This window comes from Triticum aestivum, chromosome 7A, assembly GCF_018294505.1.
Source record: "Triticum aestivum cultivar Chinese Spring chromosome 7A, IWGSC CS RefSeq v2.1, whole genome shotgun sequence".
Classification (NCBI taxonomy): domain Eukaryota; kingdom Viridiplantae; phylum Streptophyta; class Magnoliopsida; order Poales; family Poaceae; genus Triticum; species Triticum aestivum.
In genome coordinates this window covers 3222720-3284951 of record NC_057812.1, presented here as the reverse complement: position 1 = coordinate 3284951, position 62232 = coordinate 3222720, and the positions used below count along the sequence as shown (strand labels likewise).

At 42.8% G+C, this 62232-nt stretch overlaps 1 protein-coding gene and 1 pseudogene across 1 annotated transcript; one reads left to right on the top strand and one right to left on the bottom strand.

Moving 5' to 3' along the window:
• The first annotated feature begins 2135 nt into the window (after positions 1-2135).
• LOC123153609 (disease resistance protein RGA5) lies at positions 2136-6557 on the top strand. Its single transcript, XM_044572648.1, has 4 exons — positions 2136-3306; positions 3920-5833; positions 5926-5995; positions 6228-6557. The coding sequence occupies exons 1-3, from the start codon at positions 2492-2494 to the stop codon at positions 5936-5938; spliced, it is 2742 nt and encodes a 913-aa protein (XP_044428583.1). The 5' UTR covers positions 2136-2491; the 3' UTR covers positions 5939-5995; positions 6228-6557.
• Positions 6558-16907: 10350 nt separating this feature from the next.
• LOC123154137 (MDIS1-interacting receptor like kinase 2-like) lies at positions 16908-20747 on the bottom strand (annotated as a pseudogene).
• Between the last annotated feature and the right edge of the window lie 41485 nt (positions 20748-62232).

Here is a 62232-nt window from a genome sequence, read left to right as displayed (position 1 = left end):
ATGTAATGTATGTCGTTGGACAGAATGTATGCCCGGTCGAGACTTTGACATGTCTGAATTTCAGAGAACATTTACTGTGGACATTCATTCAGTTACAGAATCATATATCTGTATGTTGCTGACAATATGTTGTATGTTCCTGCATTTTGCAGTTTTTCTTTATTTTTTGCTTCTTTTTTGGTTTCCGAATGAATGGAACTACAAAAGGCTACTGCCCAACCGACACGCTACCAATCATCAATCATCTTGGACCTGAACAATCAGGAGGCAGACATAATCCTGTCGTTGCAGCAGAGAATTGGCCAGACTAGATTATATATCGAGGGAACCCTAGCTAGCTACGGATCGAGCACTTACAGATCAAGCCGCCATCAGGGACGGGATGGCGCCGTCGCCAGCGCCGGGCAACCTCCGCCCCAGCCGCCGGCGAAAGGATTCGCTCGCCGCCTCCCCGGCCGGCGTCTCCGTCTCTGGACTCCTCTGCTCCAGAGAGACAGCCGCTCGCATTGCGGCGCTGATCGGACGGCCATATCTGAATATAACAGTCTAGTGGAGTCCTCCCTGCTAAATAAAAGCGAGGATAACTAGGAACCTCCATTATTGTGGGGAGGCAGGCAACACCTCCGTCGATCGGTCCCGTGGTCGGAAGGAGGAAGATCGTCAGGCCCCAAGTCGAGTCAACCTCAACCAGATGCATCAAACCTCAAGCTACAGCCAAAGATCAGGTTGAGAAAACAGAGCAAAAGCAGGCAAATATTCAGAGTGGAGAAAACAGAGCAAAACAGAGGTTGCAACATGCAGAGTTTAGAAAGCAGAGGAAAGCAGAGCTACAGGCTAGCACAACTGCAGTCTGTATCTATATATATGTATCAGTTGTGATTGTTCATCTTCTGCCTTCACCCTCGCTGGCTGGAGCAATCCAGACCCTGGGCTCAAGAGACAGAATGAATTGACGGCCTCCATCATCAAGGGGTCTCCGGCAGGTAAGCTTCACAACTCACCTATATATATATATATATATATATATATATATATATATATAGACACACACAATCAGTGTTCCCTTAACCGTGCTTTAGAAACAGAGCACCGAAGGCAGGTTTTCCAGCACTACACAACATACACTCAGCTCTCCCTTTCCAACCTTGAGCGGCCGCTTGTCTTCTGAATTTCCAACCTTGAGCCAAGAGGAGAATATCATACGGAAACCAACATTCGGTGGAAACCGGTGAAAACCACGAGAAGAAGATGTTTTGAAATTTCAAAAAAATCTGAAAAAAAATACGGAATGTTAAGATGATGATGTTTTATCACCACACAAAAATTGAAGTTGAAACGCATTGCGAGATGTGAACTACGAAAAAGAGAAAATCAGCGTTGAATAGTGCCGAACAGTAATGTCAATATTGAGGGCTGAATTTGTCTTTTTCATAGCTCACATCTCGTAACGTGTTTCAACTTCAAATTTTGCATGGCAATAAAACATCACCCTCTTAACATCCCATATTTTTTTCAGATTTTTCCGAAACTTTAAAATATGGTTTTCACGAAGTTTTCATGGAATATTTGTTTCCGTATAATATTCTCCCCCAAGAGGTAAACTGTATAGCAGCCGTCAGTGCCTGACTGCCTGTTAATGGAAGCGCATTGGTGTTCTCCTCCATTGCTTTTGGGCCACGATTATTCCATCGCTCTGCTTTCACCGTGTACCCGCAGAAACCTTGTCTTGAGCACCATCACTAGGATTGCCCGCGTCCCTCCAGATGAACGGCGCAGTCCATTGAAGATTGATAGATTGAGCTGCCTATCGACAAAGCTATGGAGACATTGCTAGATTGGGCCTGGTGATCTGTCATAGCTCTTCCATGTCCAGATGCATGCGAGATCCTCAAAAGCTGTTGCGATAGTCTGCTGGAGGCCTTTAAAAAAATTCTGCTTTTTTTCTTCAACCGGACCATCCGTGCAAGTCTCCAAACAACCTTATTACAACCAAAATGAGGCTACGGCCACAGCAACAAGGAGACCAGAAAGGGGAAGAAGCCAGTCGGGACGAAAAAAGTCTGCTGGAGCATAGAAAAGACCAAAGTAGAAAATGTTAATGGTTTGTAAGCAGAGCAGAGTTGTATAATTATTAAAGAGTACAAGGTTCTCTGATGGAGATTGCTCCTGAAAGATTTGCGTTATATGTTCTGCAGGCTGATAAAATCTGCAAATCGGATTCATTCCTATAGCGGAATAGCTGACAACAGCGGCTGCTGACTTGATAGGTCGTATGGTAGTGATTTAGATGTTCAATGGTTACATCGCAGGATAAATGCAGGCAATTTTTCAAAAGAGGCCCTTGAATAGCGTGCACACAAATTCCGGCAACTAGCATGAACCTTCCAGTGTCCACACAAATTCGAGTAGCTGGCTTATCTATCCGTAGCCTGTACTATCCTATCTATAAACACTCTATCTAGCCACTCGTTCCAGCTGCTGAGAGCAAGCAATGGACCATGCAACAGGTGCCATGGGCATCCTGCTCCCCAAGCTCGGCGAACTCCTCAAGGAGGAGTACAAACTGCAGAGAAGCGTCAAGGATGATATCAAACATCGAGAGAGAGAGCTGGAGAGCATGCATGCTGCCCTCAGCAAGGTCGGGGACGTGCCACGGGACCAGCTCGACGAACAAGTCAAGCTCTGGGCCAACGAGGTAAGAGACCTTTCATTCATAATAGAGGATATCATCGACAAGTTCCTGGTGCATGTCGAGGGCCCTGAGCCTGAAAACAAGCCGCACATGCTCAAACAACTGATGAAGAAGATGGGCGGCTTGTTCACCAAGTTCATGAAACGCCATGCCATCGGCAACGAGATCAAAAGTATCAAGGTCAGTGTTCAGGAGGCGGCTGACCGGCGTGACCGGTACAGGGTCCACGAGGTGGTTGCTCATCCAGATGTTGCAACCACGGCCGACCCTCGCCTGTTGGCTCTGTACAAGGACCAAAAAGAGCTCGTTGGCATTGATGATTCATTGAATGAGCTAACCAATATGCTGAGTGACGGGGATGGTGATGTGTCCAAGCAACTAAAGAGACTCTCTATTTTTGGATTCGGAGGCCTTGGCAAGACAACTCTTGCCAAAGCAGTATATGATAAGCTCAAAACACAGTTCGATTGCAGTGCTTTTGTTCCGGTAGGACGCAGCCCTAGCGTGAAGAAACTTCTCAATGACATTCTCTATGGAATTGGCAAGAAAATGTACCCTGGTTTGGATGAAAGGCAGCTGATTGATGAAATCCGAGTATTACTTGAGAAAAAGAGGTAAACACCCTATTATTTAATTTCGTATAGTTCAAGTAGTAAATGGGGAGTTGAATGAAAGGCAGCTGATTGATGAACTATGCGATAAAGAGGTATGCATCTACTATGTAGTATCAAGTAGTAAATGGGGCAAAGATAGCGTCACACATGCGAAGAAATGAGTGATAAATTATGTTTGAGACATCTCGTATAGAAGAGTTCGGATGGACCATGGTCATTCTTGTATATTTTCAAAAACTGTATTTTTTGTATAATATCAAGTTTTCCTACCTTCTTTGCTATATTTTCAAAAACTGTTGACTGTTCGCCCACGATTCATATGTTTATGAACTTCTTATGATAGATGTCAATTAAAAAATATATCTAATAGATGAAAGTATCTGGATTGCGAAATTTTGTTAACCAGAAATAGAGTTCTCGTAGATGGTGCATGCATGTCTCTCTCTTGTACCCCTCCATTTATTTATTCTATAATGCCAACTTTAGATTCCTTAACGAGGTGGTGGCTGACATTCATGCATCCTCTTTTTAAAGGTATTTTACATACTTAGATGTCATCTAAAATAGTTTCCCTAATTTATGATATCTCTTGTGTTATGGATGGTGATGACAGGTACTTAATCGTCATTGACGACATATGGGATAAAAAAACTTGGGAACTAGTCAAGAGCGCTTTGGTGTGCAATAATTGTGGAAGCAGAATCATCACAACTACTCGTATACTCGAAGTTGCCACAAGAACTGGTAAAGTATACAGGCTACAACCACTTTCTCGTGATTTATCGGAGGATTTATTTCATAGAAGATTATTTGGGGGTAAAATAAATCATCCTAATCATCTACCGTCAGAGATATACAATAAAATTTTACATAAATGTGGTGGTGTACCATTGGCTATAATCACAATAGCTAGTTTGCTTGTCAGTAAACCGGTGGAGCTTTGGTCTAAGGTATACACATCAATGGGTTTTGGGCATGAAGAGAATGAAGACGTGGAGAACACAAGAAAAATACTTTTATTTAGCTATTATGATCTCCCTTGTCACCTAAAGACTTGCTTATTGTATCTGAGCATATATCCTGAAGATCATCTGATTGGGAAAGATAGTTTGATATGGAAATGGGTCGCCGAAGGTTTTATCCACGAGGAACCAGGGTTAAGACTATTTGAGATTGGTGAAAGGTACTTCAAGGAGTTGGTGAACAAAAGCATGATAATGCCGGTAGAAACACCTTATCATGGAATCATAACTGGTTGTCGTGTCCATGACATAATGCTTGATATGATATGCTTATTGTCAAAGGAAGAAAACTTTGTTACTGTATTCGATAGTGACAAGCAATGTACAACTTCACATTGCAACTCTCGTAGGCTAGTTGTTCATCGTAGGGTCAGACCTCTGGCTAGCACATCTACATTACAAGCAAGGTCACTTAATGCAATGTGCAGATATGAGATGTTGCCATCACTTTCATGCTTTGAAGTTTTGCGTGTCCTAGCTTTGGATGGCCCCACTGATTCACACAATCCTAATTATCTTGAGCATGTTGGGAAGTTAGTTCACTTGAGGTACCTCAAATTAGCGAGCATGGGTATGCATGAGCTCCCAAAGGAAATAGGATATCTAAAGTTCTTGATAGTATTGGACTTGGCTGGGAAAAGTAGAAGTAAACTTCCAGAGAGTATTCATCTACTAAGTCAACTCAAGTGCTTGAACATCAGCGAAACAAAGATTGAAGTGCTGTATTGGATCGGAGATTTGACATGTCTAGAAGAGCTATGCCTAGGAGCAGTTGGTATTCACTCAAACTTTATGACAGAATTGGGTAAGCTGACAGAGTTGAGGAAGCTCCGCATTTCTAAAAGTGTGACTATAGGTGGTAATATTGCAATGAATAGTTGGGCGGAGTCTATAGCCAAACTGATCAAGATCCAAGTCATAGACATTGATTTTATTCTCGTGTACAGATTCTCCGGTCATGTCGACAACCCCTGGGAACGAAACATCCTCCCTCCACAACTCCGTGTGCTGCGCATGGCCTATCAAGAACCCGGGCTGGTGGCAACGATTAATCCCTCGCTTCTTCCCAACCTCTCCCATTTACAACTAAATGTATACAGTCCAGATCTGGAGGTCTTTGGAAGTTTCCGAGAGCTTGTTTCCCTTGAGTTGGTCACATGGTCAGCTCTCCACCATGACACCATCGGCGGTGTAGGTGCATTCCCCAAGCTGAGGGTCTTCAAGACACAATCAACGACTTGCTCGTTTCAAGAGGGAGATATGCCGGTCCTTAAATCTCTTGAGTTCCAAGTCGTAGCACATGCCAATGATGATGACATTAGCTTTGAATTTGACTTTGGTAGCCTAGGGAACCTCCCTTTCCTTCAGGAAGTCAGAGTCTATTTATGGGCTCCACTTGCGGATTACAAGAATGCTAAGGAAATAGCGAAGCGTGCAATTGATGTGCTTCCCAACTGCCTTAGGCATGATATCACACAACAGGATATGAGGGATTGGAGTCGGAGGTAACTAAGTGCATATTTATTTATTCATTAGCGCTGATCTCCATGGACAATTAGCTGTGTAACTCACAATCTCCTTTTCCCCCATTTTCCAGATTCCCAAACTGATGTGTTTCCCAATCACATTTTCCAGCTAGCCGTATATCTCCACCTACCGGAATCAAGGTACGTACACTCCCTATCTGAGTACTCAACTCTGTCAGCTTACCTAGTTCTCTCCTTTATTGGCACCTTGTCTTTCCTTTCTCTCTAGAGTAAATCACAGCAATTGTCAATCAACAGAAAAAGAAGCCATTACCAATCTGCATTCGCGCTAGATATATCTTTCTCATCATTTCAAATAATAACCATGCATACTCCACTTATATCTTTTCTGAGAGTTACTTCATATATGTAGGTTGGAAGCATTACCAAATCAGCGACGGAGAAAGAAAAGATAGCTAATATCTTTGCATAGCCGGTCCCAAGCCCGGAAGAAGGAGGAGGGGCCAAGCATAAACTTGTGAAATGTCAAACCATTAATGCTCTTAGAGTTTACTGTCTTATTTATTTGTAGGTCTTGCCTTTTGTTTTTCTTCATTTTCTTGTTCAAGTATATACCATCGTGGTTGGCCATATATAGCTTCCGCCATTTTCTTGTTCATGTATGTAACTTTATACTTCAAAATATGGTGGTTCAAGTTTGGCTAAGTTGGAACTCGGGAAGCTAATAAAGCTGAAGACGCCATGGGACCACTATGAAGAGTGATATCTTTGGAAGGTTTCCGGCACCACCATGATGTGATGGGAGCTGAAGGTGTATTTCCTAAGTCAAACCTTTACAAGAGTACAACGCCTGACCAATTTATGGAGGTAGAGGAAGAGCTTAATATGCCGAGCCTTGAATCTCTGGAAAAACGAATGCTTGTATCATCGTCTGGAAAAATTAACTTCACGATCTTTTCTCAATCTGACCACAAAAGGCTTTTTATGAGGGTTTTTGCAAGCTACATATTTGCTCTGGTAATTGCTTCCTTTCTTCTCGGAAGACCAAAGCATGCAGCGGGTTTTTGGATAGGACACTACTTCTCTGGAAGTGGAGTGGATTATATATACAGTGCTTCCTTCTCCAGCCCACTGGTTGCCTCTTCCTCTCCGAGTATCATTTCCATTTAATCGTATATTTTCTGAGGTTGGGCTTCTAAGTTCCTGGTAATAATTTCCTCGTAAATAACAGCCTGTCCACAAAGCTATATGGAGACACTGTTGCGCTGCTGGGCTAGCTCTTCCATGCCCAGACGCATATGAAATTCTCAAAAGCTAGCCATTGGGAGTGTGGAACAGAGGTCTGGCCAAGGCAGAAAATGTTGATGGACTCTAAGCATAGATAGCCTTCAGCAGAGTTGGAGTAAGACAGTGTGCGAAAAGTCGACTAAAACTGTCCTATTTTTTATAACATTAAAAGCAGATGGATCTACAATGATGCACATTGTTGTATAACTTACCATGAGATCACAGAGCGGGTAACACCACCATGATGCAGAAACTCAAGTGCGATGTGAAGGAGAGTTAAGACTGAGTATCCTCACACTTGCCTGCAGAGCGGTTGTAGTTACTACTTACCGTTACTGTACTTACCAAGAGGTTAGGGATAGAATCGTAAGACTTGGTGCTTACCTTCCCTGGTGCATACAGCATATACACAAACAAAAGACAATATTCTAATGCTGCAATCCAGTGCCATTCTCTGCAATGAATCTTCACGGGTTAACAAAACTAGTTCATCCCTTCCCAATCAACACATTTGCAACAGAGAAAGAAATTTGCTCTCAGTTTTACTGAAAAAGGAACATTAATTTATACGAAAGTAATGCAGACGTGAAAGGTAATTACCTAACAAAATTCGCCTAGTAACCACACAGAAGAGCCTACACACTGAAGAATATATACTTGTACTGAGAAGAGATTCACCTGAAGTGGATTCACATTCTGAACCGCAGTTCAAGAGCATTGGACTTGCATCACGTTGCGAGGATTTAGTGGCTGGGTGGACAGAACTGTAACGGCTTCAGCCCCATGGCCGATGCGCGCGGCACCTCCACATCCCTCCGCTCCGGCCGCGGCCGAGCCGCCGGTGCTCCTCTCCCCTCCCCTGCCCTGCTCACGGGGAGAGGAACCGCGGTCGCTGAAGCCCCCAGCGCGAGAAAAGGAATGGAGAAGAGCGGGGAGGCGCGAAGGGAGAAGAATAGATAGAGCGGCGGCTGAGGTTCGTCGCCGGCATTGGTCTTTTCCCCTTGCTTTCTTCAGGAGAGGGAGAAAGAAGCCGAGCGAGAGCGTAGCTGCGCTCAGGTGGGCCGACGGCCCATCCTGCCCGCTAAACCATTTTTCTCCACGGCTTCTTCCCGCGTTCTGGGGCCCATTTCGATTGTGCACGTTTTCTTCCGCTGACATGTGTACGTGTATGTGTGTAATAAGCTATAAAAGTCATCACTGTGCCTTAGTTCTTTGGGTACACCTCCTCGATTGCTTTTGGATCACGTCTCAACACAATATTGAAACCATCAGTGCCTCTCTGTATGACTCGCATATAGATACCTGTACTGAATGTTGTCTGTACTGAAAGTTGAACAATGACATTGAATTCTTGGCATGCCTTTGTTGTCGGTGCTGAATGTTGGATGTTACATGTATGCAAGTGTTAGAGTGAATCTCACGCAAAAATTTAGAGCCTGTTGAATTACACAATGTCCCTGATGAATGCGTGATGTGCATTAGCTCAAGGATTCAGAACCTTTGTGCAGGGTATAACCGGTGCCATCAAAACCGTGCCTTGCAATCCTCCCTTCCCAGTCACCATATCTGGGATTGGAGAAACAAAAAAAGATTTCACTTTTTGCTGAAAACAAGGACCGTGTATACGAAATTGATGCATATGCCAGGGAAATTACCCGATGATGGAAGTCTGATGTGGCAAGTTTCAGTTTCTCACAACTCAACAGCCTGTACACTGACTAAAGAGTACGTACTTAAAAAATAATATAATTCCATTGAAGAGATTCTGATTCACATTGGAAGGCCACACCACATCATTCAAAGATTTTATGCCTGGGTGGAAAGAACTGTGACAGCTTATCGCTGACTTTGGCCGCCACCGGCTCTCCTCTCCTCTCCCCTCCCCTGCTTACAGCGGAAAAAAAATCACGGTTGCTGAAGCCTGTAAGTGCATCTAGTGCCCCTTAGTGATTTTGGTGTATTGAAGATTTATAGGTTAAGGATCTAATGTGTTTATGAGTGTACACAGGTCTATAAGTCTATGAGGAGTTTGATATTTACAGAGAAAGTCGACCCCTAAAAATGAAGTTCTTCAACTGAAGACTTTGATATTCTGAAGAATTTCTGAAGACTTTAAAGTGAAGAAATTGGTGTAACCCTGAAGACTTGGTATTCATTCGAGGAACATGAAGCGTGAAGACTTTTGTTTTCGTAGTTTCATTTTCTCTTTCTTGAGTCATAGGAAACACCGTACTGTTAAAGGGGGTCGAGGAAATACTAAGGAGAAAATTTCCATGTGATGCTCAAATCAAATCCTACACCTACCAATCCCTTCGAGTGAAGCCATTGGAAATCTCATACAGTTCAGTCAATTTCTTCAGTGACAGAGACGCAGTTCTTCTGGTCACTGAGGACTTTGTTCTGACTGAGGAGTTAGGAATTCGCCAGTGCGAATTGCCTACACAGTGAGGAACATGATAGCCCTGAGGAATTTGTATATCAAATTTCCGACCGTTGCTGTGCTACGCGCCAGCTGTCCCAAAATATCTTATCCACCTAACAGTCATATCATTGAAGTGCATTTATGTCTTATCATGTCGGGCTGCTCCCCAGGCTATAAATATCCGCCCCCTACAACCACTAGCTGGTTGGCTGCTCCGAGAGAAACAAGGCTGACCGGCGCGGCAGTGCGGCAGCTTTGGCATTGATTCGCCGCGGGAAACAAGGCGATGAGGACGACGAAGGGCCGAGAAGAGAGCCGTGTCGCTGACGCGGCGGGCCCGCGGCTTTTTCGCGCCAAAAAAGTTCATCTGGCGCCCCCGGGCGCCCCCCAGCGCGCCGGGTTCGGCCTGGGTCCGCCGGCGCTGTTTTCGCCCCAGGTTGGCGAAAATCGGGCTCCTGGGGCGCGACTGGGCCGATTTTTCGGCGCCGGCGCAAAAAAAACGCCTGGGGAGGCCTTCCTGGGGGCACGGCTGGAGATGCCCTTAACGAGCCCTCCTTTGAGAGGCTCGCAACGATCTGCGCCACTTGGCGCGCTCTCAGCCATTCGCCACATGTCACGCTCTGGACGCTTCCTTCGGATTTTGTTTTTTAATTTTTTCGCATGCGTTTCGGCTTTTTAAACGGTTTTTTCTGGGTTTTTTTGACGTTTTGGTTTTCCCTCAGTCTTTCTTAGCTTTTCAACCAATTTTTTTTTGAAAACAAAATTATTTTGTGCGAAAAAAACGCGTTTTCTTTTTGTTTCCTTTCGCGAAAGTCACGGTTTTTCTTCCGCGAGAGGCACGGTTGTGCTTTACCGAGAGTCACGGCCGTGCCTTTCGGAAACAAAAAAAACGCATTTTCTGTTTATTTTTCTTTCGCGAGAGTCATGGTTTTGCTTCCGTGAGAGGCACGGTTGTGCTTTCGCGACAGTCACGACCGTGCCTCTCGGAAAGGGAAAAATAAAACGCGTTTTCTGTTTTTTTTTCTTTTGTGAGAGTCATGGTTTTGCTTCCGCGAGAGGCACGGTTGTGCTTTCGCGAGAGTCACGGCCGTGCCTCTCGGAAAGGGAAAAATAAAACGCGTTTTCTATTTTTTTTTCTTTCGTGAGAGTCACGGTTTTGCTTCCGCGAGAGGCACGGTTGTGCTTTCGCGAAAGTCACGGCCGTGCCTCTCGGAAAGGGAAAAAATACACGTTTTCTGTTTTATTTTTCTTTCGCGAGACTCACGGTTTTGCTTTCGTGAGAGGTATGGCTGTGATTTCGCGAGAGGCATGGGCGTGCCTATTTCGGAAAGGGAAAAAAACCGTGCTCCTGGTCTGGTTTTTTCGCTCGGTTTTTTTCGTGCAAAAAAAGTTCGTCAAAACCTATCAACATGGATCTAGTTTTGAAGATCTCGACGCGAGGAATCCAATGGTGAAAATGGTTCGAGATTTGGATGCACGGTTTAAGAGATAAAACGTTTTGAATAAGCGGATCTATGAAAAAAGGGAAAACTCCCAGGTTGCGACAAGTGGCACGCTGCATGTGCACCACTTGTCGCGACCTGGGAAAGTGGAGTGTTCTTTGCAACGAGTACTCCTTAATTAGTGATTTCGCAAATGTTGACAAAATGTACCCCTCACCGCTCTACCTGTTTTGGGCCGGCCCAAGTAGCGTAGATCCCACTTCTGGTTTTGGAAAGGAGACTTTTTCATTTTCTTTTGTTTCCTTTTTTCATGTTCTTTTTTTATTTTCTGTTTTTTCCTTTTTCCTTTTGTGCACATCTTTTTGCAAATCAGGAACATTTTTTCTTCATTTAATTTTAAAACTGCTCATCAAATTTAAAATGTCTTCGTCAAAGTTCAAAAAATATTCATCAGATATAGAATTGATTCATCCAATTAAAAATTTGAAACCTTGAACATTTAAAAAGAAACCACGAGCACTTTTTTGAAGTCATGAGCACTTTTTGTATTCACAGACATTGTTTTTTCAAATTATGTACAAACATTGAAATCATGACCATCTTTTGAATTCGTGAACATTTTAAAAGTCACAAACATCTTTTGAAATTGTGAATATTTTTTCAAAGGCGCGAAGATGTTTTTTAATTCACGAGCATTTTTTGAAACCCATGAAATTTTTATGAATTTGCGAACATTTTTCAAATTCGGAATTTTTTTGAATAACGAACATTTTTAAAAAGGAAAATTTTTTTAGGAATTCACGGAGATTTTTAGAAGTCACGAACATTTTTGGAATTCAATTACACTTTTCAATCTCGCGAACAATTTTTGAACTCTTAAACATTTTCCTAAATTCATGTATATCTTGAAATTAGATTTTGATTTGAAATCTAGAACATTTGTTAAAAAGAACGCAAACAGAAAAGAAGAAGAAAAAAACAGGGGTACCGAGACCCCACATGGGACGGTCCAATGTTGCACCTTCTTATGCAATGTCAGTATTTAAACTCCCTAAAGGAATTTGCAAAACAATCACTGATGAATTAGCTAGTTTTTGGTGGGATGATGGTGAGGAGAAGAAAAAGATGCATTGATCTGCATGGTGGAAATTGTGTGTACCGAAGAAGAAAGGGGGCTTGGGATTTAGAGACCTTCACAGTTTTAACCTTGCTATGTTAGCAAAATAGTGTTGCCAACTAATTCAGAACCCGGACTCTCTATGTGCACGTGTTTTGAGCTCAAAATATTATCCCGACGGAAACATCTTGCAAGCTGGACCAAAGAACGGGTCATCATTTACTTGGCAGACCATAGTTGCAGGTATTCAAACTTTTCAGAGGGGGTGCATTTGGCGTGTAGGTACAGGAGCACAGATTGATATATGGCGGGATTCCTGGATCCCTTCGAGTCCTTCAAGGAAGGTAATCACCCCTAGAGACGCAACGATGCTCAGATTTGTGGAAGAGCTTATTGATCCACACATTGGACGGTGGGACGAAGTGCTAATCAGAGATGTATTCTCTCTTGTTGATGCTCATAGGATCCTTCAAATACCTTTGAATGTGCAGATTATGGAGGATTTTATTGCTTGGAACTAGATGCGATCTGGAACTTTTTCGGTAAGATCGGCATATCACAGGGAGTTCGAGCACCAATATGGGCGGCGTCTTACAAGAACAGATGGACAAGGAAATATACAAATGAATATGATATGAAAGGAAGCATGGAATCTAAAACTCCCAGGAAAAATTAAGCACTTTATTTGGAAGGCGCTGAATGGCTCATTGCCTTGTTTTGGAGTACTGGCTAATAGGCATATTCCAGTAGTGCCCCAATGTCCTTTTTGTTCTATTGGGCTGGAAGACATCCATCATTGTTTGTTTACGCCCAAACGGGCGAAGGAAGTCTGGACTGAATTGGGTTTGCTGGAAATCATCTCGGATGCGGTTGGGCAGGATCGCTCAGGTTTGATTACAGTCGAGGTTCTTAGCCGGATTAAAGCGGTCAGGGAGGATCTATCCACTGCAGAATTTATTATGGTGGCTGCTTGGTACTTGTGATGGCAGCGCCGCCAACACGTGAAGGGCAAGGCGATCCAAACTGCGGACAGAGCTGCTACATCACTCAGAGTTTTAGCTACAAATTTCACTAGAGCATACACGAAAAAGCAGCCGGATAGAATCCATGATCACATGTGGAAGCGTCCGTTCAGCGACGTGACTAAAATCAATGTCGATGCGGCCTTCCAAGCTGAAACTTTGTCAGGAGCAACAGGTGCGATCGCCCGCGACAGTCGAGGGAAGTTTATCGCTGCAGCAACTTGGCACATCCCTCAGGTTAGCACAGTTGACTCGGCAGAGATAACGACAATCCGTAATGGCCTATACTTAGCGGGGAAGATCGGATGCAATAAGATCCTAATTGAATCAACTTTGTGGTTGAATCAGTACAAAATCCGGATGCTCATGCTGGACTTGATGCGGTTATGGTGGCAGAGTGTAAGCAGCTAGCTCTAGATTTTGCTAGTGTTGAATACTCACATTTGCTTCCGCGAGGCGAATGAGGTGGCACACAGATTAGCGCAAAAATCCTTCAGTGATAAATCTTCTATTTTCTGGGAATTGTTTATCCCTGACTTTATTTCTCACTTTATTGTAAATGACTTGGCTATTATTTGAGGAATAAAGTCTTATTTTAAAAAAAGGAGAGGAGGAAGACGGCCGTCCAGTCATCGCCGACCTTAGATCCCGACGGTCCGGCGGCCGGCGGACGGCGAGGTGTGTAGTGGCGGGCAGCAGCCGAGCAGCATGCAGATGCAATCACGCGTCGTTTCGCCGAGGGAGTGCTGTCAGCTCCGACTGGGTCTAGCTGCATTGCTCCTTCTGTTGTGTAAAACTAACTCCATTGTTGTTCCCAGTCCGGGTTTTAGATGGAAAAGGGGGCTTCCTATGGAATGGGAATGCTTGCCACAATTGGTGTTTGTGTGGATGTTTGCTTCTCAACTATGAACCCCCTGTTCCTAGCACGTTACCTTTTTTCGAAAAGAGAGACTTCCCAGCCTCTGCATCAGAACGATGCATACAGACAACTTATTAAAAAAGCATATAGTTTCAACAAGGTCTTAAAGTCTCAAGTGAAAACAAAAAAATGAAAGCTCACAAAGAGCTAAAGGGCCAATAACAGACTAGCCACAAAAAGCCACAACCGGCTGGCATAAGAAAGATAGGTAAACTAATTGGCTATCGTATTACATGACCATCATCCAAACCGGTTGAATATATCCCGTACTACCATCTCCCAGCGGATAGATCTAGTAACCAAACGCTCCCTGGCCTCCGTCGGAGTGAGTAGTGACCACATACGGATCAACGTAGTGGCTTCGAAGATAATCTATAAAAAATGAATATTTGTTGTTCTATTAAAAACCAAATCATTCCTACAGTTCCAGGCTGCCCACAATAAAGCACATACTCCTACGCGAATGTGTCTCACTGTTTCAGACTCTATCCCGTTAAGGCATGTTCCAAATAACGTGCTGACATTACTCGGAGGAGTAATATTAAATGCAATGTGGACCGTCCGTCATAGAACTTTGGCCAACGGGAAATCAAGAAAAAAGTGTTTGATAGTTTCATCCCGATCACAGAAACTACACCTAGTAGGACCTGTCCAATTACGCTTTGCTAAATTGTCCTTAGTCAATATTACTTGTTTATGTACAAACCACATAAACACTTTGATTTTCAAAGGAACTTTGACAGTACAAACATATTTGGAACTAGGAATAGAGCTTGAATTGATAACATCAAGATACATTGATTTAACTGTAAACTCTCCAGACCTAGTAAGCTTCCAACGTAATTTATCGGGCTGTTGAGACAGCTGAACCTCCATCAGTCTACTCACTAGATGAAGCCATTCTTCCCAACGATAGCCGGCTAGCATCCTCCTGAACTGAATATTAAGGGGAATGGATTGAAGTACCGTTGCAATGAAAGCATCACGTCGTTGAACAATACGATACAGAGACGGGTATTGAATGGCAAGGGGGGTCTCTCCGAGCCAAGTATCCTCCCAGAATCGCGTGCTAGCACCGTTGCCGATAATAAACTTTGTCCTATTGAAAGAGGCTACTTTGACTCTCATAAGCCCTTTCCAAAAAGTGAGTCAGTTGGCCTCGCTGTCACCTGGGACAAAGTTTTGGAGTGAAGATACTTGCTACGGAGGATCTGCGCCCAAGTGGCATCAGTCTCGATCGATAACTTCCACAACCACTTGCTGAGAAGACATATGTTCTTGACCTCAAGATTCTCAATGCCAAGACCACCTTGGTCTTTCGGTTAACAGATAACATCCCACTTGGCGAGTCGGTATTTTCTTTTTAGTTCATCGCTCTGCCAGAAGAATCGTGATCGATAAAAGTCCAGTCTTTTCCTAACTCCAACTGGTACTTCGAAGAACGACAAAAGAAACATAGGCATACTCGTGAGAACCAAGTTTATCAGAATTAATCGGCCTCCGTGTGAAATGAGCTTGCCCTTACAGCAACTCAGTTTCTTTTCAAAGCGGTCCTCGATACACTTCCATTCTCTATTTGTTAGCTTACAATGGTGGATTGGTATACCTAATTATGTAAAAGGTAAAGTCCCCAAATCGCACCCAAACAATTGCCTATGAGCCTCTTGTTCGTCATTGGCTCTACCAAAGCAGAACAATTCGCTTTTGTGAAAGTTAATCTTTAACCCGGTCAATTGTTCAAATAAGGATAACACCAGCTTCATATTTGTCACTTTTGCCAAGTCATGCTCCATAAAGATGATCGTATCATCGACGTATTGTAGGATACACACACCACCATCAACTAGATGAGGTACCAAGCCACCCACCTGACCAGCCTCCTTAGCCCTTCCTATCAGAATTGCCAACATATCAATTACAATGTTGAACAGAATAGGAGACATCGGATCCCCTTGTCTCAGGCCTTTATGTGTCTGGAAATAATGACCTATGTCGTCATTCACTTTAATTCCAACACTCCCTTTTTGCGTGAACGATTCTATCTAGTGTCGCCAGGCTTCATCAAAACCTTTCATACGCAAGGCCTGTTGAAAGAAAGGCCATTTGACTTTATCATACGCTTTCTCGAAATCCATCTTAAAAACAAACAAAAATGGCATGTTACCTGATACTAGTACTTTTCTTTTTCTTTTTGCACGGCAGTGTAAATGGCATGCTTTTAGTCCTGCAAATAAAAATGTGCCTCTTCCCCTCTCTCGACCTCTCGCTTCCTCTGGTGGACACGCACACACACACACACACACACACACACACACATGTTGTCTCCTGGTTTCGTAAAGAGCAGAGAGACAAACAGAGGAAGTAGAGTAGAGCTACACCAGATATGTCACATGCCATTTCTTTCATTACTTAGCAACACACGCTTACATGCAATGGATGCAGTCAAGCAGCAGATGCTTACATTTTTGCTTTCTTACCAGCAATGAATGCTAGGATGCAGCAAATGCATAGTATTAGAAGATGGGACTACTAGTGCTTTAATAGACACACCTAGCGACCCTTCCATGAACTGCCTGCTACACCAAGATTAGGGGGGTCGTTTTTGCACGCACGACATTAATTAGAGGGAGCAAATGGATTACAGTTTTTGAAGAAATGGCAGAAGCTCTGACTGCTACACCAACATTTATTTATGTGTAGCTAATATTCAGCCAGCCAACACCATCTTCTAATGCTACATAGTAGTACTACTACTACAGCACGAGGGCTATGTAGAAAACAAACTAAGTACAATACAAATAAAAATGCACGTACTATGAACAGTAGCCTCTCTATGACCAGGAGGAAGAAACAACAATACATAATTGCTAATCAGATGAGCATTCACGCCCAGCAGGCGGGGATGACAATGGCAGTGTGAAGATAATCAAGATTATCAGCAGGTGATCGTTCAGCTGTTGAGAACACCTTGATCACTTGCTGCATCGTTGGACGATGCGATGGATCAGGCTCTATGCACCGAATGGCGATGGTGACCACTTGAAATATTTCACTTGCAATATCAGCTTCAGGGCGTGGGAGCCGTGTGTCTAGCAAGTCCTCAAGCAATGCACTCATGTTGTTGTTATCCATGGATGAAAGGAAATCACCTGGATGGTGTCCCATGAATACCTCTAGAACCAGCACTCCAAAGCTATACACATCACACTTCTCTGTCACCCTTGTTGTGTATGCAAGCTCTGAAACATGAACATCGAGGAGTTAATTTTGATAGCCATCTGTTATAGGGTAATGCATAGTACATAGCTTCCAACTATTTGAACTATGCCAATGTTGCATCAATATACGATGAGTAATATTCAATAAGATAAATAATAAGCTAATGTAGCTCCTACAGATTTAAACATATAGTTCATGCAGAGAGGCCGGGAAAATCAGTATGTAAAAAACGTAGCAGTGTGGGTGCATGGGTTTGATTTGACAAACGTGACAAGGTTTTTCTTAAGTATATGATACAATTTTTTATTTGACCAACGCAGAGATATAAATTTACCTGGGGCAAGATATCCTTTTGTCCCAGCAAGACTTGTGCAGTTCGATTCATCCACATCTAGTATTTTAGCTAGACCAAAATCCGAGATGCATGCTTTAAATTCCAGGTCAAGCAAAATATTGTTGCTTGTTACATCTCTATGGACTATCGACGTGAAGCAATCGTGATGCATGTAAGACAAAGCATGAGCAACATCCCAAAAAATATTTAACCTCCTTGTCCAATCCAATTCAACCGCACTTTCCCTGCCCTTCAATAATGTTGCTAAGCTTCCTCTTTCCATGTACTCATAAACAAGAAATCTTCCTTGGGTTGCAGAGCAGTAACCAAATAATTTTGCGATGTTGCGATGTCGAATATGGATCAATGCATGTATTTCACGGTTAAGTTGATCGTCATCTTCACCCATATGGATCTTCTTAACTGCAAATATTTCTCCTGTTGGTAACTGAGCTTTATAGACAGATCCATTTCCACCAGTTCCAATGCAATGAACATTATTGTAATTGTTTGTGGCATCAACAATTTTCTTGTACACATCCTCCCCATTGAAGTTCCAGATGGCGAATATCTTGTTTTGTTGTACTTCATTTGCAGTTACTGCCTTGGGTTTCTTCTTTTTGCATTGCCATGTTATTAGTGAAGTAACAAATACAAAAGATACAACAACAGGTACAATAGCTAGTAATATAGATCTAGACCTTTTTCCTTGTTTACTACGTACTTGGAGGAAGATCACATGGGGGCAAACCTTTAACAACACCACACAATTTATTATTATGCACGAACCATTTGATTGGAGCTTCTTCAAAGAGCCTACTATGCGGCACTGACCCCTCTAGTTCGTTGCATGACACATCCATCGATTGGATACCACTCATGCTTTGAAATGATGTTGGAATGCTGCCATTCAGTTCATTGTGAGAAAGATTCAAGGCTTCAAGCAAACTAAGACCACCTAACGAACTTGGAATAGCGCCATCAATTGAATTGTCACTTAGGTCCAACAGATCTTGTAGGTTTACCAACTTTCCTAGTTCAATAGGAATGGTACCATTGAGGTGATTATGACTCAACTGCAGAAAGTGAAGCTTCAAACAATGCCCAATTGATCCTGGTATCTGTCCAGTTAGGTTGTTTGATGATAAATCTAGATACTCCAAATTCTTGAGCAATCCAATTTCTTGTGGCATATTTCCGCGGAGCATGTTACCAGAAATGCTCAAATTGAACAACATCGTAACATTGCCAATTTCTAGTGGAATATGTCCTTCAAGCTTGTTTGATGAAACATCAAGTATTCCCAATTGAGATAATTTCCATATGCTTGATGGTATTACTCCACTTATGTTGTTGTTTGAGGCACGTAGCATGGTAAGTTTGTAGCACTCACCCCAACGATGAGATAATTTTCCAAACAGTTTATTTGAACTGATATCAATATAGACAAGATTTGGATAAGGCCCCATCCTAGTGATATCTCCTTCGAGGTTATTCCGCTCAAGTCGAACCCACACTAGGCTTGTACAACTTAGCAAACTTGATGGTAAGGGCCCAACCAATTTGTTGTTGACAGCGGTCAAATGTTGTAGCTGACCTCCCGCACACAGACCAGATGGCAGGGCACCAGAGAGGTTGTTGAAAGAAAGTTCCAACATAAATAGATTCATTAACTTGCCAATTCCTTGAGGAACATATCCGGAAAGTTGGTTATCGCTAAGGTACAAGGAAGTGAGTTTTTTCAAATTCCCTAGATTGTTTGGGATAGAACCGGAGAGTTTGTTTGTACCAAGATTCAGGTACTCTAATTCCATAGGGTAACCTAATTCTCGTGGAATTTGACCCGAGAGGTTGTTATAAGTGAGCTCCAACTGAACTAGACTTATTAAATTGCCAAATTCTTGAGGAATGGATCCGGAAAGTTGGTTATTGCTTAGGTACAACATGGTGACTTTTGTCAAATTCCCTAAGCTATTTGGGATGGAACCTGAGAGTGTGTTTCCAATAAGAGCCAAATCCTCTAGGTTCACAAGCTGACCTAATTCTCGTGGAATAGGTCCAGAAAGTTGGTTCTGGAGAATTTGTAAGACAATGTGTTCTGTCAAATTCCCTAAGCTATTTGGGATGGAACCTGAGAATTTGTTTCCACTAAGCTCCATGAACTCTAATTTCACTAAGTAACCTAATTCTTGTGGAATATGTCCGGAAAGTTGGTTATGAGAAATGCTCAGGATAACGAGTTTTGTTAGATTTCCTATGCTATTTGGGATGGAACCTGTGAGTGTGTTTACATAAAAATCTAAGTTCTCTAAGTTCACAAGGTAACCCAATTCTTGTGGAATATGACCGGAAAGTTTGTTGCCCCAAAGTACTAACCTAGTGAGCTTGATCAAATTACATAATTTTTTCGGAATGGAACCTGTGAGTTTGTTGTTGCTAAGATCCAAATCCCCCAAGTTCACAAGGTAACCTAATTCTCATGGAATTTGTCCAGAAAGTTGGTTTTGGTAAATGTGCATGGTAGTGAGTTTGGTCAAGTCACCTAAATTGCTTGGGATAGTGCCAGAAAGACTATTATTAGACAAATCTAATGCAACCAAGTCCTTCAGGTGGCCTATATCAGAAGAGATGCGACCAACTAAGTGATTATCTGACAAGTTGAGGGTCATAAGATTACTACTCATTTTGCTTAGTGGAATGGAGCCTCTTATCTGGTTGCCTTGTAGGAGCAGAACACGGAGCTCTCGGAGATCCCCAATGCCAGGAGGGATGCTCCCGGCTAGGTGGTTGTGGGAGAGGTCGAGGCGTGTCAGGGTCGTCAGAGCCGAGAAGTTGAGCGACTCCAGCGCCCCTCTCAGCCGCCTCCCACGAAGAGAAATGGTGCCGATCACTGGCTGTCGCAAGGGCCAGTGCGTGGTGCATTTGATCCCGCGCCAGTTGCAGGGCGCGGACGTGTTATCCCAGGACATGAGGGTGTGCTGGCTCGGATTGTCGAGGCTGGCTTTCCAGGCGAGGAGTGCCCTTGACTGTCCCTCAAGCACTGCTGCTGTCTCCGGCACAAGCTTGACGGCGGTGGCCGTGGTCAGCAGCAGCAGCAGTAGGGCGAGAGAGGCTAGCACTTTCGGTGGCCTGGTCTCCAGCTGGACTAGCATTTTGGCTGGATGGAAAGGGCTCCGGTGGTTGTATAGGCGTTGGTTGCTTGTTCTTGTTCGGCACGGGTATATAATACTGCAACGTATTGTAGAGCTTGCTGCAGAACTAAAATCACGAGGAGTAATTTGGAACGGATAGAGTACGTTGGTGGAGTCAGCAGGTAAATGTTCGCCACCTTCCTTTCTCGGCCAGCTGACCATGCATGCATGTGTGACTTGTGAACACAAGTATGTCTTCCCAGTCCGCACACGAGTCACAACCCATGCTACACGCAGACGAGTCAGTCATGCCAACCAACGGGAAGACCCGAAGACGCGCCAGCATGACCCCGGTCGTTCGTCTTCTCTCTCTCTCGCTCTCTCTCTCTCTCTCTCTCTCATACAATTTGCATGTGAGCTTCGCGTAGCTGTCAGCCTGTGACCTGGATGTCGGTGTTCCTACGCACGTACTGTACGTCGGCTATAATGGGGTACTAGACGACTATAATGGTGTTCCTACTGCCAAAGACCAGCAAGACGACTTGGACTTGTCTAGGAAACCAGCCAAGCATCTGCCCTGTCCTGTATGCCCCGCCAATAGATAAATAGGCACATTTACTATTTACCCATTTTTTCTTGGTTTCACGCTAGCTTTGTTTATTGTAGGCCTAAATTTTATTATTTGCAAAGTTACCGAAAAAGGCTTTTGCCCCGCTTTATATATAAAGCATCAATCACACATTACAGCCAACACCACAACAAAAGAAGGAAAAAAAGAAAAGAAAATCGACAAAGATACACACACTACGGAACAACAAGCGACGGCCTCCGATCATGCCAACGATGCAACCGCGACAAGGGAGCAATAACCCACCGGAGGGAGGCCACGCTCCATCAACTCCCAAAGGCCAACCATGTTATCCTACCTTCCGCCGCTGCCTCCGAAGAGGGCACCCCTGCCCTCTCGTCCTGGATCGAAGGACGTCGACCCGTCAGGAGGCAGAACAGCTCACCCCCGAGCACGAATGACCTGGCCAACATGTTGCCGGGGAGACGACGAGCCCTGGCCACCTCACCTCTCACAGGACCCATACATCGCGCCCATCACCGGCCAAGACCAAGAAGCCCACCGCCATTGCCGAGTAGGGACATGACAGAAAAGCAGGCAAACCACCACCGGGCCGAGCCCCTGACCATCATGGACTCCCAAGGCAGCGTCTTCAAGAAGAAAACGATGCTGATGCGCCGTCACCACTCAATCAAGAGATTTTAGGCTTTCGCCCGCTACCATGGGGTGGAGGCGAGGAGAGGGTCTCGATGTCGCCCACCAGAGGGAGAACGGCGCCACGGGCGTTGCCAACATCGTGATCGGCACCGCCGGTCAAGGATTTCCTCCAACCCAGAGCTCTCATCGCCATTGCTCCGCCAACCAGCCGACTAGGACGTTCGAAAGAAGCCCGCAGACCGGCTAGCAGAGGGGGAAAAGCATGGTGAAGCCGCCAACTTCAGATCGAATCCAAGCCCGCCACCGACTCGCCGCCCAGCACGGCCAAGACGGCGCACCGAGTGCCGGCGCCAAACCCCGTCGACAAGGGGGAGACACCCTCTCCAGCAGTGGCCGCCTGCAGCTCCCAGGGGGCCAGATCGGCAGCGCCAGACCAAACCCCCGACGCCGCCGCCACGGGGTCACACCGCCACCTCCCAGCACCAAAGCCGACAGATCCGCTCGTCTCCGCCGCCGGACCCAGCTCCCCCACGAGCAGCGGCCCGCGCCGCCGGGATCCCGACCAGGAGAGAGCCCCGCCGCTGCCAGCGCCGCACGGGCTTCGCTCGGCGGACGCCCTCCGGCATTGGCGAGGAGGAGGAGTGGGTGTCGAGGGGAGCCTTGCGCCGACGACGGAGGTGGACCTCCCGTGACGCGCTCGCAGGCCGCTTCCACAGGACCACAGGGGGGGACCTTTTTCTGCGTTAGGCCTCCTTTCTTTCTATTTGCAAAGTTGATTCAAGCACTACTAGGAAAATGCTTATAGATAGAAGTTTAGCAGTAGTGCCTGTTTAAGCACCCACGCTACTGGTATTTACCAGTAGCGCCTGGTACAAAACACACTACTACTACTGGTGGGCTTAGCAGTAACGCCGGCCTCTACCCAGCGCTACTACTAGAGGAAAAGAAAACCGGCCCGCGTGCCCCCCACACCCCCTCACTCTCACATCGATCCCCTCCGCCCGACGACGCCGCTGCGGTTAGGGTTCCTCCCGGGCCACCTGTTGGGGAACACAGTAATTTCAAAAAAATTCCTACACACACACAAGATCATGGTGATGCATAGCAACAAGAGGGGAGAGTTTAGTCCACGTACCCTCGTAGACCGTAAGCGGAAGCGTTATGACAACACGTCGTACGTCTTCACAATCCGACCGATCCTAGTACCGAAAGTACGGCACCTCCAGGATCTGCACACGTTTAGCTCAGTGACGTCCCACGAACTCTTGATCCAGTTGAGTGTCAAGGGAGAGCTTCGTCAGCACGACGGCGTGATGACGGTGATCATGAAGCTACCGGCGCAGGGCTTCGCCTAAGCACTGCAACGATATGACCGAGGTGGATTATGGTGGAGGGGGGCACCGCACACGGCTAAGAGATCAATGATCAACTTGTGTGTCTCTGGGGTTCCCCCCTCAACGTATATAAAGGAGTGGAGGAGGGGGGAGGGCCGGCCCTCTATGGCGCTCCCTGGAGGAGTCCTACTCCCACCGGGAGTAGGATCCCCCCTTCCCTAGTTGGACTAGGAGAGAAGGAAGGGGGAGAGAGGGAGGAAGGAAAGGGGGGCGCCACCCCCCCTTCCTAGTCAAATTCGGACTAGAGGGGGAGGGGGTGCACGGCCTGCCCTGGCTGCCCCTCTCTCTCCACTATAGCCCATTAGGGCCCATATACTCCCCGGGGGGTTCCAGTAACCCCCCGGTACTCCGGTATTGATGTCTACTACGCAACCTTCTTCTTGTAGACGTTGTTGGGCTTTCAAGTGCAGAGGTTTGTAGGACAATAGCAAATTTCCCTCAAGTGGATGACCTAAGGTTTATCAATCCTTGGGAGGTGTAGGATGAAGATGGTCTCCCTCAAACAACCATGCAACCAAATAACAAAGAGTCTCTTGTGTCCCCAACACACCCAATACAATGGTAAATTGTATAGGTGCACTAGTTCGGCGAAGAGATGGTGATACAAGTGCAATATGGATGGTGGATATAGGTTTTTGTAATCTGAAAATATAAAAACAGCAAGGTAACTAATGATAAAAGTGAGCACAAATGATATTGCAATGCGTTGAAACAAGGCCTAGTGTTCATACTTTCACTAGTGCAAGTTCTCTCAACAATAATAACATAATTGGATCATATAACTATCCTTCAACATGCAACAAAGAGTCACTCCAAAGTCACTAATAGCAGAGAACAAACAAAGAGATTATTGTAGGGTACGAAACCACCTCAAAGTTATTCTTTCGGATCGATCTATTCAAGAGTTCATACTAGAATAACACCTTAAGACACAAATCAACGAAAACCCTAACGTCACCTAGATACTCCAATGTCACCTCAAGTATCCGTGGGTATGATTATACGATATGCATCACACAATCTCAGATTCATCTATTCAACCAACACAAAGAACTTCAAAGAGTGCCCCAAAGTTTCTACCGGAGAATCAAGACGAAAACGTGTGCCAACCCCTATGCATAAGTTCAACTGAACCCACAAGTTGATCACCAAAACATACATCAAGTGAATCACATGATATCCCATTGTCACCACAGATACGCACATGCAATACATATATCAAGTGTTCTCAAATCCTTAAAGACTCAATCTGATAAGATAACTTCAAAGGGAAAACTCAATCCATTACAAGAGAGCAGAGGGGGAGAAACATCATAAGATCCAACTATAATAGCAAAGCTAGCGATACATCAAGATCGTACCACCTCAAGAACACGAGGGAGAGAGATCAAACACATAGCTACCGGTACATATCCTCAGCCCCGAGGGTGAATTACTCCCTCCTCATCATGGAGAGCGCCGGGATGACGAAGATGGCCACCGATAATGGATCCCCCTTCCGGCAGGGTGCCGGAACAGGGTCCCGATTGGTTTTTGGTGGCTACAGAGGCTTGCGGCGGCGGAACTCCCGATCTAGGTTATGTTCTGGGGGTTTCTGTATCTATAATAGGTTTTGGCGTCGGGAACAAGTCAGGGGGGGTCTTCGGGCTGTCCACGAGGTAGGGGGGCGCACCCAGGGGGGTGGGCGTGCCTCCCACCCTCGTGGGCAACCCGGGACTCTTCTGGCCCAACTCTTTTACTCCATGGCCTTCTTCTGGTCCAAAAATATGTTCCGTCAAGTTTCAGGTCAATTGGACTCCGTTTGATTTTCCTTTGTCTGTGATACTAAAAAAGAAGTAAAAAACAGAAACTGGCACTAGGCTCTAGGTTAATAGGTTAGTCCCAAAAATCATATAAAATAGCATATAAATGCATATAAAACATCCTAGAATGATAATATTATAGCATGAATACTTCATAAATTATAGATACATTGAAGACGTATCAGCATACCCAAGCTTAATTCCTTCTCGTCCTCGAGTAGGTAAATGATAAAAGAAATAATTTATGAAGTGTGAATGCTAGCAAGTGCATAAGTTTGATCAATAATAGTTCCAATCATTTTTTCTAGCATCATTATATATCATAACAGTAGCTCATATCATAAAGCTTCTCATGATCAAGTAACAAACTATTCACATGTTAAAGTATAGATCATAAACTTTCTTGAAAACTAACAAACAGTTCTCAGTCATCAAACAATTGCAATTCATCTTACTTTCAGGATGGGTCTATGTAAGAGCTTTGATTTAGCAAATCCCACATACTCAACTATCATATAGTCTTCCATGATTGCTACCACTCAAAGCATATTTTTAGAAAAATAGCATCCATCGAACACAGAGAAAGATAGGGGCTTAATGTTTTTCCTCCCAACCTATTTATCATATAGATAATTGTCAACAATAATAATTCATGATCAAATATATTTGAATGGCCATATATGCTTAGATCTTTCTCCACCACATGATGCTTGCCAACTAAAAAGTAGGTTGGAATGAGAAGGAGTACTACTGACTCTTGCATAAAAGTAAAAGATAGGACCTTCGCAGAGGGAAGCAGGGATTTGCAGAGGTGCCAGAGCTCGAAGCTAAAACAGAGATGAAAATAATTTTGAGCGGTATGCTTTCATTGTCAACATAACGACCAAGAGTTCACAGTATCTTCCATATTAGATACATTATAGGCGGTTCCCAAACAAAAAGGTAAATATTTTACTCTCCCTCCACCAACAATCACACTCCACGGCTTGCCGAAACAACGGGTGCCGTCCAACTATCAACAATCCTGGGGGAGTTTTATTTAAATTATTTGCGATTTTGTTTCTGATCTTTTGATCATAGGACTGGGCATCCCAGTTATCAGCCATTTTCTCGTGACTGATGAGCGGAGTCCATTCATCGTGAGAATAACCCACCTAGCATGGAAGATACTGACAGACCCTAGTCGCTACATGAGCGATTCGGGCATACAAAACAGATTATTGTTTGAAGGTTTAGAGTCTGGCACATGCAAATTTACTTGGAACGGCAGGTAAATACCGCATATAGGTAGATATGGTGGACACTCATGGAAGGAACTTGGTTCAAGGATTTTGGATGCACAAGAAGTATTCCCGCCTAGTACAGATATTTTGGCTAGCAAAGGATTCTAAATACCAAGCACCACATGTTAGAGGATCCATAACAATATAACTTCTATACAAATATACCCAAGCATAACTCATTATGTTGTCTTCCTTGTCCAACTTCAACTAATTTGCTCAGGTTTGAAAATAATTAATGGGGCTCACAATCATAGAAGATGTCCAAAATAGTATATTTATATGTGAAATCTCTCTTTCTTCAATATTCTTTCATGAATAGTTCAAGTGACCAATACCATGTTTGCTAACCTTCAAAAAATTTACCACCTCTACTTCTTATATGTGAAGGCATTACTCCCCATGGGAAAAGCATATAAAACATATATAATTTCAGATTTATGATATTCAAATCATTCAACTATTTACTCATAAGATATAAGTGAAGCACACGAGTAAATGACAAACTACTCCAAAATGATATAAGTGAAGATCAATGAGTAGTTAAATAATTATGTAGCTATGTGAAGACTCTCTCTCATTTCAGAATTCCAGATCTTGGTATTTTATTCATACAGCAATCAAAAAAAAATGACGCTCCAAGCAAAACATATATCATGTGGTGAATAAAAATATAGTCACAAGTAAAGTTACCGATAGACGAAGACAAAAGAGGGGATGCCTTCCGGGGCATCCCCAAGAATAGGCTTTTGGTTGTCCTTGAATATTACCTTGGGGTGCCTTGGGCATCCCCAAGCTTAGGCTCTTGCCACTTCTTATATTATTCCATAGTCCATCGAATCTTTACCCAAAACTTGAAAACTTCACAACACAAAACTTAACAGAAAACTCGTAAGCTCCGTTAGTATACAAAAATAAATCACCACTAAGGTACTGTTGTGAACTCATTATAAATTCATATTGGTTTAATATCTACTGTATTCCAACTTATCTATGGTTCATACCCTCCGATACTACTCATAGATTCATTAAAATAAGCAAACAACACATAGAAAACAGAATCTGTCAAAAACAGAACAGTCCGTAGTAATCTGCATCAAACGCAAACTTCTGGAACTCATAAAAATCTGCTAAAATAGGAAGACCTAGATAATTTGCTTATTGATCTACTTCAATTGGAATCAGTATTTTATCACTTTTTGGTGATTTTTAACAATTTTTTTCGTGAGCAGAAAATTTCTGTCTTTTTCAGCAAGATCAAATAATTATCATCCAAGAAGATCCTATAGGTCTTACTTCGCACAAACACAAATTAAAACATAAAACCACATCTAACCAGAGGCTATATGATTTATTTATTACTAAACAGGAACAAAAAGCAAGGAAAAAAATAAAATTGGGTTGCCTCCCAACAAGCGCTAATGTTTAACGCCCCTAGCTAGGCATGATGATTTCGATGATGCTCGCATAAAAGATAAGAATTGAAACATAAAGAGAGCATCAAGAAGAATAGGACTAGCACATTTAAGTCTAAACCACTTCCTATGCATAGGTATTTTGTGAGCAAACAACTTATGGGAACAATAATCAACTAGCATAGGAAGGCAAAACAAGCATAACTTCAAAACTTTAAGCACATAGAGAGGAAACTTGATATTATTGCAATTCCTACAAGCATATATTCCTCCCTCATAATGATTTTCATTGGCATCATGAATGAATTCAACAATATAACCAGCACCTAAAGCATTCTTTTCATGATCTGCAAGCATAGAAAATTTACTACGCTCTACATAAGCAAAATTCTTCTCAATCGGAATAGTGGGGGTATCATAAGAGACTTGAATACTATAAATTGTTTACACGTTAAAAGAGTAGTGTTCAGAAAAAGGGTGATCATAATCATGACAAGTTCTATAAATATAATCATCACTACTCTTTAGATCATAAGTATCATCACAATAATCATCATAGGTAGCAAGTTTGTTCTCATCATAATCTACTGAAACCTCTTCCAAGATAGTGGAATTATTACTAAATAAAGTCATGACCTCTCCAAATCCACTTTCATAATTGTCACAATAAGATTCAACACCCTCTAAAATAGTGGGATCATTACTTCCTAAAATTGACACTCTTCCAAACCCACTTTCATCAATATAACCATCATAAGTAGGAGGCATGCTATCATCATAATAAATTTGCTCATCAAAACTTGGGAGGCTAAAAATATCATCTTCATTAAACATAGCATCCCCAAGCTTGGGACAAACATTAATTGCAGCAAATAAATTCTCAAACATGTCATTCTCATCAAACATAGCATCCCCAAGCTTGGGCCTTTGCATATCATTAGCATCATGAGTATTCAAAGAATTCATACTAACAACATTGCAATCATGCTCATCATTCACATAATTTATGCCAAGCATTCTATGTAATTCTTCTTCTAGTACTTGAGCACAATTTTCCTTTCCATCATTTTCACGGAAGACATTAAAAAGATGAAGCATATGAGGCACCCTCAAATCCATTTTTTTCGTAGTTTTCTTTTATAGACTAAACTAGTGATAAAACAAGAAACAAAAAGATTCGATTGCAAGATCTAAAGATATACCTTCAAGCACTCGCATCCCCGGCAACGGCGTTATAAAAGAGCTTGATGTCTACCACGCAACCTTCTTCTTGTAGACATTGTTGGGCCTCCAAGTGCAGAGGTTTGTAGGATAGTAGCAAATTTCCCTCAAGTGGATGACCTAAGGTTTATCAATCTGTGGGAAGTGTAGGATGAAGATGGTCTCTCTCAAACAAACCTGCAACCAAATAACAAAGATTCTCTTGTGTCCCCAACACACCCAATACAATGGTAAATTGTATAGGTGCACTAGTTCGGTGAAGAGATGGTGATACAAGTGCAATATGGATGGTGGATATAGGTTTTTGTAATATGAAAATATAAAAACAGCAAGGTAACTAATGATAAAAGTGAGCACAAACGATATTGCAATGCGTTGAAACAAGGCCTAGTGTTCATACTTTCACTATTGCAAGTTCTATCAACAATAATAACATAATTGGATCATATAACTATCCCTCAACATGCAACACAGAGTCACTCCAAAGTCACTAATAGCGGAGAAAAAACGAAGAGATTACTGTAGGGTACGAAACCACCTCAAAGTTATTCTTTCGGATCGATCTATTCAAGAGTTCGTACTAGAATAACACCTTAAGACACAAATCAACCAAAACCCTAACGTCACCTAGATACTCCAATGTCACCTCAAGTACCCGTGGGTATGATTATACGATATGCATCACACAATCCCAGATTCATCTATTCAACCAACACAAAGAACTTCAAAGAGTGCCCCAAAGTTTCTACCGGAGAGTCAAGACGAAAACGTGTGCCAAACCCTATGCATAAGTTCAACTGAACCCGCAAGTTGATCACCAAAACATACATCAAGTGAATCATGTGATATCCCATTGTCACCACGGATACGCACATGCAAGACATATATCAAGTGTTCTCAAATCCTTAAAGACTCAATCTAATAAGATAACTTCAAAGGGAAAACTCAATCCATTACAAGAGAGTAGAGGGGGCGAAACATCATAAGATCCAACTATAATAGCAAAGCTCGCGATACATCAAGATCGTACCACCTCAAGAACACGAGGGAGAGAGATCAAACACATAGCTACTGGTACATACCCTCAGCCCCGAGGGTGAAGTACTCCCTCCTCGTCATGGAGAGCGCCAGGATGATGAAGATGGCCACAGGTGATGGATCCCCCCATCGGCAGGGTGCCGGAACAGCGTCCCGATTGGTTTTTGGTGGCTACAGAGGCTTGCAGCGGCGGAACTCCCGATCTAGGTTATGTTCTGGGGGTTTCTGTATATATAAGAGGTTTTGGCGTCGGGAACAAGTCAGGGGGGTCTCCGGGCTGTCCACGAGGTAGGGGGGCGCGCCCAGGGGGTGGGCGTGCCTCCCACCCTCGTGGGCAGCCCGGGACTCTTCTGGCCCAACTCTTTTACTCCATGGCCTTCTTCTGGTCCAAAAATAAGCTCCGTCAAGTTTCAGGTCAATTGGACTCCGTTTGATTTTCCTTTTGTGCGATACTCAAAAAAAAGGAAAAAAAACAGAAACTGGCACTGGGCTCTAGGTTAATAGGTTAGTGCCAAAAATCATATAAAATAGCATATAAATGCATATAAAACATCCTAGAAGGATATATAATAGCATGAATACTTCATAAATTATAGATACGTTGGAGACGTATCAGGTATATGCCCGAACTCTCTTGAAACCTTTCCGATGTCCAAACATCGTCATCCAATATATCGATCTTTATGTCTCGACCATTTCGAGACTCCTCGTCATGTCCGTGATCATATCCGGGACTCCGGACTATCTTCAGTACATCAAAACACATAAACTCATAATATCGATCGTCACAGAACGTTAAGCGTGCGGACCCTACGGGTTCGAGAACTATGTAGACATGACCGAGACTCATCTCCGGTCAATAACCAATAGCGGAACCTGGATGCTGATATTGGTTCCTACATATTCTACGAAGATCTTTATCGGTCAAACCGCATAACAACATACGTTGTTCCCTTTGTCATCGGTATGTTACTTGCCCGAGATTTGATCGTCGGTATCTCAATACCTAGTTCAATCTCGTTACCGGCAAGTCTCTTTACTCGTTCCGTAATGCATCATCCCGCAACTGACTCATTAGTCACATTGCTTGCAAGGCTTATCATGATGTGCATTACCGAGAGGCACTACTAGGGAAAAGCCTATACACAGAATCTTACCAGCAGCGCGCTTTAAAATCAGGCGCTGCTGCTAAGTAGCAGTAGCGTGGGGCGTGGACACTCGCTGCTAAAACAAGTTTATCAGTAGCGCGTGCACTCGAGGAAGCGCTACTGCTAAAATTCCCACGACGCCGCCGCGAGGCCAGTTATAGCAGCAGCGCGTTAAAATAAACAGCGCTACTGCTACGTAACGTAGCAGGAGCGCATTCAGGCAATAATCGCTACTGCTAAATTAACTACAAAAATTTAGTCCCACCTCGCTCCGTGAAGAGAGTTTTACCCACCTTAAATATGTTTCTTCTACAACTTTCACAAGCACTTGGTCTTCATTGAACTCTATGTGTAGGATCTGTGGCCGCAATAGGAGTGCTCGCCAGTTCTTAAACCAACCGGCGAGGATTCCTATTGACAAATCAGATTGTACACAAAAAGACCATTGATGATCAATGTATTTTTTATGTCTATGTCTATTTTTACATACTGACACATAGCAGTAGCGCGTTCAGGCCAAAAGGCGCTACTGATAGGTAGTTTAGTAGTAGCGCGTTTACCTATAGCGCGCTACTGCTATTCCATTCCATCTCCCCCACTCACTAGCTAGCGTCATCCACAGATCACACTCACACACACTCACGGTCTCCTCCTCACCCCCCGCGCCGCCGGTCCTCCCCCGTCGCCCCTCCCTCGATCTGCGCCGCTGTCGCCTCATCCTCCTCGCTGGACTCGGTATCGGCCTCCTCCTCCGTCCTCCCTCCACTCGCCGTTGGCCGCCCCCTCCTCGCTCCGCCTTTCTCCTCGATCCGTCCTCCCTCCACTCACCACTGGCCGGCCCCTCCTCGCTCCGCCTTCCTCCTCCGTCCTACTATCTTCTCCCTCCTCGAGTCGCCACTCCTTGTCCCTGCTCCCTGATACATTTTGATTTAGTAGGCTTTCATATGTAACATTTTGATTTAGTTGATATGATTCGGTTGATTTAGTAGGCTAGTTGATTTAGAACATTTTGATTTAGTTGATTTAGTATGCTAGTGGATTTAGTATGCTAGTTGATTTAGTATGCTAGTTGATTTAGTCGATTTAGTTGATATGATTTAGTTGATTTAGTAGGCTAGTTGATTTAGAACATTTTGATTTAGTTTATTTAGTAGGCTAGTTGATTTAGTTGATTTAGTAGGCTAGTTGATTTAGAACATTTTGATTTAGGTGATTTAGTATGCTAGTGGATTTAGTATGCTAGTTGATTTAGTTGATTTAGTATGCTCGATTTAGTTTTTTTGTAATAAGTTATTTTTTGGCAAAATGTAGGTGCCAATTTAGTTAAATTTGCCACTTGTTTCCTGTGAAGTGAATCATTAATCCTTTGCTCATATTGCTTTAGGAAAATGGCGCCACCACCAGCACCACTATGTCGACTTGGCAAGTCAAGGTGCGCCAGCAGCCTTGCAACTGGCAAGCTGTTCGGCATCTACTTCCATCCGAGTTTTCGTCATGCGGCGGTAAGAAATTAGATGAAATGTAACAACTATTTTATTTTTAGTGTTGGCATTACTGCATTGTGTCATTTTGCTTTTCTTACACAGATCGTCCCATGCAATTTGAGGTTGAAATTCAACAAGCTGACAGGAGACACTGCGACATTTGAGGCTCCTGGGGGGCCATACACTATGGAGGTCGAGAAAGGACGCAATATGTCGCAGATTGGAGGAGATGGATGGGCCCGTTTCCTCACTCGCATGCGTCTTACTAGTGGTGAGTTGATCAGATTCTCCTTCAGAGCAGAAAGACCCAAGCTGGTTGTCATTTATATCAACCTGGTGGAAGATGATGAAGATGACGAAGATGATGAAGATAATGAGGACCCACTCAACACTACAAGAAATATGTCAACTTATGACCTTCTGTCAGTGACCCTCGAAGAATTGGTCATGAATTTATGACCATTTTAGACCAATTGGTCAAAAGCTGTCTGGGGGCTCTAAACCCTAAACCATAACGACCATTTTGGTCAGAAAGGTCATAATTTCATTAGAGGAAATGGTCATAAAGCAAACAGCGCTAGTCCGCTGCCTTATTTCTAGTTGTTAACGACCAATATAGATGGTCATAGCCTTGTAAATTGTGGTGGGTTGCTATGACTAGGCGCCACCTCATCAGTTTTGCCTATGTGTCATGTCCATGTGGCAGTTTTTGCCCTAGGTTGTGAAGCAACCTATATTTATGTCATTCCCAAAATTCCCAAAAAAATCTCATAAATTCTTTGGGTCATATCTTCGTCAAATATGTAAAAACCTTCCTTGCCTAGTTCAAAAATAATTAAAAAATATTCATTTTCCTATTCTGTTCAGAACAACAGTTTGTGAAGGAAGTACCACTTTGGCATGTCCAAATAGTATCCATTTTCTACAGTGCTTTCCTATGCCCAAATAACCATTCTCCAACAAATACCAGCTCAATCCATTCATTATTTTGAGTCGAGCTTCAACATTCGTAGTTATGTCCAGTGTGGTAGTTTGCAAAGCAAGTACCACCTAGGCTCCTCCTTTTGAGTTGAAAAATTGTGAAGACGGTCTTCTTAGTAACTGATAATCCTCAGCCAAACTCACGCCCATTAGCCATGTACATTTCCCGTACCACTAATCAAACACTTGTCTACTAATTCATGTTTGAGCATCGATCGGTCTCCTCGTGAGAATCTTATGTTGTAATTTTCTTCCTAGCACCTACCTGGGGAGTGCCCAACCCACTAGACATGCCTATGCCACCCAGAACACATGGCAATGCCAGGGTCACGCAGTGACCACGCGGCGGGCATGCGAGTTTACGCGCTCTAGAGTTGGCGCCCTCGGCCACCGCCCAAACCTCGACGTATCGCCACCAAACCATGTATTTATGATTAAATAGGTACTTATGTACCTAGAAATGATTTTTGGAAAACATAAATAGCAAACTATGAGACAGCTGCAGTTCAAATTTGACCTGCTTCCACCTGAATCGGTGGAAATTTGACTTTTTCACGAGAGGTGGATCAAAACTTTTTACACCCAACCATTTTGTCAATTGTGCATTAAAAATGGCCTAGTATTTTAGAAAAATGATTTGGTCCAATTTTGCAACAATTATTTGGGAGGTCCTTCACAAAAAAACCTCCTTTTGGGCACTCGAAAAATGGAAAATGGTTTTTTCGTCCAAAGAAAATGAAAACTTCCTAAGGCAACATTGTTTACCATTCCAATATGCACCCTTGTGCACAATATGAGATCATTTGAACAAACTATGCCATGAATGTGGCCATAAGATTGATCATTTGGCTTCAAAGATATTGATCTCCACACGTGATATATCGTTTCTGAGAACACTTTTTTAAAATAATTGCCGTATTACAAGTTTGTTATTTTTCATGGGAACTTGGCCACATATAATGACACAATGCCAAGGTTTCCCAATTTTTTGATTTTTTTTGAATTTTTTATGCCCGTTTCAAAATGCGGTCAAAACGCCGGGAATGACCGTTCCTAGCTAGTGGTTGAATCTTGGAATTTTTTTGGTGTTTCTCTGATTAAATAGGTACTTATGTACCTAGAAATGATTTTTGGAAAAAATAAATAGCAAACTATGAGACAGCTGCAGTTCAAATTTGACCCGCTTCTAGCTGAATCGGCGGAAATTTGTCTTTTTGATGAGAGGTGGATCAAAACTTTTTACACCCAACCATTTTGTCAATTGTGAGTTAAATATGGCCTAGTATTTTAGAAAAATGGTTTGGTCCAATTTTGCAACAATTATTTGGGAGGTCCTTCACCAAAAAACCTCCTTTTGGGCACTCGAAAAATGGAAAATGGTTTTTTCGTCCAAAGAAAATGAAAACTTCCTTAGGCAACATTGTTTACCACTCCAATATGCACCCTTGTGCACAATATGAGATCATTTGAACAAACTATGCCATGAATGTGGCCATAAGATTGATCATTTGGCTTGAAAGCCATTGATCTCCACACATGATAGCTCGGTTCTGAGAACACTTTTTTAAAATAATTGCCGTATTACAAGTTTGTTATTTTTCTTTGGAACTTGTCCACATATAATGACACAATGCAAAGGTTTCCCAATTTTTTTGTTTTTTTTTGAATGTTTTATGCCCGTTTCAATATGCGGCAAAACGGCGGGAATGACCATTCCTAGCTAGTGGTTGAATCTTGGAATTTTTTTGGTGTTTCTCTGATTAAACAGGTACTTATGTACCTAGAAATGATTTTTGGAAAAAATAAATAGCAAACTATGAGACAGCTGCAGTTCAAATTTGACCCGCTTCCACCTGAATCGGCGGAAATTTGTCTTTTTCACGAGAGGTGGATCAAAACTTTTTACACCCAACCATTTTGTCAATTGTGCATTAAATATGGCCTAGTATTTTAGAAAAATGATTTGGTCCAATTTTGCAACAATTATTTAGGAGGTCCTTCACAAAAAACCTCCTTTTGGGCACTCGAAAAATGGAAAATGGTTTTTTTGTCCAAAGAAAATGAAAACTTCCTTAGGCAACATTGTTTACCATTCCAATATGCACCCTTGTGCACAATATGAGATCATTTGAACAAACTATGCCATGAATGTGGCCATAAGATTGATCATTTGGCTTGAAAGCCATTGATCTCCACACGTGATAGCTCGTTTCTGAGAACACTTCTTTAAAATAATTGCTGTATTACAAGTTTGTTATTTTTCTTGGGAACTTGGCCACATATAATGACACAATGCAATTGTTTCCCAATTTTTTGATTTTTTTTGAATTTTTTATGCCCGTTTCAAAATGCGGTCAAAACGGCAGGAATGACCGTTCCTAGCTAGTGGTTGAATCTTGGAATTTTTTTGGTGTTTCTCTGATTAAATAGGTACTTATGTACCTACAAATGATTCTTGGAAAAAATAAATAGCAAATTATGAGACAGCTGCAGTTCAAATTTGACCCGCTTCCACCTGAATCGGCGGAAATTTGTCTTTTTCACGAGAGGTGGATCAAAACTTTTTACACCCAACCATTTTGTCAATTGTGCATTAAATATGGCCTAGTATTTTATAAAAATGATTTGGTCCAATTTTGCAACAATTATTTGGGAGGTCCTTCACAAAAAAACCTCCTTTTGGGCACTTGAAAAATGGAAAATGGTTTTTTTCGTCCAAAGAAAATGAAAACTTCCTTAGGCAACATTGTTTACCATTCCAATATGCACCCTTGTGCACAATATGAGATCATTTGAACAAACTATGCCATGAATGTGGCCATAAGATTGATCATTTGGCTTGAAAGCCATTGATCTCCACACATGATAGCTCGGTTCTGAGAACACTTTTTTAAAATAATTGCCGTATTACAAGTTTGTTATTTTTCTTTGGAACTTGTCCACATATAATGACACAATGCAAAGGTTTCCCAATTTTTTGTTTTTTTTGAATTTTTTATGCCCGTTTCAATATGCGGTCAAAACGGCGGGAATGACCGTTCCTAGCTAGTGGTTGAATCTTGGAATTTTTTTGGTGTTTCTCTGATTAAACAGGTACTTATGTACCTAGAAATGATTTTTGGAAAAAAATAAATAGCAAACTATGAGACAGCTGCAGTTCAAATTTGAGCCGCTTCCACCTGAATCGGCGGAAATTTGTCTTTTTCACGAGAGGTGGATCAAAACTTTTTACACCAAACCATTTTGTCAATTGTGCATTAAATATGGCCTAGTATTTTACAAAAATGATTTGGTCCAATTTTGCAACAATTATTTGGGAGGTCCTTCACAAAAAACCTCCTTTTGTGCACTCGAAAAATGGAAAACGGTTTTTTCGTCCAAAGAAAATGAAACCTTCCTTAGGCAACATTGTTTACCATTCCAATATTCACCCTTGTGCACAAGATGAGATCATTTGAACAAACTATGCCATGAATGTGGCCATAAGATTGATCATTTGGCTTGAAAGCCATTGATCTCCACACGTGATAGCTCGTTTCTGAGAACAATTTTTTAAAATAATTGTCGTATTACAAGTTTGTTATTTTTCATGGGAACTTGGCCACATATAATGACAGAATGCAATGGTTTCCCAATTTTTTGATTTTTGTTTTAATTTTTTAGGCCCGTTTCAAAATGCGGTCAAAACGGCGGGAATGACCGTTCCTAGCTAGTGGTTGAATCTTGGAATTTTTTTGGTGTTTCTCTGATTAAATAGGTACTTATGTACCTAGAAGTGATTTTTGGAAAAAATAAATAGCAAACTATGAGACAGCTGCAGTTCAAATTTGACCCGCTTCCAACTGAATTGGCGGAAATTTGTCTTTTTCACGAGAGGTGGATCAAAACTTTTTACACCCAACCATTTTGTCAATTGTGCATTAAATATGGCCTAGTATTTTAGGAAAATGATTTGGTCCAATTTTGCAACAATTATTTGGGAGGTCCTTCACAAAAAAACCTCCTTTTGGGCACTCGAAAAATGGAAAATGGTTTTTTCGTCCAAAGAAAATGAAAACTTCCTTAGGCAACATTGTTTACCACTCCAATATGCACCCTTGTGCACAATATGAGATCATTTGAACAAACTATGCCATGAATGTGGCCATAAGATTGATCATTTGGCTTGAAAGCCATTGATCTCCACACATGATAGCTCGGTTCTGAGAACACTTTTTTAAAATAATTGCCGTATTACAAGTTTGTTATTTTTCTTTGGAACTTGTCCACATATAATGACACAATGGGAAGGTTTCCCAATTTTTTGAATTTTTTTGAATTTTTATGCCCGTTTCAAAATGCGGTCAATACGGCGGGAATGACCATTCCTAGCTAGTGGTTGAATCTTGGAATTTTTTTGGTGTTTATCTTATTAAACAGATACTTATGTACCTAGAAATGATTTTTGGAAAAAATAAAAAGCAAACTATAAGGCATCTACAGTTCAAATTTGACCCGCTTCCAACTGAATCGGCGGAAATTTGCCTTTTTCACGAGAGGTGGTTCAAAACTTTTTACACCCAAACATTTTGTCAATTGTGCATTAAATATGGCCTAGTATTTTGTAAAAATGATTTGGTCCAATTTTGCAACAATTATTTAGGAGGTCCTTCACAAAAAACCTCCTTTTGGGCACTCGAAAAATGGAAAATGGTTTTTTTGTCCAAAAAAATGAAAACTTCATTAGGCAACATTGTTTACCATTCCAATATGCACCCTTGTGCAAAATATGAGATCATTTGAACAAACTATGCCATGAATGTGGCCATAAGATTGATCATTTGGCTTGAAAGCCATTGATCTCCACACGTGATAGCTCGTTTCTGAGAACACTTTTTTAAAATAATTGCCGTATTACAAGTTTGTTATTTTTCTTGGGAACTTGGCCACATATAATGACACAATGCAATTGTTTCCCAATTTTTTGATTTTTTTTGAATTTTTTATGCCCGTTTCAAAATGCGGTCAAAACGGCAGGAATGACCGTTCCTAGCTAGTGGTTGAATCTTGGAATTTTTTTGGTTTTCTCAGATTAAACAGGTACTTATGTACCTAGAAATGATTCTTGGAAAAAATAAATAGCAAACTATGAGACAGCTGCAGTTCAAATTTGACCCATTTCCACCTGAATCGGCGGAAATTTGTCTTTTTCACGAGAGGTGGATCATAACTTTTTACACACAACCATTATGTCAATTGTGCATTAAATATGGCCTAGTATTTTGTAAAAATGATTTGGTCCAATTTTGCAACAATTATTTAGGAGGTCCTTCACAAAAAACCTCCTTTTGGGCACTCGAAAAATGGAAAATGGTTTTTTTGTCCAAAGAAAATGAAAACTTTCTTAGGCAACATTGTTTACCATTCCAATATGCACCCTTGTGCAAAATATGAGATCCTTTGAACAAACTATGCCATGAATGTGGCCATAAGATTGATCATTTGGCTTGAAAGCCATTGATCTCCACACGTGATAGCTCGTTTCTGAGAACACTTCTTTAAAATAATTGCCGTATTACAAGTTTGTTATTTTTCTTGGGAACTTGGCCACATATAATGACACAATGCAATTGTTTCCCAATTTTTTGATTTTTTTTTTGAATTTTTATGCCCGTTTCAAAATGCGGTCAAAACGGCGGGAATGACCATTCCTAGCTAGTGGTTGAATCTTGGAATTTTTTTGGTGTTTATCTGATTAAATAGATACTTATGTACCTAGAAATGATTTTTGGAAAAAATAAAAAGCAAACTATAAGGTATCTACAGTTCAAATTTGACCCGCTTCCAACTGAATCGGCGGAAATTTGTCTTTTTCACAAGAGGTGGTTCAAAACTTTTTACACCCAAACATTTTGTCAATTGTGCATTAAATATGGCCTAGTATTTTAGAAAAATGATTTGGTCCAATTTTGCAACAATTATTTAGGAGGTCCTTCACAAAAAACCTCCTTTTGGGCACTCGAAAAATGGAAAATGGTTTTTTTGTCCAAAAAAATGAAAACTTCATTAGGCAACATTGTTTACCATTCCAATATGCACCCTTGTGCACAATATGAGATCATTTGAACAAACTATGCCATGAATGTGGCCATAAGATTGATCATTTGGCTTGAAAGCCATTGATCTCCACACGTGATAGCTCGTTTCTGAGAACACTTTTTTAAAATAATTGCCTTATGACAAGTTTGTTATTTTTCTTGGGAACTTGGCCACATATAATGACACAATGCAATTGTTTCCCAATTTTTTGATTTTTTTTGAATTTTTTATGCCCGTTTCAAAATGCGGTCAAAACGGCAGGAATGACCGTTCCTAGCTAGTGGTTGAATCTTGGAATTTTTTTGGTGTTTCTCAGATTAAACAGGTACTTATGTACCTAGAAATGATTCTTGGAAAAAATAAATAGCAAACTATGAGACAGCTGCAGTTCAAATTAGACCCGCTTCCACCTGAATCGGCGGAAATTTGTCTTTTTCACGAGAGGTGGATCATAACTTTTTACACCCAACCATTTTGTCAATTGTGCATTAAATATGGCCTAGTATTTTACAAAAATGATTTGGTCCAATTTTGCAACAATTATTTAGGAGGTCCTTCACAAAAAACCTCCTTTTGGGCACTCGAAAAATGGAAAATGGTTTTTTTGTCCAAAGAAAATGAAAACTTCCTAAGGCAACATTGTTTACCATTCCAATATGCACCCTTGTGCACAATATGAGATCATTTGAACAAACTATGCCATGAATGTGGCCATAAGATTGATCATTTGGCTTGAAAGCCATTGATCTCCACACGTGATAGCTCGTTTCTGAGAACACTTCTTTAAAATAATTGCCGTATTACAAGTTTGTTATTTTTCATGGGAACTTGGCCACATATAATGACACAATGCAATTGTTTCCCAATTTTTTGATTTTTTTTGAATTTTTTATGCCTGTTTCAAAATGCGGTCAAAACGGCAGGAATGACCGTTCCTAGCTAGTGGTTGAATCTTGGAATTTTTTTGGTGTTTCTCTGATTTTGTAGGTACTTATGTACCTACAAATGCTTCTTGGAAAAAATAAATAGCAAACTATGAGACAGTTGCAGTTCAAATTTGACCCGCTTCCACCTGAATCGGCGGAAATTTGTCTTTTTCACGAGAGGTGGATCAAAACTTTTTACACCCAACCATTTTGTCAATTGTGCATTAAATATGTCCTAGTATTTTAGAAAAATGATTTGGTCCAATTTTGCAACAATTATTTGGGAGGTCCTTCACAAAAAAACCTCCTTTTGGGCACTTGAAAAATGGAAAATGGTTTTTTCGTCCAAAGAAAATGAAAACTTCCTTAGGCAACATTGTTTACCATTCCAATATGCACCCTTGTGCACAATATGAGATCATTTGAACAAACTATGCCATGAATGTGGCCATAAGATTGATCATTTGGCTTGAAAGCCATTGATCTCCACACATGATAGCTCGGTTCTGAGAACACTTTTTTAAAATAATTGCCGTATTACAAGTTTGTTATTTTTCTTGGGAACTTGGCCACATATAATGACACAATGCAAAGGTTTCCCAATTTTTTGTTTTTTTTTAATTTTTTATGCCCGTTTCAATATGCGGTCAAAACGGCGGGAATGACCATTCCTAGCTAGTGGTTGAATCTTGGAATTTTTTTGGTGTTTCTCTGATTAAACAGGTACCTATGTACCTAGTAATGATTTTTGGAAAAAATCAATAGCAAACTATGAGACAGCTGCAGTTCAAATTTGACCCGCTTCCACCTGAATCGGCGGAAATTTGTCTTTTTCACGAGAGGTGGATCAAAACTTTTTACACCCAACCATTTTGTCAATTGTGCATTAAATATGGCCTAGTATTTTAGAAAAATGATTTGGTCCAATTTTGCAACAATTATTTGGGAGGTCCTTCACAAAAAACCTCCTTTTGTGCACTTGAAAAATGGAAAATGGTTTTTTCGTCCAAAGAAAATGAAAACTTCCTAAGGCAACATTGTTTACCATTCCAATATTCACCCTTGTGCACAATATGAGATCATTTGAACAAACTATGCCATGAATGTGGCCATAAGATTGATCATTTGGCATGAAAGCCATTGATCTCCACACGTGATAGCTCCTTTCTGAGAACACTTTTTTAAAATAATTGCCGTATTACAAGTTTGTTATTTTTCATGGGAACTTGGCCACATATAATGACACAATGCAATGGTTTCCCAATTTTTTGATTTTTGTTTGAATTTTTTATGCCCGTTTCAAAATGCGGTCAAAACGGCGGGAATGACCGTTCCTAGCTAGTGGTTGAATCTTGGAATTTTTTTGGTGTTTCGCTGATTAAATATGTACTTATGTACCTAGAAGTTATTTTTGGAAAAAATAAATAGCAAACTAAGAGACAGCTGCAGTTCAAATTTGACCCGCTTCAAACTGAATCGGCGGAAATTTGTCTTTTTCACGAGAGGTGGACCAAAACTTTTTACACCCAACCATTTTGTCAATTGTGTATTAAATATGGCCTTGTATTTTAGGAAAATGATTTGGTCCAATTTTGCAACAATTATTTGGGAGGTCCTTCACAAAAAAACCTCCTTTTGGGCACTCGAAAAATGGAAAATGGTTTTTTCGTCCAAAGAAAATGAAAACTTCCTAAGGCAACATTGTTTGCCATTCCAATATGCACCATTGTGCACAATATGAGATCATTTGAACAAACTATGTCATGAATGTGGCCTTGAAAGCCATTGATCTCCACACGTGATAACTCGTTTCTGAGAACACTTTTTTAAAATAATTGCCGTATTACAAGTTTGTTATTTTTCGTGGGAACTTGGCCACATATAATGACACAATGCGAAGGTTTCCCAATTTTTTGAATTTTTTTGAATTTTTATGCCCGTTTCAAAAATGCGGTCATAACGGCGGGAATGACCATTCCTAGCTAGTGGTTGAATCTTGGAATTTTTTTGGTGTTTATCTGATTAAATAGATACTTATGTACCTAGAAATGATTTTTGGAAAAAATAAAAAGCAAACTATAAGGCATCTACAGTTCAAATTTGACCCGCTTCCAACTGAATCGGCGGAAATTTGTCTTTTTCACGAGAGGTGGTTCAAAACTTTTTACACCCAAACATTTTGTCAATTGTGCATTAAATATGGCCTAGTATTTTAGAAAAATGATTTGGTCCAATTTTGCAACAATTATTTAGGAGGTCCTTCACAAAAAACCTCCTTTTGGGCACTCGAAAAATGGAAAATGGTTTTTTTGTCCAAAAAAATGAAAACTTCCTTAGGCAACATTGTTTACCATTCCAATATGCACCCTTGTGCACAATATGCGATCATTTGAACAAACTATGCCATGAATGTGGCCATAAGATTGATCATTTGGCTTGAAAGCCATTGATCTCCACACGTGATAGCTCGTTTCTGAGAACACTTTTTTTAAAATAATTGCCGTATTACAAGTTTGTTATTTTTCTTGGGAACTTGGCCACATATAATGACACAATGCAATTGTTTCTCAATTTTTTGATTTTTTTTGAATTTTTTATGCCCGTTTCAAAATGCGGTCAAAACGGCAGGAATGACCGTTCCTAGCTAGTGGTTGAATCTTGGAATTTTTTTGGTGTTTCTCTGATTAAATAGGTACTTATGTACCTAGAAATGATTTTTGGAAAAAATAAATAGCAAACTATGAGACAGCTGCAGTTCAAATTTGACCCGCTTCCACCTGAATCGGCGGAAATTTGTCTTTTTCACGAGAGGTGGATCAAAACTTTTTACACCCAACCATTTTGTCAATTGTGCATTAAATATGGCCTAGTATTTTATAAAAATGATTTGGTCCAATTTTGCAACAATTATTTGGGAGGTCCTTCACAAAAAAACCTCCTTTTAGGCTCGAAAAATGGAAAATGGTTTTTTCGTCCAAAGAAAATGAAAACTTCCTTAGGCAACATTGTTTACCATTCCAATATGCACCCTTGTGCACAATATGAGATCATTTGAACAAACTATGCCATGAATGTGGCCATAAGATTGATCATTTGGCTTGAAAGCCATTGATCTCCACACGTGATAGCTCGTTTCTCAGAACACTTTTTTAAAATAATTGCCGTATTACAAGTTTGTTATTTTTCTTGGGAACTTGGCCACATATAATGACACAGTGCCAAGGTTACCCAATTTTTTGATTTTTTTTAATTTTTTATGCCCGTTTCAAAATGCGGTCAAAACGGCGGGAATGACCGTTCCTAGCTAGTGGTTGAATCTTGGAATTTTTTTGGTGTTTCTTTGCTTAAATAGGTACTTATGTACCTAGAAATGATTTTTGGAAAAAATAAATAGCAAACTATGAGACAGCTGCAGTTTAAATTTGACCCGCTTCCACCTGAATTGGCGGAAATTTGTCTTTTTCACGAGAGGTGGATCAAAACTTTTTACACCCAACCATTTTGTCAATTGTGCATTAAATATATCGTAGTATTTTAGAAAAATGATTTGGTCAAATTTTGCAACAATTATTTGGGAGGTCCTTCACAAAAAAACCTCCTTTTGGGCACTCGGAAAATGGAAAATGGTTTTTTTGTCCAAAGAAAATGAAAACTTCCTTAGGCAACATTGTTTACCATTCCAATATGCACCCTTGTGCACAATATGAGATCATTTGAACAAACTATGCCATGACTGTGGCCATAAGATTGATCATTTGGCTTGAAAGCCATTGATCTCCACACGTGATAGCTCGTTTCTAAGAACATTTTTTTAAAATAATTTCCGTATTACAAGTTTGTTATTTTTCTTGGGAACTTGGCCACATATAATGACACAATGCAAAGGTTTCCCAATTTTTTGATTTTTTTGAATTTTTTATGCCCTTTTCAAAATGCGGTCAAAACGGCGTGAATGACCTTTCCTAGCTAGTGGTTGAATCTTGGAATTTTTTTGGTGTTTCTCGAATTGAATAGGTACTTATGTACCTAGAAATGATTTTTGGAAAAAATAAATAGCAAACTATGAGACAGTTGCAGTTCAAATTTGACCCGCTTCCACCTGAATCGGCGGAAATTTGTCTTTTTCACGAGAGGTGGATCAGAACTTTTTACACCCAACCATTTTGTGAATTGTGCATTAAATATGGCCTAGTATTTTAGAAAATGATTTGGTCCAATTTTGCAACAATTATTTGGGAGATCCTTCACAAAAAACCACCTTTTGGGCACTCGAAAAATGGAAAATGTTTTTTCGTCCAAAGAAAATGAAAACTTCCTTAGGCAACATTGTTTACCATTCCAATATGCACCCTTGTGCACAATATGAGATCATTTGAACAAACTATGCCATGAATGTGGCCATAAGATTGATCATTTGGCTTGAAAGCCATTGATCCACTAGTGCAGAACCGGGCAATAGCACCGGTTCGTAAGGCACTTTAGTGCCGGTTTAGGAACCGGCACTAAAGTTTCGGCACTAAAGCCCCCCCCCCCCTTTAGTACCAGTTCAACACGAACCGGTGCTAAAGGGGATCCACGTGGCACGAGCCAGCTCCGTGGGCCGGGAGCCCTTTAGTACCGGTTGGTAACAGCAACCGGTACTAAATGGTTGTGGGGTTTTTGGTTTTATGATTTATTTTTCATTTAATTTTGTGTTTTCCATTTTAATTCTTTTTTGTTTGCTGGTATTTTACGGTACTACACATTGTACACGTTATGCATATATATATATATATATATATATAGAATTTCTAGTAGAACCAATCATATATATATCATCAATGTCTCACAAACCACCATGCATATTAATTTACACATACACACATGTATAGCTATATACAATTTCTCCTATATATGCATGTTGCCTTCGGAGCCAGTGGCATTAGCCTAATTGGTGCCTTCGGAGCACGATGACAATTGGAAGTGGTTCATGAGGGCGGTAGCGGGTAATAGTATTCTCCCTTCGGATTTATGACCTGGTCGAGTAAAAATCCCGCTATTTCCTCTTGAAGTGCTTCTACGCACTCCGTTTCTAGGAGCTTGTCCCGCACCTCTGTGAACTGTTAAGAAGGAGATCAATATGCATGTGTATTAGTTGTGTGACTAGATATCGATAATGGTGTAAAAATTGTGAATAGTGTTCTGACAAGCGTACCCATTCCTGTCTTTGAGATCTGCTCCTTTCGGACGCCATCATGCGAATGTTCTCGCAAACGCAGAATGCACACAGATCAGTCCCCTGCACCTGCTTTAGGGCCTTTATTACGAGAATGGAATTTAATTTGATCATATAATAATTAATCAAGCATGATAATTTAAGAGATGCGGCAGCTAGCTAGCTAGTACTACTTAATTACTTACCTTGGATCGAAACCATTTCAGCTTTGGTTTCCATTCGCCTTCCGTGACGCTGATGAACCTTGCCCAAGCCCTGCCCGCCGAGAAAGAAAATGAATAAAGGGGTTATTAAATAGTTCATATCATGAAATGACGAGCTAAATAGGCCAAGATATATAGTTAATAATGATTGAAATTACCTGTTGACTATCCCAAACAAGATGTTATAGTCACTATTTGCTTTGAGTAGCGAGTCCAGTATTTCAACTATTCCGGCGTCAACTTTAATGATACACAAGATCCAGTGAAATCTGCATGCACACACGTTTGCATGTCTTAATTAAGCGGGCATATGTAAGCAAAAACATGTAGCTAGCTAGTAGGCAAAAACAGAGAATTTGTAGTACAAGATAGTGTGACTCACTGGAAGTTGTAAGGAAGTAGTATATCTTCATTGTATTTGAGGCGCTTCAAGAACTCTAGCATGCTGTCCTCTACCTGCTTTTCATAATACTTGGTCATTTTCCATGTGTATTCATTAACAGTGTTTGGGTCAATGAATCCAATGCCATAGCGTCCACCTTTTCTCATTTCATACATCTTCATCCTGCATAATACCACAGAAAAGAATATAGTGAGGATAATTACAGGTAATGATTGATCAAAAGGATCACTACAGCTAGCTTGAGAGTTAAATTACAGAAAGAAATCACTTACAGACAATAGCAACTGACGATAGATTTGTGGAGTGTGTCTTGATTGTATAACTGAAATAGTTCAGAATACTCAACGGCCACAATTTTCTCATGGTAGTAATCATCCTTCTTGACATCCACCATGAGGGACTCTCGATTGGATCTCTTGGTAATGTCCATGTACCATTGATGCAATTCATACATTCTCGTTGGGAGCTTGTTGACATCTTCTGGCTCGACCAAAGGTTGGCCCCGGACACATTTCCGTTTTATTTCCTCCTCTGCAATCCCAGGCATGTCCTCGATCTCGAGGAGTTGTCCAACAATGATCTTGAGTTCTTCAGCCTGCATTATATGCTCCTCTGTTATTACCACATCGCCCACCTCGGGAACGTAAACTGTTTGGCCACAATAATATTGGGCGCGCGTACTGTCACGTGTTGTTGGCGGCACAACAAGCGGGGGGATCGATTGCGCCGCCTGTTTTCCCAGCTTGGCAACGGTTTTCCTGCATTTTTTGGCAGCTGCTTGTTGTTTGCTCGAGCTCGAGCTCGCCTCCTTCTGTAGACGTCGTCGATGTAACTTCCTGATGTGGCGCTCATAGTCTGAGTCAATAGGCTTAGGAGCTGGTGGTTGAGCCATACGAATGAAGTGGTCAACTACTTCCACAGGCACTTTCTCCCTTGGCGGCGGTGGCGGTTTTGGTCCAAAATGGGCATCGACTTCTGCCTGCACTATGGCATTGGTTTCCTCCTCGGTCCTGTCGTAAGCCCTCACAGGAAGAGGAGTAGTGAGGTCTGGACCATATTTATATCACTTGCCTCCGCCTGTACTTCTTGTACTATGACCTCGACTCATACCGCTACACACCATAGCTGTGGGGTGTCTCTTCTGCGATTGCTGAGGTAGCAGAGACGGCTGACGGGGCTGAGTTGGACGAGGAGGAGTGGCCTGAAGCTATGCCGGACTTGCAGTGGCCTGAGGTTGTGCCGGACTTGGAGGAGGAGTGGACGTCTGACGCTATGTCGGACTTGGAGGAGGAGTGGCCTGACACTTTGCCAGACTTGGAGGAGGAGGAGTGGCCTCACGCGTTGGTGGACTTGGAGGAGCGGGAGTCTGCTGACTCGGTGGCGGACTTCGACGAGGAGTCGGGTGACGCGGTGTCGGTGGCCTTCGAAAGATGATGCAATCCTTTCTCCATAGGATGACACGATGTATGGTGTGACGCCCCCGATTCGACCGTACACTAATCATACACACAAACGTGTACGATCAAGATCAGGGACTCACGGGAAGATATCACAACACAACTCTACAAATAAAATAAGTCATACAAGCATCATATTACAAGCCAGGGGCCTCGAGGGCTCGAATACAAGAGCTCGATCATAGACGAGTCAGCGGAAGCAACAGTATCTGAGTACAGACATAAGTTAAACAAGTTTGCCTTAAGAAGGCTAGCACAAACTGGGATGCAGATCGAAAGAGGCGCAGGCCTCCTGCTTGGGATCCTCCTAAACTACTCCTGGTCGTCGTCAGCGGGCAGCACGTAGTAGTAGGCACCTCCGGTGTAGTAGGGGTCGTCGTCGACGGTGGCGTCTGGCTCCTGGGCTCCAACATCTGGTTGCGACAACCAGGTAGAAGGGATAGAGGGAAAAGAAGGAGAAAGCAACCGTGAGTACTCATCCAAAGTACTCGCAAGCAAGGAGCTACACTACATATGCATGGGTATATGTGTAAAGCCATATCGGTGGACTGAACTGCAGAATGCCAGAATAAGAGGGGAGTAGCTAATCCTGTCGAAGACTACGCTTCTGGCCACCTCCATCTTGCAGCATGTAGAAGAGAGTAGACTGAAGTCCTCCAAGTAGCAACGTATAGCATAATCCTAACCGATGATCCTCCCCTCGTCGCCCTGTGAGAGAGCGACCACCGGTTGTATCTGGCACTTGGAAGGGTGTGTTTTATTATGTATCCGGTTCTAGTTGTCATAAGGTCAAGGTACAACTCCAAATAGTCCTGTTACCAAAGATCACGGCTATTCGAATAGATTAAATTCCCTGCAGGGGTGCACCACATACCCCAACACGCTCGATCCCATTTGGCCGGACACACTTTCCTGGGTCATGCCCGGCCTCGGAAGATCAACACGTCGCAGCCCCACCTAGGCACAACAGAGAGGTCAGCACGCCGGTCTAAACCTAAGCGCACAGGGGTCTGGGCCCATCGCCCTTAGCACACCTGCACGTTGCGAACGCGGCCGGAAGCAGAACTAGCCCCCTTAATACAAGAGCAGGCTTACGTTCCAATCCGGCGCGCGCCACTCAGTCGCTGACGTCACGAAGGCTTCGGCTGATACCACGACGCCGGGATACCCATAACTACTCCCGCGTAGATGGTTAGTGCGTATAGACCAAATGGCCAGACTCAGATCAAATACCCAGAACTCGTTAAGCGTGTTAAGTATCCGCGAACGCCGACCAGGGCCAGGCCCACCTCTCTCCTAGGTGGTCGGAACCTGCCCTGTCGCTCCGCCTCAAAGATCCACTCGCGGGTGCTCCTACGAGCCGACCCGTCTTTAATCACCACATGTATCATGTATAAAGTATATAGTATATACCCGTGATCACCTCCCGAGTGATCACGGCCCGATAGTATAGCATGGCAGATGGACAAGAATGTAGGGCCACTGATGATAAACTAGCATCCTATACTAAGCATTAGGATTGCGGGTAAAGGTAACAACAGTAGTAGCAAGGACAGGCTATGCATCAATATAGGATTAACGGGAAGCAGTAACATGCTACACTACTCTAATGCAAGCAGTATAGAGAAGAGTAGGCAATATCTGGTGATCAAAGGGGGGGCTTGCCTGGTTGCTCTGGCAAGAGAGAGGGGTCGTCAACTCCGTAGTCGTACTGGGTAGCAGCGGCGTCGGTCTCGGTGTCTAGCGAGAGAAGAGGGGGAAGAAACAATAAATATAATGCAAGCATATGCATAGTGATGCATGACATGACAAGTAACGGCGTTAGAGGTGCCCTAACGCGGTAGTAGGCGATACCGGTGAAGGGGGATGACATCCGGGAAAGTATCCCCGGTGTTTCGCGTTTTCGGACCGGTGAACCGGAGGGGGAAAGTTGCATGTTTGCTATGCTAGGGATGTGTGGTGGATAAACGGGCTGCGTATCCGGATTCGTCTCGTCGTTCTGAGCAACTTTCATGTACAAAGTTTTTTCATCTGAGCTACGGTTTATTTTCTATGATTTATCAAAGTTTTAGGCATTTTTGAAATTTATTTAATTATTTAAAATGAACATTATCCAGAACAGTGAAAGGTGATGTCAGCATGACATCAGCAGGTCAAACCCAGCTGACCAAAGTCAAACTGGTCTGTGGGTCCAGTGGGACCCACCTGTCATAGTCTCAGGCTAACTAAACAGGTTTGATTAGTTTAGTTAATTAATTAGGTTAATTAAGCAAGATTAATTAAGTTAATTAATCCTTTAATTAATTAATTAACTTAATAATTTTATTTATTATTTATTATTAATTCCTTTTCTCTTTTTTTTCGTTCTCAGGGTGGGCCCCGTTCGCCATAGGCACAGGGGCCAATAGCGGGCGACAGGCAGGCGGGCAGCGGGCGCAACCCGTACGGGGTCGAGCCCGCTCGTGAGGCAGCGGGGCGAGGCCGCGGCGATGCGCGGGCGGCCACCGAAGGCCGTTCGGGCGGCAACGAGCGGCGAGACCAGTAGCGCGGCGGGCCATCACGGTAGATGGCACACGGCAGCGGAGCAGCAGTAGCTGCAGGCAGTGGTGGCGAGGCCAAGGCGGACAAGGCGCAGGAGGGGGAGAGGCGATAGCGCGTCGCACGGGGAAGGAGCAGCAGAGGCGGGGAGCGCCGTGGCTGCGCGGTGGCGCGGGCGGAGCCGCGCCGGAGCAGCAACAAGCAGGGGGGGAGGCGCACGAGGCTCGCGACAAGGAGGCCAGCGGAGCACGCGGGACGGCGCGTGCGGGGTAAGGCAGCAACGGCGTAGCGGGCGGGGCGCGAGGCGCGGCCCCGAGCGGCGTGCATGGCATTGCAGTACGGGGTGGGGCATAGGAGAAGGAGGGAGGGCCTCACGTCGGGTGCCGGGAAACTGGCAGCGGGCTCGGAGAAGTTCGGGGGGGAACGACGGGGACGAGCGGCGGAGCGGGAGGCAGTCCGGCGGGGGAGCGTGCCGGCGCGGCCCAGGCGGCGTGGGGGCGGCGCAGTCGTCGCCGCAGGGTCCGTTCCCCCGATCCGATCTGGATCGGGGAGGAGGGGGAAGAGCGGGGGGGGGGGGGGCGCGAGTGGGTGGCGGTTCCCGGCGCCGGCGGGTCGCGGCCTCAGGGGTGCGGCGGCTCGGGTGCCCGCACCACCGAGTGTGCGTGTGTGCGTGTGTGTGGCGGCGGAGTGGGAGGATGAGGGAGACGTGGGGAGAGGAAGTGGGGATCGTGGGATGGGTTAGGTCACGGTGGGAGGGATAGTAGGAGGGGAGGTGGGCCGGCCTGGTGGGGTGGCCGGCTGGGCCGGTTGGGTTGGCCCAGTTGGGCCACGGCCCAGGGAGGGGGGGGGCTTTCTCTCTCTTTTCCTTTTCTTTTGTTTTCCCCTTTTGTATTTTCTTTTATTATTTCTTTCCTGTTTAATTCATCTAAAAGTATTTAGGCATTTTATAAAAAGGTGTTTACCTCACCATAATTACCTGTGTAATATTTGGCAACCACCGAACATTTTTGTTTCAAATTTTGAAAACTTTTATTGCCAACATTAATTTTAATTTTAAATTTGAAGTTGACGCGGTTTGAACTAACGGGCGTTTAGCAACAGTAATCGGGATGACATGGCATGATTAGCGTGGGATTTCTGTAGCAAGATTATCCGGGCGTTACATATGGCCTCTCCCAATGTGTGCTCGTCGTCACCTCCAGGAATGTCAAGCTGTAGCTCCGAATATGGGTCCACCACCTCATCAACCAAGACACGAGCATAGCCCGCTGGAATCGGGTTGCAATGGAAGGTTGCCTTGGGGGAATCTGAAAAAGCAACGGCGTCCGCCACCTTCATGGATATGTTCTTCATTTTGAAGTGTCGCTCGCAGTTAGTGTTCTCCGTGATGTCATCCACGGGGTATCTATCCAGCACTACTGCGTCGCCCGGGGCGGAACCCACGCTGCTTCTTGGCATGGATGGGGCGGTGGTATCCAATGCTGGATCATCCGCTAGCTGCTGCAGATGCTGAGACCCCCTTTGCTGGCTAAGTGAGTCGATCTGCTCCTGCTCCCACTGGAATTTAGCTACCAATTCCGCTTGACTTGCTTCTAGGCATTGAAGGCGTTCATAGTCCCGCTTCCTCTGCTCCTCCTCCATCTTCCTCTTCTTCTCCTCCACAATCTTCTTTCTCGGACGGGTTCTGTAGTCGGCGTTCCAGTCCAAAAACCCCTCATACCACGGAAGAGCGCCCTTGCCTCGTGTTCTTCCCGGGTGTTCAGGATTTCCCAGGGCACGCGTAAGCTCGTCGTTCTCTCTGTTGGGCTGGAACACCCCCGATCGAGCCTCTTCTATTGCAACAAGTAGGGCATCGTCGGCTCCGTTCAGACATGCCTTCGTCGAAACATTGCCTGTCTTCGGGTCCAACTCCCCCCCATGCGCATAGAACCATGTCCTGCACCTGGGGGGCCAGCTCTTAGTAACCGGAGTGACACTTGCATCCTCCATCTCTTTCTCAGACTTATCCCACTTAGGCATTGCCACGGTGTAGCCACCTGGCCCCAGCTTATGGAACTTATCCTTTTTTTCAGCATTCTTCTTGTTTATTCTCGACCGTTCCTTAGCTAATTCTGAATCCTTGAATTTCACGAAATCATCCCAATGAGCACTTTGATTCTCTAGTATCCCCTCGAATACTGGAGTCTTCCTTCCTCCCTTGACATACTTCTCCCACGTCATTCTCTTGTGGTTCTTGAATGCAACCACCATCTTCCTAAAAGCAGCGTCCTTGACTTTCCGCACATCTGCTTCTGTGAAATTATCTGGTAGGGTGAAATGTTCCATGAGAGTATCCCAAAGCAGATTTTTTTGATTATCGTCGACAAAAGTAACATCTGGACGTGGATTTGCTGGCTTTCTCCATTCTTGAAGGGAGATCGGGAGTTGGTCCTTCACAAGAACTCCGCACTGACGAACGAACTTGTCCGCAATCTTCTTAGGCGCTAATGGTTCGCCATTAGGTTTGAATGCCTCGATATTGTACTTTACGCCCTCCTTCAACTTTTTGTTCGGGCCTCGTTTCGTCCTTTTGCCTGAAGATTTGCTCGATCCGGATGGCTGAAAGAAGAAAGATCGATTCATTAATATATCTTCAACTCATTTAAAACATGCGATGATCACCAAATTCCTGCTTATATAAATATATATACCTCGCCGGTGTTTGTTGTTTCATGATCAACATGTTCTTCGTCGTAGTTCATGACTTCATCTTCTCGGTCGTCGCGATCGAATATCATATCACCCTCTCCGGTGTTGTTTAGAAATTCGGAGCAGTCAAAATCTTCTTCATTCTGATCATCATCTGGCCCGCGTATGATATCGAACATGGTCTGTTCTCTCTCTCTGTCGGTATTGTCCGCCATAGCTTTTATTTAACTATGCCAAAAGAAATATAAAACAATTTAGTATAATCTCGAATAATAGATATAATCTCGAATAATAGATATAATCTTGAATACATCGTCTCGAATAATAGATTTAATCTCGAATACGTCGTCTCGAATAATAGATATAATCTCGAATACATCATCTCAAATAATATATATAATCTCGAATAAATCATCTCGAATATTATATATCGAATACATCACTAGCTAGCTAGCTAGCTAATAAAAATCGAATACTAGAGAGTAATCTAGGCGGTGGACAACCAAAGTGAAGGAACCATCACTAGATCATAGCTCGGGTGATCTCCCCAAAGAACCTGCCAGGTATTGGAGAACCTGACGTCCATAGCAGCCATGTAGCGATGGACGTGCTCGTCCTCCTCCCTGACACGGCGACGTACCACCTCCGGCGGGGCCGGCTCCCTGCGCACCGAAAGTGGCCCACGTGAATGCCACCAAAGGAGATGAGGGTCGACGCCGGGACCCGGGGCCGGGTTCCTCACCAAGCGTCGCGCCCCTGAAGGTAGCACCTCCCAGTGCCAGCCCGGCGGAGCCCAGTCCCAGACATGGGTCCTCTGAAGCAGGACGTCGTCGTGAACGGGTCGACGGCGAGGATGCGGGCCGGGCATCGTCGACAACAAATACTATATGCAAATGTAACACTAATTATGCTATCATTGCATATGTCAAAATTCTTCCCGCATTACCAGCTCAGCTTCTTCCCCCATTGTTGCATCATCGTATTCAGGGAACCCATGGCCAGGATAGCTGTCGTCGTCCTCTTCTTCTTCATTGTCTTCCATCATAACCCCTCTTTCTCCGTGCTTGGTCCAAACATTATAATGGGGCATGAAACCGGACTTAAACAGGTGGACGTGAATGGTTCTTGACATAGAGTAATTGTGACCATTCTTACAGCGAGCACATGGACAAGGCATAAAACCATCCGCCCGCTTGTTTGCCTCAGCCGCAAGCAGAAAAGTATGCACGCCCTCAATGAACTGGGGAGAGCATCGGTCATCGTACATCCATTGCCGGCTCATCTTATACACAACACCGAATAGACCAAATTAATACAAGTTCATACACATAAAGTTCATACAACACTTAAATGCAACAAACAAATAACTCTCTAGCTAAAGCATTTAAATGCAACAACAAATACGATCAAGATCGCAACTAAGGTAACAATGGATCCAACAGCATAATGATACCAAGCCTCACTATCGATGGCATATTTTCTAATCTTTCTAATCTTCAATCGCATTTTCTCCATCTTCATCTTGTGATCATCGAGGACATCGGCAACATGCAACTCCAATTCCATCTTCTCCCCCTCAATTCTTTTCAATTTTTCTTTCAAGTACTCGTTTTCTCTTTCAACTAAATTTAACCTCTCGGCAATAGGGTCGGTTAGAATTTCCAGTTCACATACCTCCTAGAAAAAAATTCTATGTCAACTTCATGGGCATAATTTTTCATAAACACGAAATGCAACTAGTTTTAAAAGAGAATATACATACCACATCCGAATCATAACAAGGACTAGGGCCGATGGGGACGGATATCAAAACCATGGCACTATATGTATAACAAACAACATACGGGTAAGCTAATTATACGAGTAACTATATATCCAAATCACACAAACATCAATTTTTATATAAAATTTCATGAACAAGTGGCTCACCACAAGGTGGTGCCGGCGAGGGATGGTGCGGGCGATCGACGGTGGCTATGATGGAGATTTAGAAGGCACTAAGTAAACCACACCTACATATGCAAACTAAGTGTGATTTTTGACCTCAGATTGCATATAAATCAAATACTAGCACACACACACACATATATATATATATATATCCTCCCAAATTACTAAACTCACAAATTAATCACTATATAAAGCATTGCAAGAGCTAATCTAGCAATGAGAGATGAAAGGAGAAAGTTGCTAACCTTTGTGATCATTTGAATGGATGGGGGCCTTCAAATATTGACAAATTTTGGGCAAAATGTGTGATGAGCTCAAGAGGAAGAGGGGAAGAACAGAGAGGAGAGGGGAAAGGGGAAGAACAGAGCGAGCTCGGGTGGACGAAGGGTTTATGTAGGATGACCTTTAGTACCGGTTTGTGCCAAGAACCGGTACTAAAGGGGCTGGAGGGGCCCCATTTTGACAACATCCTGTCACCACTCTCATTAGTACCGGTTCGTGGCACGAACCGGTGCTAAAGGTTCGCCATGAACCGGTACTAATGAAAGCGGCCCGGCTAGCCGTTGGAACCGGCACTAATGTATACATTAGTGCCGGCTCAAATACAAACCGGCACTAATGTGCTTCACGTTTGACCCTTTTTCTACTAGTGATCTCCACACGTGATAGCTCGTTTCTGAGAACACTTTTTTAAAATAATTGCCATATTACAAGTTTGTTATTTTTCTTGGGAACTTGGCCACATATAATGACACAATGCAATGGTTTCCCAATTTTTTGATTTTTTTTTGAATTTTTTATGCCCGTTTCAAAATGGGGTCAAAACGGCAGGAATGACCGTTCCTAGCTAGTGGTTGAATCTTGGAATTTTTTTGGTGTTTCTCTGATTATATAGGTACTTATGTACCTAGAAATGATTTTTGGAAAAAATAAATAGCAAACTATGAGACAGCTGCAGTTCAAATTTGACCCGCTTCCAACTGAATCGGCGGAAATTTGTCTTTTTCACGAGAGGTGAATCAAAACTTTTTACACCCAACCATTTTGTCAATTGTGCATTAAATATGGCCTAGTATTTTAGAAAAATGATTTGGTCCAATTTTGCAACAATTATTTGGGAGATCCTTCACAAAAAAACCTCCTTTTGGGCACTCGAAAAATGGAAAATGGTTTTTTCGTCCAAAGAAAATGAAAACTTCCTAAGGCAACATTGTTTGCCATTCCAATATGCACCATTGTGCACAATATGAGATCATTTGAACAAACTATGCCATGAATGTGGCCATAAGGTTGATCATTTGGCTTGAAAGCCATTGATCTCCACACGTGATAACTCGTTTCTGAGAACAATTTTTTAAAATAATTACCGTATTACAAGTTTGCTATTTTTCCTGGGAACTTGGCCACATATAATGACACAATGCGAAGGTTTCCCAATTTTTTGAATTTTTTTTGAATTTTTATGCCCGTTTCAAAATGCGGTCAAAACGGCGGGAATGACCGTTCCTAGCTAGTGGTTGAATCTTGGAATTTTTTTGGTGTTTCTCTGATTAAATAGATACTTATGTACCTAGAAATGATTTTTGGAAAAAATAAAAAGCAAACTATAAGGCATCTACAGTTCGAATTTGACCCGCTTCCAACTGAATCGGCGGAAATTTGTCTTTTTCACAAGAGGTGGTTCAAAATGTTTTACACCCAACCATTTTGTCAATTGTGCATTAAATATTGCCTAGTATTTTAGAAAAATGATTTGGTCCAATTTTGCAACAATTATTTGGGAGGTCCTTCACAAAAAACCTCCTTTTGGGCACTCGAAAAATGGAAAATGGTTTTTTCATCCAAAGAAAATGAAAAATTCCATAGGCAACATTGTTTACCATTCCAATATGCACCCTTGTGCACAATATGAGATCATTTGAACAAACTATGCCATGAATGTGGCCATAAGATTGATCATTTGGCTTGAAAGCCATTGATCTCCACACGTGATAGCTCGTTTCTGAGAACACTTTTTTAAAATAATTGCCGTATTACAAGTTTGTTATTTTTCTTGGGAACTTGGCCACATATAATGACACAATGCAATGGTTTCCCAATTTCTTGATTTTTTTTGATTTTTTTATGCCCGTTTCAAAATGCGGTCAAAACGGCGGGAACGACCGTTCCTAACTAGTGGTTGAATCTTGGATTTTTTTTGGTGTTTCTATGATTAAATAGGTACTTATGTACCTAGAAATGATTTTTGGAAAAAATAAATAGCAAACTATGAGACAGCTGCAGTTCAAATTTGACCCGCTTCCAGCTGAATCGGCGGAAATTTGTCTTTTTCACGAGAGGTGGATCAAAACTTTTTACACCCAACCATTTTGTCAATTGTGCATTAAATATGGCCTAGTATTTTATAAAAATGATTTGGTCCAATTTTGCAACAATTATTTGGGAGGTCCTTCACAAAAAAACCTCCTTTTGGGCACTCGAAAAATGGAAAATGGTTTTTTCGTCCAAAGAAAATGAAAACTTCCTAAGGCAACATTGTTTGCCATTCCAATATGCACTATTGTGCACAATATGAGATCATTTGAACAAACTATGCCATGAATGTGGCCATAAGGTTGATCATTTGGCTTGAAAGCCATTCATCTCCACACGTGATAGCTCGTTTCTGAGAACACTTTTTTAAAATAATTGCCGTATTACAAGTTTGTTATTTTTCCTGGGAACTTGGCCACGTATTATGACACAATGCGAAGGTTTCCCAATTTTTTGATTTTTTTTTGAATTTTTATGCCCGTTTCAAAATGCGGTCAAAACGGCGGGAATGACCGTTCCTAGCTAGTGGTTGAATCTTGTAATTTTTTTGGTGTTTCTCTGATTAAATAGATAGTTATGTACCTTGAAATGATTTTTGGAAAAAATAAAAAGCAAACTATAAGGCATCTACAGTTCAAATTTGACCCGCTTCCAGCTGAATTGGCGGGAATTTGTCTTTTTCACCAGAGGTGGATCAAAACTTTTTACACCCAACCATTTTGTCAATTGTGCATTAAATATGGCCTAGTATTTTATAAAATTGATTAGGTCCAATTTTGCAACAAATATATGGTAGATCCTTCACAAAAAAAACTCATTTTAGGCACTCGGAAAATGGAAAATTTATTATGACCATTTTAGATGGTCATAACATCATCAAAGCCTGCACTTCATTCTGATTGGTCAATGGACATGTCACGCGGATCAAGCATTAGAGACCGTCGGATCCTGCCAGATCCAACGGCCCACACCCCTCGCCCTCTCCCCACCCACACCCACCCGAAAGCAGCTCCACTCACCTACACCACATGTCGTTGAGGACACTGACATGTGGGCCTAATTCCTCACGGGCCCACCTGTCATTGGCAAAATGCCACCACTCACCCACTCCTCCCCCCTCGCGGGCACACCACTCCTCCCCTCTCTCCTCCTCTCCCCAGCACAACACTCCTCTCTCCACAACCCAAACCCTAACCCCTCTCCCCTTTCCCTCCATTGGACCGCCGCCGCCACCTTCGTCGACCACCCGCCCCACTCCTCTCCCCTTCCTTCCGCTGCCCACCTCTCCCTTCGTCTACACCCTCCCCTTCCCCCACTCCACTCCTCCCTCGCCTCCGGCCAGAATCGTCGCTCCCGATCCAGATCCCTCCCCTCGCCGCCACCCATCCCTCCCTCCCCACCTCAGATCCTCGCCGCCGCCACCCACCACTTCCCTCCCCACCTCAGATCCCTCCCCTCACCGCCACCCACCCCTTCACTGGCCGTCGTGGACATGGTCGCCACCACCGACCGCGAGCGCGTCCGAGTCCCATCCATGTCCGTGCCGGCTCCGTCTCTGTCTCCTTTCGTGGGAGGTGACCCGCACCCGGCCCCGCGGTGGGGGAGGGGCGGCGGAGGCCTCGCGCTCCACCCAGATCCGGTGCTCGCGTGCTCCAGCGGCCACGCGCGACCGTCTCCCATGGATAGGGTTTGGTCCACCGCGTCGTCGGCGTGTCTCCGGTGACTAAGGTTGGTCCACTCTCTTCCTCACCTCGTCTCCTATCCCTACCAGATCCTCTCTTCCTCACCTCGTCTCCTCTCGCTACCAGATCCATACAACACATCGTCGTCGCTCGCACTCCGGGCCGCCATGGCATGGACGGGAAGGCTGCCTCGACGCCGACGCCATGGAGAACCCCGACGGTCAGCCGCCTCTCCTCTCTTCTCCTTTTTGATTTCTTCTTCCATTGCATTTCCTTCCATCCTCTTCCCTGACGCGATGCGGTTTCCATCCATGAGAAGCAGCGTCAGGGGCGGTGAAGGCCAACAGCAGAAGCATCCATCTCCGGCGCCACCAGGGGCAGGTAAAATTCTGGTTGATTTGCATATATGGTCGCTGTTGACTCTGCTTGTCTCTATCTGAAAGTAGTGGTAGCCGTAGTGCATGTGCTGAGTGATTGCCAACGCTTTGTTGGCTCGTTGGATGTAAGAATTGAATGCGTTGCTTTTGCAAACTGATTATCTATCTAGAAAATGTTGCAGTTGTGGTACTACATGATCTTACTAATGCTGTCTTTTTTTTACTCTTTTAAACCGAGCCCTTGCGTTGCATCTGCAAGAAGTAGTGCTACTGCTTGTTCATAATGGCTGATTGCTTGCTGAATCTTGTTTTGCAAACTGAGAAGATTTAGAATGATGCATTTCCGTTGCTAGTGATTTCTTCAGTCCGACCTGATTAGTAAGTGCTTGTACTAATCTCTGCCATGTGTTTGTAACAATGCAAGTTTGGCTTCCAGATGAGATCTGGCTTTCAGATTCTTCTGAAATTGAACGCATCTAAGTTTGTCCATTTGTATTGCATCTTTCTGAACCGAACACTGCCATGTTTGGCAAACTGATGATACGTGTATCTTTGTTGAACTCTGGTTATCTGCAAGTAGTAGTGCTCTTCCTGGATTGGAGTGGAAATTGTTGCATGGTGCTGCAACTTGCGCAAACTGATGATATGGAATTACGAATAATGATGCATTTTTGTTGTTAGCAATTTCTTCTGTGAAACTTCATATATTTATTTACATTCACGAAAGCATATAATCAATATCTGGTCTGATGATTTATGTACTGTTATCTCAAATAAAAAATCATATAACAGCAGTAGTAGCACAAATTTAACTGAATTCAATTAAAATTTCCATGATGTGCATCAATTAAAATTCAACCATGTTACGATCTTTCAGCATGCATGATGTGCTTCAATGGTTTCTATATACTGTCATGGTATGATCATTTGACCACCGTGTCATCTCCAATTTGCTTCAATTAAACTGTTGGGTGCTTCTACAGACGACCCCTTGCATCTTCAATTTGCTCTGACCCAGAATTACCTTGTTAAGTATTTGCCTTGCCTGCTAATCTTGCCCTTCCAGTTTAGATCATGCTTGGCTACTTGACAAGGTATTCTGGTCTGTAGATGCATCTTATTCCTGTTGAGAATCGTTTGGATGCATCTTATTCTGGTCTGTTTTTTTGTTATTGACCTGCTGTTGCTGCTGTTGTACGAGAAGAAGGAGCACACCCAGGAGAAGAAGGAGCAAGCCCGGAGAAAAACAACGAGCAGGAGAAGAAGGCCCTGGATTGCTGTTGCTGGAGTGTTTACGTAAACATGATCTTCTCCCATGTACAGTGCAGTCACATTTCATGTCACAGAGCAGGAGATGACGAACATGCTGATCGATATGCTGTAAGTTGCCGCAAACTCCCTCTTTTTCTTCCATTTGCATGAATGATGCTATATCGATCTGTTTGCTTGAGATCATAAGTGTATGCTATGAGAGATATCCAGAAGGTCCCCTGCTCTGCTCTGCCTGCCTCGTTTACTGCCTTTCCATCGTAGTAGATGTTCTTTTTTCTTCTGTAATTTACCATCAATGATCTGTTGTAGCCTAATTTCTACGAACTAGTATGATTCGTTCGCATATTTGGCCAGCTCCAGACTAGTTAGTGCTCCTCTTTTGGTTTCCTTAGTTGCTTTATGCATAAGAATAAGCTGATAAGAACAGAACATTGATACTTTGCATGCTATTAGCTGAATGGATGGCTGTGGTAGTAGAATGGTATTATTGTTTAGGTGCAATTTGGTGTAGTGAAGTTTTTTGCACGACATATTCATATTTCTCTCTGTGCAATACATATTCATATTTCTCTCTGTTTTCTTGTATGAATGAGTATCTCATTTTAACTAGCTGGAGAACAAAAATCATGGTACTAGCTGAATTTGTGTCGTCATTCTAATATAAATAGTTGTTATTTTTTGAATGGTCTCTTCTTGCTATATTGGCTCCAGTTTTCCTAATTCTTCTCTGTTGATTCATGTATCAGGGTGACCGTGGAAGGCATATCACCGTTTGTGCCCAGTCCTGACAGGAGTAGGTGCCTAGTTTGTGATTGTTATCGAAGGAGCTCCATGCTGAAGAACATAGCTTGTAACTGTATCACATGTGGAGCTTGTAACTATGATTGCCATACTTGTAGAGCTTCTGGATAATGTTTGGAGTATCACGTGTAGAGCTTGTATATGTTAGAGCTTATTATGTGTAGAGCTTGTAAAGTATATGTTATTTGTACAATAGGAGCTCTGTACTAAATCTGGCTGATAATATTTGGAGTATTATGTGTGTTTTTTGTTTGTGCCAATTTAAATACTAGTTATTTATTTACTGTTAAATTGAAATATGAAGAATATGAACTTGCTAGCAGGGACCCACGTACCTGAACCTAACATCTGGGACCCATTTGACTAGTGGACCTTTTTTATATTACAAAAAACTAAAACTTTCTAGCGGAAAAGGCCACGGCCCAAAAATGAGAAGGCTTAATTGTTGGGCTTGGCCCATCTACCTAGCCAAAATTAATATGAGAAAAAAACACAAATAGGCCGAATTGTTGGGCTAGGCCCATGTAGAAAATCGAATTGGACCGGGCTGAATCTTGTGCCATGTCAGATTGCCACGCTGGATGCCTACGTGGCCTGGGGAGGTTGCTAGTGACCAAAACGCCACAGTAGACG

Bases quoted from the DNA above. Each gene is read 5' to 3' on its own strand.
- LOC123153609 (XM_044572648.1), top strand. From the start codon at position 2,492: ATGGACCATGCAACAGGTGCCATGGGCATCCTGCTCCCCAAGCTCGGC. The intron at 3,307-3,919 runs GTAAACACCCTA...TGGTGATGACAG, and splicing joins GTATTACTTGAGAAAAAGAG to GTACTTAATCGTCATTGACG.